The sequence below is a fragment of the Zingiber officinale genome, chromosome 1B (assembly GCF_018446385.1).
Source record: "Zingiber officinale cultivar Zhangliang chromosome 1B, Zo_v1.1, whole genome shotgun sequence".
Taxonomy (NCBI): Eukaryota; Viridiplantae; Streptophyta; class Magnoliopsida; order Zingiberales; family Zingiberaceae; genus Zingiber; species Zingiber officinale.
This window is the reverse complement of record NC_055986.1, coordinates 164,455,261-164,521,339: the sequence shown is the minus strand read 5'-3', so window position 1 is coordinate 164,521,339 and position 66,079 is coordinate 164,455,261. Positions and strand designations below refer to the sequence as shown.

Here is a 66,079-nt window from a genome sequence, read left to right as displayed (position 1 = left end):
AGTAGAGGTCAACGCCAAAGCAACCTACACCCTACAGTGTGGACTAGCAAATTCAGAGCTTGATCGAGTTGGAAAGTTCTCAAGTGCGAAGGAGTTATGGGAGAAGCTGATTGAGCTTCACGAAGTTATTTCTGATACGAAAATAGGTAAGCATGTTTTAATTAACGAATTATTTGAGCAGACTAATACTACTCCGGCCGAGAAAGGTGTTGCGTCATTTGCAGATACAAGCAAGACGAAGAAAGTGTTAAAGGCAACATGGTCCGAGTCATCAGACGAATCTGAATCCGATGAAGAAGAACAAGCAAGCCTCCTCGCTCTACCAGTACTAGCACATGTTGCCGAAATCGAGTCCGAGCTTGAATCCGAAATCGAGAACGAATCAGACACCGAGTCCGAGCGAAGCCACGGATCCGTATCCGTTTCCGAAGGACCCAAACCCACTGTAAGTTCTATAATGTCTAGTATTAATCTAGATGATTCGGAAAACTTAATTCCTTACTTGCTTAAGAAGTTGACCAAATCTAACGTCCGGGTCAAGTCACTTCTAAAGGAGGTAACATCCCTTAAAGAAGTGACTAACTCAAGTCCCTTAACTGAGTCAGCTCAAATTGGAAGTTCAACTCAAATCCATCAACTTGAGGAAGAAAATTCCAATTTGAAAACTCAAGTTAAAGAACTCAAGAACACGTTGGAACGGTTCACCTTGGGTTCCAAGAATCTGGATCTGATTCTTGGAAAACAGCGAGCCGTTTACAACAAATCCGGACTTGGATTTAAAACTAAAAGAAAATATAAATCATATTTATCATTAGTAAATAGAAATAATAGAAAGGTAGTCCAAGCATGGGTACCTAAGTCCAACTTGGTCAATCAAGTTGGACTTGGTCAATATTGGGTCCCCAAGGATCAAGTCTATTACCTTGATAGACCTTATCGAGGCTATGATCCAGGGGGAGCAAAAAGAAAAATTATTTTAATTAATAAATAAATAATGAAATTCATATTAATAAATAAATAAAAATTATCTTAACAAATAAATAATTAAATTGATCTTAATAAATAAATAAATAAATAAATAAATAATTATCTTAACAAATAAAATTAAAGGAATATAATTAAAACTTTAAAAACAAGCTAAAAAGTAAATCAAATTAAATAAACTTAAAATTCAAATTAAATTAAAATCAAAATTCAAAGGAAGGCTCCAGAATAGCTGCACCTCCGAACTTAATCCACTCGATAAGGGTAACCAAGAGTAGACTACCCGGCAGGGTAATTAAGGATAGATTAAAATGGGCTAGGTTTAACTTGACCTACGGTACTGGTGAAGTCTTGGATGATAGTATGTTGGGGAAACTTAGTCATCGCATGTCTAGGAAGATATGACTTCGACCTGGTGCATTTGGCTAAGTGGAACTGACCGAAGCTACCCTTTATGGATCCTAACTAGTTAGACCAAGGTTTTGTACTAAGTTCAATGGGTAGAACTATTTGAAAAACCTCGAAGGCATGGTTACTTTAATGATGTCCTTGTGACTCACCATAGCCCAGAAATTTATCCAAAGAACGCCTACTTGTTGAACCCAAAGCTAAACCTGAATATAACACAAAGTTAAACATAATCCTAAAATTGAACCTAATTCATCTCACAAAAATTGTAGGATTACCTGATTGAAAATTTAGATCGGGTGAAATGACTAAGGAATAGAAATTTAAAAGAGAATCAAATTTGAAATTCAAATTCAAAATTAAATTCGTAATTAATATTATTTTTTCAAATGAAATTAACTCAATATTATTTTTCAAAAATTAATTAACTAAAAATTATTTTTTTTCAATTAGAACCTTTAAAAATTATCTTAAAAATATTTTAAAACTTAATTTCAAAATTATTTGAAAAATCTTTTAAAAAGTTATTTGAAAAGTCATTTTAAAAATTCTTCAAAATAATTTAAAAAATCTTTCAAAAAGTTATTTGAAAAGTCATTTTAAAAAAATTCTTTAAAATTATTTGAAAAATCTTATAAAAATCTTTTAAAAATTCTTTAAAATTATTTGAAAAATCTTTTAAAAAAAATTCTTTAAAATTCTTTGAAAAATCTTTTAAAAATTCTTTAAAATTATTTGAAAAATCTTTTAAAAAATTCTTTAAAATTCTTTGAGAAATATTTTAAAAATTCTTTGAAAAATATTTTAAAATTCTTTGAAAAATCTTCTTTAAAATTATTTGAAAAATCTTTTAAAAATTCTATAAAATTATTTGAGAAATATTTTAAAAATTCTTAAAAATTCTTTGAAAAATATTTTAAAAATTCTTAAAAATTCTTTGAAAAATATTTTAAAAATTCTTTAAAATTCTTTGAAAAATCTTTTAAAAATTCTTTAAAATTCTTTGAAAAATCTTTTAAAAATTCTTTAAAATTATTTGAAAAATCTTATTTAAAATTATTTGAATTTTTTTTAAAATTATTTGGAAAATCTTTTAAAAATTATTTAAAATTCTTTGAAAAATCTTTTAAAAATTCTTTGAAAAATCTTTTAAAAATTCTTTGAAAAATCTTTTATAAATTCTTTAAAATTATTTGAAAATCTTTTAAAAAATTCTTTAAAATTCTTTGAAAAAGCTTTTAAAAAATTCTTTAAAATTCTTTGAAAAATTTTCTTTAAAATTATTTGAAATTTTTTAAAAAAATTCTTTAAAATTATTTAAAAAATCTTTTAAAAATTCTTTGAAAAATCTTTTAAAAATTCTTTAAAAAGTCTTTTAAAACATCTTTAAAATTATTTGAAAAATCTTTTATAAAATTCTTTGAAAAATATTTTAAAAAATTCTTTGAAAAATCTTTTAAAAATTCTTTAAAATTCTTTGAAAAATCTTTTAAAAATTCTTTAATATTATTTGAGAAATCTTTTAAAATTTCTTTAAAATTATTTGAAAAATCTTTTAAAAAAATCTTTAAAATTCTTTGAAAAATCTTTTAAAAATTCTTTAAAATTCTTTGAAAAATCTTTAAAAAATTATTTAAAATTCTTTGAAAAATCTTTTAAAAATTCTTTAAAATTCTTTGAAAAATCTTTTAAAAAAATTCTTTAAAATTCTTTAAAATTCTTTGAAAAATCTTTTAAAAATTCTTTTAAATTATTTGAAAAATCTTTTAAAATTCTTTGAAAAATCTTTTAAAAATTCTTTAAAATTCTTTAAAAATTATTTGAAAATCAATTTCAAAATCATTTAAAATTATTTGAAAAATCTTTTTAAAATTAATTTCAAAATTTTTTTGAAAATTCATTTCAAAATCATTTAATTTTTTTTTGAAAATCATTTCAAAATATTATTCGATTAATTTCAGAATATTATTCAATTAATTTCAAAATATTAATTAATTAAAAGGGTTTAAAAATTTTTAATTCTCAAATCATATTATAAAATTATGAATGCAAATGTTAACTTTAGTTAATTGTTTACATATTCTCAAAGTTTAATATTTACTCATTTGAAATTCAAACTTATATTTTCAATAGTTTTATTGACGAAGTTAACTTTATCTAACACTCACTCATAAGCTAAACATGTCTGAAAACCTAGAATGAGTGAGATGGAAAATTAGGCAATAAGCAAGTAGCTAAAGGTTAGACAGTTGGTGAAGGAAATGGAGATTGTAAGATTGAGCATGCGTGTACCTTAGGGCTCTGATACCTGATCAAAACAATTTGGATAACTTAACATCTATTTAACCTGACTCATGCTTGGACTTATCTATTTAACCTGACTCATGCTTGGACTTAAGGATCAACTAAATTTAATTAATAACCTAAATTAAATAGTTACTCCCTCTTCGTCCTAAAATTTAACAAGTTCTTACTCCTACTTTTTCAAAATTAAGTTTTTCTTAAAAATTAAGCTAAGTACCTTTTTAAACTGAAACTACATTTTCAAAATTCAATGTTTGCAAAAGGCTTAGCTAAGTGATTCATATAGCAACCTTCAAACTTTCTCAAACTTAGCCAACCTTAAATCTAACTTTATAAATTTTTGCTAAAATACTTTTCTAAGTTACCTCTTAGAGTATTAAAAAGCATATTTCTTTACTTGCAAAATTTAACTCATGGCTTTCAAAAGATTTCTGCTAAGACTTCAAATTTTTTTAATTTGGCTCCAAAAAATTCTTTAAAATCTAGCTAAGTTTTTTCAAAATTTAGTTAAGTATTTTTTCTAAAAACAACTAAGTTTCAAAATTGGCTAAAGTCATCCTTCGAAATCAACCATATATTAGCCTTTTAAACTTAGGTGAAAAATTCCTTTCCTCCTTCTCCCTTAGCTAACAATTTTTTTTTCAGTAAAATTTAAGTATAAGCTAAGTGTTACACAAGCATTTTTTTTTCAAAGCCTAAATCTATTTTTTTTCTAAAAACTTATAACTTGCTTTCAAATGGCTTATTTTTTGATAAATGACAAAGGGGGAGAGTAGGGAAATTCAAAAGTAAAAATCTGATTCAAAAAGAAAGCCCTGTATTAAGGGGGAGCTTCACAAAGTTTAAGTGTTAGCTTAAGTTATGCTTGTATTTGAATTTATATACTTAAGCTTGCTCACTTAAACCTTTTTAAATATATTTATGCATTTGTTTTACTTAACTTTGAATTTGGGTTGCCATAATCAAAAAGGGGGAGATTGTTGGTGCGGGAAGCATCCGACGATCGAACCTAAGTTTTGATAATGACAAAGGATTCAAAGTTAAGGTGTGTGGTGATCTAACAGTCTGAATGAGATTGCAGGAAAGTCCTAAGTGTACTTAGGCAAAAGCCCTAACTGTGGTTAGGTAAGGTGAAAACCCTAAGGGGTGGTAACCCTATGCGGAAAGTCTTGGTGGGTCGAGTGCTTCAGGCAAAAGTCCTAGGGGGGGGTAACCCTAGGTGGAAAGTCTTGGTGTCACGAACCAGGTGAAAGACTGGACCAGCCGGGAAGCGGAAGTCTAGCAGAAAGTCCGGAAGCATCGAGCACCGAGCAAAAGTCCAGTCGATCTGGAGGATCGCACTGGCAACAGGTAAATCTCCTGAGTGGAGTAGGTGAGGACGCATTCCCCGTAGAGGGAACAGTAGGCGTCGGGGCGACCTAGGGTTTTCGGTCGGAAATCCGAAGTCAGACCCGGACAGTCCGGAGACTGTCAAACTTTCATATTCATACTATTATTGTACTAAATTTGTGTTGTAGGTATTTTGGGACTAACATGTTTACAGGTACCAAAAACACAAAGTACACCTCGGATGAACAGTGTCCGAGGCGCCTCCATGGGGCTTGGAGGTGCCTCGGGTGCAAAACTGGAGCTGGCTGCGAAGCAAGCTTGAAGGCGCCTTGGAAGAAGCTCAAGGCGCCTTGGACTGGTGGATGAAGGCGCCTTGAAGAGGCATGAAGGCGCCTTGAACCAGATAAAATTCGACCAAGTCTGTGCTGATCCACACGTGCGACTCGGCGGCTTGGAGGCGCCTTGGACGAGCTTGGAGGCGCCTCCAGCGCTGTTTAAAAGGAGGTTTCGAGCATGGCCTAAGTATCAATTGAGAAAAGCTTTCTTCTTCTGTGCTCTGCTCAAAAACTGTTCCTGAAGCGCTGCAGCGACCTTCCGACGACCCTGAGCTTCTGTTTGCATTCTATTGTTGTCGGTATTATTGTTTCTCAATCTTGCACTTATTGTAATACTTGTAAAACCTTATCGAGCTTATAGTTGTTGCCCACGGAAAGCGATCAAGGATCACGGGCCTTCGAGTAGGAGTCGTCACAGGCTCCGAACGAAGTAAATCTCTTGCGTCTTTCTGTGTGCTTTTAATTTCTGTTGCGTTTATTACTTTGTTAGTTACTCGTCGAGTTTTACGATTCCGAAACGAACGAAATAGCCACGAGCGCTATTCACCACCCCCACCCCCCCTCTAGCACTTTCGATCCAACAGTCTTCATTAAATTGTGAGTCGTGTTAGTTTGCAAAATACCACTATCTTAGTTTGAGTCCTAGAGTAAATAAATGTGCTATTATTCCTTTTGAATTAATTCATTTTGATATTTGGGTTCCTTGTCCTATTTTATCTAAACCTAATTTTAGGTATTTTGTTGCTTTTGTGGATGATTATTCTTGTGTAACTTGGTTATATTTAATAAAAAATTATTTTGAGTTATTTTCTTTGTTTTGTGCCTTTTGTGCATGAGATTAAACTCAGTTCAATGTGTTCATCCATACTTTATGAAGTGACAATACCACGGAATATACGTCCAATTTATTTTAATTTTATATGAGTTAGAATGACATGCTTCATGAAACTTTTTGTATTAATATTCTATCCCAAAATAGTGTGGCTGAATGCAAAAATATACTGTTGGGACCTTGACGCCCGCTAGAGGGGGGGGGGGGTGAATAGCGTCTCACCCAAATCGTCGCTTCCTACAATGATTAGTGTGCACAGCGGAAATACAAGATAAACACTAACAATAGAAAGCAAACCTAACACGTTGATTTAACGTGATTCGGAGATGAAGCTCCTACTCCACGGCTGTCCGTAAGATGGACGATCCCGATCCGTCGGTGGATGACTCCCCGGAAAACCTCCGGCTAGCTCGTGTAGCTCCTTGTGGGTGGAGAAACCTCGCCACAACCTTGTACAAGCACGCTAGATCACTTGGGCACTAGGAGACTCTAATTAGGGTTAACCACTACTAATTTCGTCAACTTCAACCAAGCTTCCAATGCTGGGTTATATAGGCCACGGGTTAGAAAACCCCGCCTACCAGTCGACTGCCAAAACATGCAGTCGACTGCCCTTCGTGGAAATTCGACCGTTGCAACCCAACGGCTCGATACCAACCCTCTGTTTGCTACCAGTCGACTGAACCAGTCGACTGCACCAGTCGACTGAACCAGTCGACTGCACCAGTCGACTGATGAAACCACCAGTCGACTGCTACAGTAACGCTACAGTACTGCTACAGTACCCCCTAATTTTGGGATTTTACCCTTGCGTCCCTCGGATGCCTCCCCATCCTTCACGTCTTGCCTTCTGGAGCTTCCATCGGCCTTGTCATTGTTGTCGGGTCTTCCTTTGCCAAGAGGTCGCGCTTCCGGGACTTTATCCATTGCCAAGTCACACTTGGACTTACGTTGCCAAGACTACATGCTTGGACTTACACCGCCAAGACTCATCCTTGGACTTTCCTCCTTTGCCAAGATCACACTTGGACTTACGTTGCCAAGACTACATGCTTGGACTTACACCACCAAGACTCACCCTTGGACTTTCCTTGTTGTACATGTATCCTGCACACTCACAATGCATATCAAATACAACAATAAACCTAATTAAACCTTTGCCCAAACATCAAAACCTAGGGTACCCAGATTGCTCCAACAATCTCCCCCTTTTTGATGTTTGGCAACCCGTTTAAGTTAGGGAAACAATATAGCAATACATATGCAAATAAATATATGTAATCTACACATGCATAAATCATGGAACCTAATCCTAGGCTCCCCCTTCACCTAAGCTCCCCCTTGAGCTAGGATTTCTTGCAAAGGTAAACTTCTCCCCCTTTGCTAATAAATGAGCAATCACTCCCCCTTCACCTAAGCTCCCCCTTGAGCTAGGATTTCTTGCAAAGGTATGTAAGTTTCCCACTTAAACCTAAACTTCTCCCCCTTTGCCATACATCAAAAAGAGCTCTAACAATATCTCAATTATTGGACTCTTTGACCTCTAATGACCATAAACACAATGTATTAATCCCCCATAAGATTACATACATGTTCACCACTCTTTTGGTCATTTTCTAATGCTTGAAAAATATTTTCAGACCGTATCAGTCGACTGCTATAAGTATCAGTCGACTAACATCATCAAAACGAGCTTACAGAGACATTCTGTGCTCATGAACAGTGCTACCAGTCGACTGGTAAAACCATCAGTCGACTGGCCTCGTCAAAATGAGCTTACAGAGGTCATCTGTGCTGAAAATTACTGTTACCAGTCGACTGGTAACTGTACCAGTCGACTGGTACATTATGTTAGCAAAAATCAGCCTTTTTAATCTAACTTCAGAAATGCACCAGAAATTTCACAGACCTCCAAAAATTCTCAAATTTTGTGGAGAGGTCTATTTTAACCTTGTCTACTTGGGAAAAATATATATAAAAATATATTTATCACAGATCCCAAGATTGACACAAAATTTAAAATTAGCTAAATGGTTCAATTAAACCTTGACCTAAAGTCCTAGTTTTGGCTTCCTCTTGATGTATCTGCCCATACTAAACCATAATGCATTACTAGCATTAGTTTATATGGCATCTCTACATCAAAAACTAATTTTCATGCAATATGAACCCAATTCATATTTCTATGCATGAAACTCAACTCAATTGTGCCAACCCACTATGTTAGAGACTTAAGTCCGTCTCCTAACCACTTGGCACATTTGATAACCCATCTACCTTGGGTCACAAAGGCTCTTCCTAACCTTAGTCACCTCCCTTGGTGACTCATCCACTATGGCTAGGCCACTTCGGTGCACCTCGGGTGACACTTGGCCTACAAAACTCACATTCTTAACCTTAGACACATTATCTTTGGTTAATTTCTTCTTGTCCTTAACCTTGGACATCCCATCCTTGCCATAATTATATGTCACCCTAGCATATTGCTTCTTATTGACCTTAGATGACTCTCCCTTATCCTTGGTCACACCTCCCTTACCAATGTCATGTGCTACCTTAGCACTTGACATCCTTTTGGTCTTGGAGGGACCTAATTTGATATTTTTGAGTTTTTGACCACCCAAATACATGTCAAGTCCTTTAGGTCCAATAATGAACCTCTCTAGGACTTTCTCCATTTCCTCAAGCTTTGTCTTCAAGGCTTGATTTTCCAATTCTAGGGTTCTAACCCTAGAATCAACATGTCCATCATGGACATTCCTAGACCTACCCTTCCTAGGCATGTGTCTCCCCTTCTTGGGATTAATGCTTAGGTTTCCACCCACTTTCCTTCCCTTAGGCAAAGTGGTTTGGGTCTTATTAGGTCTACCCTTAGTGTATGATTTCTTAGGGTTATCTACCATGTTAACCCTATTTCTATCATTATATCTAAAACCATAAATATGCATGGGAAAATAATTCATATTATTTTTAACATGCATGGAGGAATTTGAATTTGAACTTAAATTCAAATTAGGGTTTACCTTACCCTTTACCTTTGGAGCTCCCCCTTGACATAAGCCTCCATTCTTCCTTCTCCTCTTCTCCCACTTCTTCAAGTGCGCCAATTTCTTGAGCTCTCCTCTCCTTGGGCACTTTGTGTGGTAGTGTCCCCACTCACCACACGTGAAACACCTAATGTGCTTCTTCTCCTTCTTCTTCTTCCTACAACTCACATTAGTTTCTAAATTAACTTTAGTGAGTTTAGGATTTACCTCCTTTACCTTCTTGAGCGAATGACACCTACTCTTGTAGTGCCCCATCTTACCACACTCAAAGCAATTGATATGGTCTTTTGTGCTCTTCTTGGTAGTTGAGGTGGAGGGTTGAGCTTCCAAGATCTCCTCATCCTTGGATTGCTCTTCTTCATCTTCACTTGAAGATGTAGATGATACCTCCTCATCTTCCTTCTCCTCCTCGGATGTTGAGCTCGTGTCAACATTCGATTGGTCCTTCTCCTCTTGGACCAATGAGCCCTTCTCCTTGGGCTCCTCCTCTTCTTGGATTTGTGTAGGACTCTCATGAAGCGCAATTATCTTTTTCCAAAGGTCACTTGCGTTCTCGTATTCACCTACATTCAATATCGCATTAAGAGGTAATAAATTAATTAAAATTCTAGTTACCTCCTTGTCCGTCTCCAATTGCTCCCTTTTCTCCTTGGTCCAATATCGACGTCGGAGACGTTTTCCCTTCTTGTCCGTTGGAGTTTTAAACGGTTCCTCCAATGCAATCCATTGGTCCCAATTCATTTGGAACCACATCTCCATGCGCTTCCTCCAATAGTCGAAGTCCTCGCAGGTGGGATTCGGATGTCCCATCTGAGAGGTCCCTCCGACTCCATCTTCTTCCTCTAGCCGCTCTCTTGGCGATTAGTCCAACAAGAGCTCACCTTGCTCTGATACCACTTGTTGGGACCTTGACGTCCGCTAGAGGGGGGTGAATAGCGTCTCACCCAAATCGTCGCTTCCTACAATGGTTAGTGTGCACAGCAGAAATACAAGATAAACACTAACAATAGAAAGCAAACCTAACACGTTGATTTAACGTGGTTCGGAGATGAAGCTCCTACTCCACGGCTGTCCGTAAGGTGGACGATCCCGATCCGTCGGTGGATGACTCCCCGGAAAACCTCCAGCTAGCTCGTGTAGCTCCTTGTGGGTGGAGAAATCTCGCCACAACCTTGTACAAGCACGCTAGATCACTTGGACAGTAGGAGACTCTAATTAGGGTTAACCACCACTAATTTCGTCAACTTCAACCAAGCTTCCAATGCTTGGTTATATAGGCCACGGGTTAGAAAACCCCGCCTACCAGTCGACTGCCAAAACATGCAGTCGACTGCCCTTCGTGGAAATTCGACCGTTGCAACCCAACGGCTCGATACCAACCCTCTGTTCGCTACCAGTCGACTGCTACAGTACTGCTACAGTAAACCCTAATTTTGGGATTTTACCTCGAGTACATTCACTCAACACTCGTTCTCGCCCGACCAACCTAGACCTAGCCTTCTAGCCTCCTCCATCAGCCTTGCGTCCCTCGGATGCCTCCCCATCCTTCACGTCTTGCCTTCTGGAGCTTCCATCGGCCTTGTCATTGTTGTCGGGTCTTCCTTTGCCAAGAGGTCGCGCTTCCGGGACTTTATCCATTGCCAAGTCACACTTGGACTTACGTTGCCAAGACTACATGCTTGGACTTACACCGCCAAGACTCATCCTTAGACTTTCCTCCTTTGCCAAGATCACACTTGGACTTACGTTGCCACGACTACATGCTTGGACTTACACCGCCAAGACTCACCCTTGGACTTTTCTTGTTGTACCTGTATCCTGCACACTCATAATGCATATCAAATACAACAATAAACCTAACTTAAACATTTGCCCAAACATCAAAACCTAGGGTACCCAGATTGCTCCAACATATACATCTTCTTGAAATTGCACGAGCCCTTTTATTTCAAATGAATGTTCTCAAACATTTTTGGGTTGATGCAATTTATAAGCATGTTTTCTCATTAACCGCATGTCATCCTCTGTTCTTCATAGTGAGATCCCTTACAAAATCCTTTTTCCCAATAAGTCATTGTTTCTTATTAACCCTAAGATATTTGGTAGCATTTGTTTTATTCGAGATATTCGTCTACAAGCTACTAAATTAAATCCCAAGTCTTTGAAGTGTATCTTTCGTGGTTATTCTTGTCTTCAGAAAAGTTATAGGAGTTATTTTCCTAGAATTAACAAATATCTTATCTTAATTGATGTTACCTTTATAGAAGACACACCTTATTTTATGTCCTCACCTATTCTAATTCGTCAAAGGGAGGATGATAATTTGTTGGTGTATTCTATCACATCTTTCGCACCCGCATCAGAATCTACTCCTGTCAAATCTCCTATTATTCAAATCTACTTCAGACATCAACCTCTGGATTTATGTCTTGTACCTACTGTTTGTCATCGTATCCAGTCTCGAGCGATGATCGTCTTATTGTGTTACACAAAGGTAAACGCTAGTGTACTTATCCTACTTTTTCTTTTGTTTCTTATAACAACTTATGATCGTCTTCTTGTTCTTTTATTGCTTCACTTGACTTTATCTCTATTCCTAAAACTGTCTGTGAGGCCATATCTTATCTTGGTTGGAAAGATGCAATGATAGAGGAGATGAATGCTTTAGATGACAATGACACTTGGGACTTGGTCGATCTACCTTCAGGGAAATAGGCTATTGGATGCAAATGAGTATTCACGATTAAAGTCAATCCGAATGGGTCAGTTGTTAGATTTAAAGCCTATCTTGGCCAGGTTCTAAAATAGATAAAAGATCTACTTTCGGTTATTGTACCTTTATTGGTGGAAATTTAGTCTCATGGAAGAGTAAAAAGCAAAATATTGTGTCATGATCTAGTACAGAGTTAGAATATAGAGCTATGACATAGTCTATATATGAGATAATATGGATATATCAGATAGAAATAGAACTTAAAATTTTAGTACCAGTAAAATTGTGGTATGATAACCAAACTGTTCTTCATATTACATCGAATCTTGTGTTTCATGAGCAAACTAAGTACATTGAAATTGATTGTAATTTTGTCCGTGAAAAAATTTAAAAAAGTTTGATTTCTATAGGATATGTGAAGACTAGATAACAACAAAAGGGCATTTTTACAAAAGCTTTAAATGAAGTTCAGATTGATTATTTTTGTAATAAGTTGGGTATAATTAATATCTATGTTCCAACTTGAGAGGGAATGTTATCTGTATATATTAGTTACTATATTATCCGTATATATCAGTTATCTTTGTAACAAGTTGAGTCGTCAGAGGTTTATTTGCATGGAGTAAGAATAATATGAAAAAGAAGAGTGAAAGATTGTAGTCAATTATGTAATAGTGTGTTATGTTTAAAGTCAAGTTCTTACCATTTGGTTTAATTTAAACCCAAAAGTGTCAAGAGTGTAATAGTGTGCTAAGTTCAAAGTCAACTCTTATTATGATCTTATTAGATTTCTTAACAAGAAAGGTCATACAAAATCCAAAGTTTATATCCTTTTACTTGATCTATTTCATCAAAACTTCTCTTTAAACTATGAATAATTTTCGGTTCAACATAATCATACAAAAACCTCCATGTCGTATATTTGCCACTAGTTTCTTACGATATTGCAGTTACTTTTCCTGAACTTTTTAATTTAATGGCTTCACTTGAATGATTTGTGTTGAATATGACTTTGAAAGCTAGTGTTAATATGCATAGCACATGAGCCGTAATTATTATGTGCCAAACTCTATCATGTGCAAAGCATTATAATATCTCTCACCAACTTCATCTTTTTCTATCACGGAACTTTATAAAAACATCTATGTGATCTCCAAATTTGAAATATAGATTAAAGTTCTCATGACAATTTTTGAGAATTTCGGCCACTAGTTCCTTAATTAATTAACTTATCGTGCCTCCTTAACGACAATATCTTCAAGTAAATTAAGCAATGAAAATGTGATGAAGAGATGCTCTACGTAATTGAAGATCTTTGAGGACTTTTTCTCTTGGCCTTAAATTATCACTTGGATTCTATACATAAATGAATGAAACTGTTCAACCATTTCCTTCTCGTATATATCTTCAGTAATTAATGTGTCTAACTAATCATTGCAGCCATGTTTCAGAATTTCAGGTGAGAAATACATTGGTCAAGAAGATCTGTAGCTGAAACTGATCACTTCCACCTAGATTTCTTAGCAGGAATGTTAAGTAACTGGGGAAGGTAGCTGGCTGCCATACTTCTGTTCAGCCACCTGCCGTTTAGATGGCAATCTTTTCTAGTTTTTGGTCAAGGATATGAAGATTGTCTCTTTGTTTTTTCTGTGCGAAGAGATAGATATGACGATCTTTGATTGCTTGCATGCATGGATGCTGCGTCAATCTGTACAATTTTTGAAAAGGATAATATAAGAATTGTCTGGCATGTAGCTGCGTATATTCCTGAGTTGGATTCTAATTAGCTTTTATCTGATTGTTAATGTTCAAAAGGTGTGGTTGCCTTGCAGGCCGCGTTCAGTAATGTGGAATTCGAGATGTAGATAGATAATTGTTATGGTACAGAAGCAGAGTAGATGTTATTCAGCTAGTTGGGGCGGCCATAGAGAAATCCATCGGCATAATAGATAGACATGTGCATCAAATTAGGCTAATTTATGGTACAACCATTGTCTAAAGTTTCTTTATCAACCTACAATTCTTCATTTGGAGCTAAATTGGCACCATATTAATCTGAGCCTTGATATTCCTATCAAAATCTAAAGTCCAACTGAAAGTCCATATTGGGGACATGGAGATCCAGAGATGGATACACTATTAATGTAGACAATCTTTTTAACACCTCATTATGCTTTAGATTAGGTTCACAATTCACCATGTAAAGCTTGATGTCCTCATCAATTCTCAAATTCAACTTGCAGAACTTCATTCTAAGTCCAGATATGAACTTTTAATCGCCAAAAAGTTGGAAAAGTTTTAGCTGTTCTGAGATTTTTTTTTAAATATGAAAAATAAATCACTCAATTTGGGTTGGAAGTAGTGTTCAGTGGCGTCCCAAAGATAGTGTAGACAATGCCTCCAAGACTTGTTCAGTAATCCTGCTTCCATTGCAGTGAATGGAACACAAACCAAAGCACAGACACGCTTTTGACGAGCCTGAGGGAGAGTCTACTCCTTCCTTAGTTAGGTTGGGCTACTCCTTCCGTGCCTAACTGTGACCAGAATCTGCAGACTACAACCGAGGCAAGGGACTCAGATCAACCGGTGATCATCTTCATCATCGAACTGTACGTGCCATTTTGTTCAGTTAACCTGCTTCACTTACTCTTACTCTTCTCATTCTTTGCATGAAATAAGCCTTGAAGACGAACCTGTCGATATTTTATAGAAACAGATTACGCTCACCCCCAAAAGATTTTATAGAAACAGATCGTAAGGTAGCTTGTTAAATTTGATGTCTTCTCGTGTCTACAATTATTCTCACACTTTCCTGATAAGAATCAGTTCTTTCAACATGCTGATAGCCTAAAAATATCAAAGAATTGATTCCTGTTCGTTGATTTGACTAGTTACGGAAATCTACTCCACAATGGAAACGCTTTGTCTCGATGTTCTTATCTCAAATTCCTAGATATAGAGAATCAGTTCTGTAGTATCAAGTGTTAAAAGAATCTTAAGTAGACAGTCAATGTAAGTTCCACTTCAAACTTCATATAGAAGCTGCCGCACCTGCAGTTGATGGAGTAGACCGGACAAGTAGATCGAGAGAGAACTCATAGCTCATAGCTGCCCTGTCTCATGTGTCTCCATTGATGGCAGAGCGAGGCGTACAAGCTCACAGCTACTGCCTGGGTTTTTACTGAAACCCTGCCCTTTGCCGTGCAGCAGATGACTGTTAATTTTGACTGAAGGACACAAGCACTCTACGGCTCCACTTTGCCTGTTTAATAGGAAGAAACATAATCAAATCAGCTCTCTTATATTAGAAACATGTTTGCCATTTGAATTGGGTTAGTTGTGCACTGCTCGAAAATTTGCAGTGGAATCCTCTGGGGTCACACCTGAGCCAAGCTGCCATATATATTCCATACTACCAAATCAAATTGCAGAGAGAGAGAGAGAGAGAGAGAGACTTGGGTTGTTGGCTACTGCGCAGTTGGAATATGTTCTTCATCGACTACTCTGAAGACTGATCTCTGAACATGTCCTATCTTGCTCTACCGATACTATGCTTTTGTCCTTTGCGTTAGAGACGTCTACATAAGTTTGTGTGTGTCTTTCACAATTTTGTTCAAACACTAGGGATGAATTCAGGGTTCCTCACTATTTCCTTTTCCCTCTCTTGTTGCGCGTAAAGTTCAAATCATTTCATTGTGTGTTTGAAGCATCGCTTTTGTTTCTGCTCTACTATAAGTGGAACGCAATGTTTACTACTCTTTAGATGTTCTCATCGACAATCTTGCAAGAGTTCTTTCTCCAGAGAAGAAAAATCACAACTTTGTTTTCTGCGGCGATCAAAATCCTTCCTTTACGAGCTAGTTTTACTTGACTAGTTGCAGAACATCTTAATCGAGTCCTCTGCATCAAATTTCCTCCACTCAGCTCAAGATAACGAGAAGCGATTCGGTAAAAATCTCACCTTTTCGAAGACAATGCAGGGTTCGCCGGCGCCGGCAGCGTTTCCGGCGGTGAAGCTGACGTGTTGCGAGCAGGAGCAGAACCTGCGGTGCCCCCGGTGTGAGTCCACGGACACCAAGTTCTGCTACTTCAACAACTACAACCTCTCGCAACCGCGCCACTTCTGCAAGAGCTGCCGGCGCTACTGGACCAAGGGTGGCGCCCTCCGCAACGTCCCCGTCGGCGGCGGCACTCGCAGGAACTCCAAGCGCTCCACCGCCTCCTCCTCTTCCTCCGCCGCATCCAACGCCAAACGCGCCAATCCGCCGAAGCCCTCTTCTGCGCCCTGCGTGTCGCCCAACCCGGAGCTCAGCTCAACGGCCTACCCGCCGCCCGACCCAGATCGCCGCTTGCTCGACATGCCCGGAAGCTTCAGCTCGTTGTTGGCCGCCGAGGGGGCATTCGACGGATTCCTCGGCAGCTTCGCGCCTTTGGTCCCCGTGCCGTTTTCTCGTGACGTCAGCACTTCCTCGATCGACTTTCACGTCGAATTGCCGAAGCTGGTTTCCGGAAACAGCTGCAACGGCGACATGGTGACATCGGCAGCGGAGATCTTTGATAAGCTGGACGGCGATTCGGGAAGCTGGGCGTCGGGATGGACTGATCTCGCCATTTACAATCGCGGTTCTAACACGGACTGAAGAAGACTACTTAGCAAAAAGATTCCATTTTTCTTAGTGTTTTAGTCCTACAGGTGCGTTCCTGTGCAGTAATGGTACAATTCCTGAGAGATCGATACATGGAAGGATAGGATTTATGGTAAAACATGCTGATAAATGCATAATTTTGGGTTGTGAAAATGAAGCAAAGATCCAGCATCAAGTCTTTCATGCTTCCTTTAATTCCATCAGTTTTCAGGGCACGTCAGTGGCACTTGGCTCTGAAGCATAAACCCTCAGAGGTGTCATGGTGCGTGGATCAGTGATGTGGCTTGGCTCCCCTAGCATGTGGTTAGCGTGAGACTGTATCTGTTCCCACTCTGTCTCTGATTTCATCAATATTCCATAAACAAGAACCATGCAGTGGTTTGCCTTGCGAGTATCATGAAGCAGCAGCACCATATCTCGTTGTTTATGAGGCAGTGTCATTCTAGGACAGGTGATTACGTTTATTCCTTCTGCTTGTCCCTAGATTATACGAAGAAGAAAAATAAATCGTGGATCAATTTATAACTGACGACAGCATCATGAACAGTGATGATGAGATCACAATATTAGCTTCATTCGACTTTTTAGAATGACCAGAAGTATAGAATTTTGTAGAATGTTTTAATAGATAATCATATGAAGCATTCGTCTGTAATCATCCCTCCCTTCATGTTGTAGTAATCTGCTAATCTCTCAGGACGGTCTAGTGACTAGCGCATGAGGTATTGTCATCATGAGATCTGGAGTTCGAGTCTCGACAAAATCGAGGTAAATGTTTTCTTTATGTACTAGTCACTATTCCAAAGGCTAGTAGCTGTCTATGATTTACCTACGAACGTATTCTCTTTTTGCTACCATGTTATAGCAATCTGCTGGAATCATGTTGTCTAATGTACCTTTTTGTTTTTTTTATTAATGTTATCAGAGGTAATGGTCTCTTTGTCTATTCACTCGAGCTCCTCCTTTCTAGAAAGCTTGATATGCTTCCCAACACATAAGATTGGATATCTTGAGATGTAACATAGATTAAAACTTGGACCAACTTATCGGTATGATTGCTCCGATGCTAAGTCAGTGATCGAGCTGAGAAAGAACAAGAAGACTAAAGGAGAAGAAGAGTTTGGTGGAAAAGAGTTGCTTCTGCTTATAAGAATAAGAAAACCGACATACCTCATACTTTATCTCTCATGGTGCTTACAAATAGATATATGAAGGGAATCTCGACGTCATCCACCTCCGCACCATTTTACCTCTTCCTGGCTCAATGAGGACGAGGTTTCTAATAATCCGTTATTATTCCTCCATTTGTCGATTGCCACATAGGTTAAGGAAGGAATCAAGGGAAGCGCCCCTGATACAAACTACTTGTAGGGATGATAATGAGTTAGGTTCAGATCCGATTCTATATCCTCTATTCTCATACCTATCAGGTATAAGATATTCGAGGATATATCCATACCCATTAAAGAATGGAATGTCTTCTATACTTAAATTTTTTTTTTTATCCAACTATTATCATTCAACAAAATTATATTGAAATTAACATCCTCTCTCTCTCTCTCTCTCTCTCTCTCTCTCTCTCTATATATATATATATATATATAGTCTCTTCCTAATATCAACAAAAATATTTAGTAGATTTTGCCAAAAAAAATCTTTGATATATCTATATATATTATTTAATCGAGTATTCGGGTCGGACATCGGGTATTGATAATCCCTTAATATCCTCCTCCATTCGGGTTGAATATTGGATCCTCTATCGGGTTCGGGTGAAATTGTCATCCCTAACTACTTGTCTCTCAATTCATCGATCGCCACATAAGTTAATAAAGGAATCAGGGGAACCACCTCTGACACTCACTACTTGCTTCTCCATTCAACGATCGCCACGTAAGCTAAGGAATCAGGAGAACCACCTCTGACATCCACTATTTGCTTCTCCATTTAACCATCACCATGTGTTGATAACTAGAAACTTCACAACACTTTATACATGATGAGAGACTCGCTTTAACAAACGAAGATATCCTCAATGCTCAATGAAAGAATCCTTCAAGGGCCAATATATAGTACTTCTATATTGCTTAGAGGAGCTTAACGATATTGCTAGGCGGACCTTCGATAACATTGCTTTGTAAAACTTGATGTTATTACTCTACGAAATTTAGTAATATTGCCCTGTGGAATTTTAATGTTATTGCTCCATAGAAACCTCCATAACATTGTTTTGAGAAGCTTAGTAATATTGCCTTGCAGAACTTTGGTTATATCATTAGACGGAACTTTATTGTTATTGCTATGTAGAAAACTCCATAACATTAATCTGCTAAGCTTTTGTGATATTGCTCTATGACATTTTGATAATATTGCTAGGCAAACTTTATTGTTATTGATATGTAGAAAACGCCGTAACATTGCTCTGCAAAGCTTTAGTGATATTGATCTCGACTACCTTCGTTGGGTTTTGACAGTGAAGGTTGAAAATATCCAACATAATACTCTGGCTGATCTTCCATCACCGCTTTACCAGATTGAGTCATAGTAGCTCTGTGTAGGATTTCCCACATATGACATCAATTTGATAGTCTCTTTTCCCACTCACTTGGGTCCCTCCTCCCCAGACAGCTTGATCTGCTTCCCAACTCACAAAATCTAGTATCTTGGGATGTAACACAGATTAGAGCTTGGGTCAGCTTATCGATATGACCCCTCCAACATTCAAGTCAGTGATCAAGCTGAGAAAGAAGAAGACTAACGGAAAAAAAGAGCTTGGTGGAGAAGAGTCGCCTCCACTTGCAAAAATAAGAAGACCAACATATCTCATGCCTTACATATAAAAAAGATTCCTCATTTAAATGTCTGACATTTCTGGTAGTAACAAACGACCTGCTGTTTTAATCTGTTTGATCTGCTCATCAGCTTAAGATTACAAATTAACAGGATCACAGTTTGACAGTCTCCAGTGGCCCTATAAATTCAACCCTTTTTGCCTAAGGAACTTAAGCAAAACAAAATCATGATAAAAGAATGCAAAGATGTAATTTCTTCCACAAAATCCTGCCGAGCTGAAAGCATATTTGCTTCTATATTAGTCAAAAAAATGGTCAAAACGCACACAATTAATGATTAAGGTGGTGCACCTGCACACCTTTTCTTATTAATCTTTCAGGTAAACAACGAAGCTTTACAGGTTAGGTAACTGAATCAATGAAACAGAAGCTCATCTATTAAACTATCCCAGTCTCTGCAACCCATCCTATAGAATTCTTTGCCCTTCTTTGTGCCCTTCTATTTATCTACATAAACTATAACTTCCACATATAATGTGCTCAAAAGATTTCTGTTAATTAGGTACACATGACGATCTATGATTTTCATATGACTGATAATGCAGATTGAGTAAGCCTTCACCTGGCCAAAGATCATGCATCCACTCTAATTTGACAGTTCAAACTTCAAGTGAGATGCGAGTCTTGATCGGCTTCAGCTTCACTCCCATGCTCTCAGGTGAGAGCAGTTCAGGGGAGATGTATGATGGACTGAGAGGACTCCGAGGACTACAATTTAATTGACTAGGCCTATGCAAACCATAACTAGCGAGGAAGTACTCCATAGTTATCAGCATTGCAAGAGGTTGCTCTTCAGTCACAAGTGATCCACATGCCTGAACCTGGAAAGAGATTAATTGTAACAATTGTAGGAATCAAATTTCAGGGAATTTTCAGACAAGCTAAAACAATGGAAATTATGAAATTGATTGTTGTAAATCCAAACTAAGCACCTCAACTAATGCACTGTATTTCCCATCCATTTTGGCAGCCATGTAGAGTGCATCTGAATGAAAAGGAGAATGCTCACCCACGAAGATGAGTGTCCTACACTGAAGCTTCTTTAGCGCGTCTGTTAAATCACTCCGGCTATTAACATAAGAGGTGTTAATCATCTCCCATTTTCCTTTCTTAACTGGAGAGAGATAGTAAATCAAACATACTCATTTATTGACTGGAGAAACCGCCAGACGTTGGCACTTTGCTTCCCATCCAGCACCTGCACAATTCATATAGAAAAGCAGTCTCAGCAGAGTTCTTGCCAAAGTCTCTTGCCAAACGTTGGCACTTTGCTTCACGTTCCTCCTAGTTTCTTGCCAAAGGATCCAAAGGGTGAAGGAATACTAACACATCTACAAGCTTGGACAGTTTCTGATTCAGGAGCTTGCCAATTTCCACGAACTTCCTGTGAAAAATAATATATATATATATATATAACAGGTTATACTCACAAGGCAAGTTAGCTAGGAACCAAAAAAAACTCCTACCATACCTTGCTGAAGTATCGTTGAATCAGCCATTCTTTGATTATGCCACACGTTCCATAAAAGTAGAGAATGTTTGACATCACCTAAACGAGTAAGGTTTGAGTTGTTTGCCACAACTATAACTTCCAATCCACAGGAAAACACCAATTAAAAAAAAAATGATATCTAACCTTGTTCGACAACCATTCTTTCCATGAGGGAGCTTTGCATAAAGGTGAGACAAGTATCAAAGCCTGAACGCGCTCCCTATATTTTGACTTAAGAAGCACATAAAAATCTCAATATAGTACAGAAAAAAGAATCATAAACTAAAGAAGCATTGGCTGCATAATTACTTACTGAAAAAAGAGTAAGAACATAGGCTCCTGCAGTGACCCCCATGCAAATGACAGAGTATAATCTGCAAAGAGCAAGCCAATAAAGATTTAAAACAGTTCAAGAAAACAGGTCCACATAAAGGATATTGCACCCATTTAGTACAAGAGAAATAACAAAATAATTACCCAAAATAATCAAACACATCGGCAACCTGATCAGCTAACTGGTCACCTGAGAGCACGGGATCGCATGAAGAAATAGGAGCCGCACCTAACTGCAGAATTCTTATGGAAAATGACTCAAACTGTTATGTCAATATTTATTTCACAGTCTCAACTGCATAAACTAATTGTTTTTACAAAAAGAAATCTGACTGCTAGCTGTGATCTTAAACAAATACCGACCTCATGTCCTGGAGGATTGATTTGATATATACAGAAATTATAAAGCAGCAAAGAAACACCTTCAGTGCAAAAGAATAATCCTTGAAAGCAGGACACATCTGAACAAATGAATAAAAAGGGAGAATCAGCAACAAAAGTTCCAATCTTGACAATGCAGAATGGTTTCTTCAATTTTAAATAGCCGTTCACAACCTTTATTATGTATAAAAACATGTGTTAATGAATCTTGAAGTCAAGAACTAGTATTGGATATAAGAATCAATCTAGTAGACACACAGAACTATTGCTTGACGGCTACACACAAATACAGATTGATTAAAAGAATCAATCAGTCATTCCAGAAACAAATCTGCAGCAATGTAAGGATCCACAAGAAGCATTATAAAATTGCAGGGAGACATGAAATAATGAAAATTCATGAAATATAAGGAAGACAGATAGACACTTCCAGAAATGTAGAAATTTCAGGATCCAACTTACGGTCCAAGGCAACATCAGGGTAAGTAACAAGTGCAGGCTTTTCCAGGTCTCCATAAACAGAAACTGACAGGGGACCATGACGGGTTAGCACATGATGTTCCTGAGAATAAGAGATGGATGGATATTAGCATCTTGGCAGAGTGAAAAGATTCATATCTTAATTAAGGAAATACACCTTAAAGTCGATCATGCACTAAACTACATATATGGAAAATACAAAAACATTAGGTAATCCTCATTATGTCAGCATTTTTACTTCATCAAACATGACCAACTAAAAAAAGGTCCTTTTTTGTTGTTAAGGTCAGACAAGCATTTTGTAGTGGAAACTAATTGAATAGCGAAACCAGAGTCTAGGTATAATCGGATGAGGAAACAGTAGATAAGTGATTCTTCTTGGAAATTTCTGACTTGCAAATATAAATTCATATACTAATATAAAGAAAGTTGTTGACTTTATAGGCCATGAATACCTTTTGATCATTGGGCCTTTTAACAGCTCAGACCAAAACTTAATGTTTCATAGAGGGGTCATAAGCTTAGTTACCACCATAAAAGTTGTTCAGTTGTCCTCAGGCTGTTTGTTTAAATGCCTTACAAAATCAACAAGATGTAAGCAAGATTCAATGTTCCAAATTCCAATGAAAGTAGATGTTTATAAAACAAGAACAGAATAGCAACCACAGTTGTGATCACTAAAAGAAATTAAAATAATGAAAACTAGAACGTCGTCAAAATGAAGAATTGTAGCATTATTTCAGTGCATGCACAGTTCATCATCCAATAGTTATAAAGGTTCCTGCTCCTTTCTTCAGCAAGCATATAGCTATTAATATGACTAAAAACACAACTTTCATTGAATGAGCAATTAATCTCAGATACTTGATAATGTTTCCGCCTGCTTTCTGCAATAAGACACATGAAGCAATTGATATAACTCAAGCACAGCTTCCTTGCATAGCAAAGATATTGATATATCTTAATTTGAAAAACCACTCCAGTGCTAACTTCAAGACACAAAAGAAGGAAAGCCAGATTAAACAACAAATTAAGTTCTATACATCAGTAAGCTACTCAAACCATCAACTTTCTACATCTATATGCTCAAAGATTACAGAAGATGTGACGGGCTACCATCAATATATGAAATTAGCCTCCTCCTCAAGAAAAAGATATCTAAAATTAGACGCAAAGCAACAAAATCACTATCCCAAATACTCTCGCGACGCCCAATTTATGCCATAGTCACCAACACGCTGCTCTCCAAGTCGAGATACTCAAATGCACAACAAAGAAATCGTCATGGAGAACATTTAAAAAGCAACCGCATCACCGTATCTGACGCAGTACAATAAAAACCCCGGAAAAAAAGGAGCAATACATTAAACAAGGGGATTGAAAGCACTCAAACGTAGAAAACAAGATCCAAGATTTCGCACAACGCGAAGTCAAGGAAGAGAGGAGAAACTCATTGGATACTGGGGACACTAACCTTTCCGCCGGATGCGATCCTCTCCGCATCCACCGACACCGAGTCGCTCGATTCTCCCATCGTTTGGGCTCCCCGAGGAGCCGAGGAAGGAAGGAAGCCTCTTTTCACGGCCCCCTTTTCTCACGCTTATATATCTGTCGGGCGGATTCGATTTCCTCAGCTCCTAATCGCGATTACAGCACCGACGCTTGCTTTCGCTGCGGTGAGAATAACTTACCGGTAACCGCACTTCAGCAATGAAGATTGGAATTCCCAACTATTTAAATCACTCATTTTTATTTTTTTAAATTACCAAATCACCCATCAATTTTTCAAAATACACTAAGGCGCTCTTTTTTCTAAGTTATCAAAGCGTCATATTTTGAATTTTTATATATAAAAAGACGCCTGATTCCACTATTATTATTATTATTATTATTATTATTATTATTATTATCTTCCGCATAAATTCTAAATCGATGAGGTATATTATAACAGTTATGATTCTATAGCTATTGATATGGTATGTTATGATAGGTCCAGAGATGATGTGATAGTCAAAGTCAAGGCGAGATAGTGGTCGGAGTTATGATGACATGGCAATTCGAATCAGAGCGTACACAGTTAAAATCTGGATTAAACCCCTTAACGCTAAAGCCTGCAGTATGAAGTCAGTCAGATTCAAGTGACCCAACTGCCCATTATTAAGCATAAGTCTCAGTATATGGTCGGTCGACCTTAGAGTCGGTCGGGCTTAAGAGACTTATCACTCCACTCATTGCTTGGATATACAGAATAAACTCGGTCGGTCTTAATGCGCCGATTGGGTATACCTAATAGCTCACCCTTCAAAGGCATAGTCTCTCAACATACAGTCGAATAGACTAAAATCTAGTTGGACTTATAGCAGTCAAGACGCTCAACATGTAGTCATCTCCCGACATATAGCCGACTGCCACGAGGGTCATTCGATCTTACAGGGCATCGTCTCCCATTTCTCAGCTCTTCGTTACTACCAGACCATCTTCAACATGATAAAATAACACTCAGGCTCCGTTTGGTATGCATGATAGGATAGGATTGGGTTGATTAGGATATGATTAAAGGTAGGATAAATAATCTCTCTTGAGGTCAAGGGATTATGAATCCTACCTCTAATCATCCATAATCCTACCCCTAATCAATTCTACTAAACGCTTGATTAAAAACTTTTTGAAAATATAATCTTATCCTATCATGCATATCAAACGGAGCCTCAGTATATTACCGGTCGATCTTAATGCATCGGTTAAATGTATGAGACCTAGCTCCCTAATTGTCAGCCTTACAATATAACCTTCAATACAAGGCCAGCCAGCCTACTGTCGATCAGACTTATGTGGTCGAGCTTTCTTTTTTCTCTTGAGTGTTGGGACCTTGACGTTGCTGGGAAGAATGAATAGCGACTCACCCAACGTTTGTTTCCCTACAATAGTTAGTATGCACAACGAAATACAAAAATAAATACTAACAAGAGAAAGCAAACCTAATATGTTGATTTAACGTGGTTCAGAGATAAAGCTCCCACTCCATGGTTGTCCGTAAGATGGACGATCCCGATCCGTCAGTGGATGACTCCCCGGAAAACCTCTAGCTAGCTAGAGTAGCTCCTTATGGGTGGAGAAATATCGCCACAAACTCACACAAGCTCTTGATCACTCAAGAAGACCTTGGAGACTCTAATAGGGGTTAACCACCTCTATTTTCGTCAATCTTGGCCAAGCACCCCGAGCTCTATTAAATAGAGCTCAAGAAGAAACACCTAGTTGTGTTTCCCGCCACCAGTCGACTAGTACAACAACTAGTTGACTGGTCCTAAGTGAAATTCAACCATTACAAGCCAACGGTCGACTACCAGTCGACTGATGAAAACACCAGTCGACTGCTACATTAACGCTACAGTAACACAACAGTAAAGCTGAAATTTTACCATAAATGCAGTCTCTCATGCACTCGTCCTTGCTCGCACAACTTAGACCTAGCCTTCTAGCCTCCTCCATCAGCCTCGCGTCCCTCAAATGCCTCCCCATCCTTCGCGCCTTGCCTTCTAGAGCTTCCATTGGTCTTGTCCTTGTTGTCGGGTTTTCCTTTGCCAAGAAGCCGCGTCTCCGGGACTTCAACCATTGCCAAGTCACACTTAGACTTACGTTGCCAAGACTACATGCTTGGACTTACACCGCCAAGACTCGCCCTTGGACTTTCCTCCTTCGCCAAGATTACACTTGAACTCTCCTTGTTGTACCTGTATCCTGCACACTCTCAATGCATATCAAATACAACAATAAACCTAACTTAAACCTTTTCCCAAACATCAAAACTTAGGGTCATACTAGATTGCTCCAACATTGAGAGTCTGTCTCTTATCATACAACTAGTCGATCCAAGCACTGGCTAAACTTACAAGACATAGCTCATTACTTATCAAATCTTCAGCATCAAAGTCTATGGGCATATGTTCGGTCGGATTTATGAGTTTCAATTCTCCATCCTTATTAGTCTCCTATTACACATGGTCGGTCAGATATGGATCCGGTCGGATTACCTCCAGAGGACAACATTGTTAGGAAATAGTAACAACCTATCAGAGAATAACAGCTATTCACCAGGGAATATTCTGATATCTGACATATACATGCAACGAAATCTTCTTATGAGGATGGTTGTACAGCTTCTATCATTACTGTGAAGGTTACAAGAAACTAGTCATATACATATAACAAAAGATTTCTCAGAGGAAAACTATACACCTTTCATTATCCGACATCTTCTGGTAGCAAATATTCCTTGTCGTCTCATTATTGCGAGATTACGAGAGGTGATATAAAAAGGGTTCTCTCCGTTGACAAAGTACGCAATACACTTTAAGCCAACTTTAGATCATGCACTTGTATTTTTTGTTGTTCATCTTCTCTATTTTTTGCTCAGCCACCTTACTAACTTGAGCATCGGAGAGCTTATTCCAGAGACCCTTTTCCTATTTTTGCCCTAACCTCCTGTTTGCTCTTTCGAGTGTGTGCAAAAAGGAGTCGAAAGAAATGCCTAGTGTCATCGTTCTTGCCTAACAGAGTCATCTTCTAGCCAACGTCAAAGTCATCTTCCTAGCACGCCATCTCTGTCACTTTCAAACAGGATCAGCTGCTATACATGTTCTAGTAGTTACAGTTTATATATATTACGATACATACTTAGCATATTTAAAATATTCATATTATAGTAGTTACGGTTTTATAACTACTACAATGTGGATTCAACGTGCACACTTTCATATATCGTCTATATTATAGCAGTTACGAAATTATAACGGTTATAATTATTATAACAATTATTAAATCTGTAGATATTGTAATTTGGATTCAACGTGCACACTTACAACCATAGCTACTGCGGTGTGTCTAACCGGCTTAAAATTTAGATGAGAAATAATAATAAAAACTAGTACTGAACGGTATTAAAGGATAGTTAAATAATTAAACACGACTGAATAAGTTAGGTGTCCTTTTCATACAAAATGGACCTCTGAAGATTTGGAACAATCTTTTGCAATATCTATAGGACACTCTAAAAATCTATATATTAAACCATGATTGATTTTATATTTATTTAAACTCGATGGCTTCAAACTGAACCAATTAACTATTGACCAAACACATCAGCACTAGGAGGACCAAGAGTGGATCCCCCACTGTCTCCTTGCCATTACAATTCCCCAGGTGCACATCAACGAGCAGATCAGTGGATAAGCATTTTGATGTTTGCCCGGAACCAAACCCACTACGAAGCCAAGGAGAAGAAACATATCCTTTTCTTTCCATCTTCTTACTCCTGTTGAGTAGTCACAAGTGGCCAAAACTGCTGTATTTTTCAAACTCATTCAAATATTCAGCAACATGTCTTCCAACGTAACCCAATGGGAATTAATCAGTGTCTAGAAATCAAATAGGTGTTAGGTTTCAGGAGGCACCAAACTTTGTCTTTGCCTTCTCCTTCAACTCTTTAGGCAGGTTTGGCCAGTTTGACAGTCCAACAATGTATAGTTTTCAACTGAAGGATGATGGCAGCAGCCAAAGGAAACTGAGTTTGGGTCAATGCTGAATTCAGTGAGAAAGTTAAGTACTTAAGTGTGTAGTTGTTCCATGGATTCTGAAGAAGAAAACGCAAGTGGAGTGGACTTTTTAATTATTTCATAGCATGAGACGTGTTTGAAGGATTAAGTAGGTAGAGAACAACTACAATAAATGTAGATATTTCATTTCCCACTGTGTATGCAGGGGAATTTATTAAAAATTGGTAAAAAAAAAAAAATTAGTTCAAGACGTAATTAAGTTGGTTTGTTTTATTAAAATTACAAAGATAGTTTTTGATAACTTTTGATTGGAAAGAACTTGTTTTGACTTACTGATTATATATTTATATATACAATGCCGATATTTTGTAGTGTTCTTTACTTAGTTTTAAGTTTTAACCGCTTGAAGAAAATACGGTCAAATCTTCATTAAAGGCGTGATTTATGGCAATGTGTTGAACTGTCCATGACTTTAATTCCAGGTGCAATGTCAACTTTTGATGGCTTCACTAGAACGCTTGTGGATGACTTGACTGTCTAATCCACTTTCTTTCTTGATTACTGCACTGTAAATTCTTATGATTAACTTTAGGAAAAGGATTCATACTTTTTCCAATGAGTTTAATCATTTTTTTATTTGCATATTTGTGCAACACACAGCTGAACAATGTGTTACTTTATAATATTCGTCTATTCTTAGGTTTGTTAGTGAGTCTGCATCAGAAAAATAATAAGCAAAATGAAGTGGCAGCCAAAGCTCATTTTGACTGGTAGAGCAAGTTTGAAGGAGTCCATTGGATTATGATATCTTCTAAATGCGTTTTGGACGTCCAACTCTGGAAGCTGATACACCAACTGACCTCATTAGCCATTTTGCTGCTTTAGCAGTCTCTTTGACTTGACACCTTCTTGTGGTACCTCTCCATGAAAGCAATGGGGAAGTCCCACATTGCTTTGGGATCTTTTCAGCCTGATGGTTAAGTCCTAGCAACTCTTGTTAACTCCATGCTTTTCTTTTCTTTTCTTTTTCCTTTTTTGTTTATTTTTCTGTGTGTGTCAGAGAGAGAGAGAGAGAGAGAGAGAGAAACAAAAGGAAGCAAGCTTATCAAAAGGGTACTAAAACAGTATTCTCCAACCACAACAAACATGTTTAGTTCATCAGAAATCAACCAACATTTAGCTAAAGCTTCGTCTTCTCTTGCTTTGGTTGGCAAAAGTTAGCCGGAAGTAGAAGCAAGTCTTTTCATTTAAACAACTAACGCTCACATGTTGATGCTTATCTCTGTAAACATTTGCTGCAAATCTGATTTTTTTGTCGACGGTTCTATATTATTATATTGTAGATTCTTAGTGTGTCTTGGGATACTAAACACTGATCAGCTTACTGCACACTTTTCTTTTAGTATTTCTTCTTTTTTTGGCATATTATTAAGGTCCTTTTCATGTCCATCTGAGTTTGGTTTTGGCTGAATATATGCCAAACTTCGTTCTGTGTGTAAGATCTAAAGAAACACCAGAGCAAATTAAACAATTAAACAACATATCTTGTTTGGAATTGGATTTGAAATGTGCAGAATCAATGGTGTATCTCTTGTTTCCAAGTGTCTGTTCAATAACCAGCTGGTGGTTGTAGATGAAGAAGAGATAGAGCTTGCCCAACTGTTGCATAAACAAATTAAGTGGATCTTAGCTGTAACTGGGTCAAGACATTTGCTTTACCTTAAAACCACAATTCTAACTCTAGTCCAGCCCAACGAAACAAAGCAATCCATCAACTACCAAGTGGGGCAAACTCAACTTATTGGTTTTCTCAGAAACTTCTGATTAGTTTTATTCCCTCGAGAAGGCACCATCCTATGATCGAATCTAAACATTTTATATTATATATTCTGTTTTTTAGTAGCATCCAAGGCCAATTGGTGTCCACCTCATTGATTTGATGGGGGTTTAGGTGTCAACAGCCATTGTCCATCAATTATAGTCAAGGCATGGAAGAACCACACATTTAGAGAATCAGAAACAGTTTATTTAAAATTTTCAGTTTGAATATAGCAAGTGCACAAGTGGGCTGAGTTGATGCTGGCGAGTTTCAGAGAACAGGGTCAAAGTGTTTTAGAAATCTGAAGGCCTTGAACAACCCTATGGTGAGATGACAGGTTCTCAAAAACCCTAGGGACACATGCCTCAAAGCTTAGCATGTTGAATATTTAAGCCAACTTTGCCAAATGAACATTTCCAATCACAGTCTCTTCCAGTCTCTCTCTTACAGAACCACAATGAATCTTTCTAGTCCTTAAATTATTTGATAAATAAAAGCTTGACCAGATAAGAAGACATAAAAAATGAAGGTTTGATCAGCAAGAATCTGCAGTAACTTAGCCATCAAATTACTAGTATATGCATGATGATGAAACTTCCTTGGTGAACTGAGATGAAGTGGTCATTGATTTCTTACAGTAGAACACTAGCAAAATGTTTCATTTTCTTGTCAATCTTAGAAGACATAGAATGAACAAATCATTCATTGATCATGAACTGGCATCATTAATAAACTGGAGCTGATCAGTGTGTATAATTTGAGGCAAATTAATATCAGATGCATAATGCAGACACTGTAGATGAGAAACTGAACCATCTACATTATTATTGTTGAGAATCTCATTAACCAAATAAAAGAAGGTGGTGACACAGAGAATAAGCATCTGAGTTCTCTATCATAAGGTGGATATGGCAAGTGGAGACCCACAATTATCTACTATTTGGATCCTTCTGCTAATTTTTTCCCCTTCTCTTTCGGCAAATGCACTGTATAAAGAACCTTTCACAACTTAATTAAACCCTGTATTTTTCTGTACTGCAATTAGTTTTGCCTGCAAGGAATGTTTGTCTTATTAGGTGAGGATTTATTTTATTTTTGCCATCCCAATGCAAAGGCGACAAGAGTCCATACATCATACAACTAGAGGCGGAGATGGAGTGATGGAAATGTTAGTTTAACTAAATTTGAATCATGCTTATTTTAATTTTGTTAAATTTATGATATCCTACTTATTGCAGGATGGAACGGTAAAAAAAAAGGTCAAAAAGTAAGAAATGTATTTGTTTTTTAACAAGATGCCATGTGATGTGATGAAATTAAAATCATTATTCGACTGTTTTTTTTATAGATAATTGTTTTTGAATGTTTTTTTATGTAAGTTGAATGTTGTGAATATTGTAAATGTTGGATGTTGTTTTATCAATTTGATCGCTATAAGTTGAATATGTGATTTACATTTCTTCACATGATCTAGAAATGAACTATGAGAAATGTCTAAAGTGATCGTAATTATATTTTGTTACAGTAAATATTATTTTATTTTATTGAATATTAATTTTGAATGTTGAATGAATATTATTTTATGATAATGTTGAATGTTGTGATTACTGTATTAACCTATTTGAATTAATTTTAAGTGAGTTTATGTCAAAATTTCAATTGAAATTAGTAATGGAAATATAAATCCATCGCTAATTTAGTTACGAAAATTAATACATCGTCGATAAGTTAGCAACAACATATTAATTCCTTTGCTAATTTAGCGACGATGTATTAATTTCCATTGCTGAATTATAGCAATAGATTTTAATTTTCATTGCTATATTTTGCAACGGATTTTAATTTTCGTAGCTAAATTAGTGATGAGATTCAAAATTTCGTTGCTAAATGAATATGTAATGGAATTTTTTGTGATCAAATATTTCATCGTTAATCGATTACTAAATATTTTTAGCGACCGATTAATGACAGAAATATAGGTCGCTAATCAATGTTTTTTTTTAGGAGCAAGGGCTAATTTGTTATCCAACTAGGGAGTTAATAGTTTAAATGAGAAAAACATATGCATCTGACCTAAACTTGAAAAATCCTTCTAGATATATGTGAATGGAGAAAAGGTAGAAAAGAAATAGACTATATTGTGAATGAGACTTTAGTCCCAGATTAAGAGTTTCAAGGTATATTGGTTGGTTTATATAAACAAATGCATGGGAAGAGGTTTTCTCTTACGCGTGCGCAGGGGGTACAAATCCAAGGCTCAGATTGCACAATACCAGTTGACTCGTGTGCGAGCACGACCTACGTAACTCGAATGCCGAACCGATTGAGGCAAAATTTGCCCAAGCGAATAAACCAATGGTTTTGTCATTGTATTCTGGGAAATAAACGACCCGAGAGAACTTTGAAACACAGTCGGAGATAGACCGAATCTATTTTAAGGAAATTACGTTAAGCACATGCCTCGGCATCTTACTCGGCGAATTTCTTTTCTAATTCGACTGCACAACGCATCGACTCGGACCACCAAAAGCTTAGTAGAACCAGTTCGGTTAGCAACTGAGATTATTCACCTAGGTCATCACAACAGGTAAGTTAAAATTGATTTTATGAAATTATAATTTAATAATTTTCTTTAAAATATTCTCCCCTAGATTGTCGAACAATATCGAGAAATAATAAAATGGTTAGCAGATTATATATTTAATGCTACAAACCTGGTACAGGATTACCGCTACACCGTGGAACACTAAATTATATATTTTAGAAGTATATAAATTGTGTTCAAAATTTAACGGAGTTAGAGGGAAAATTATCTATCTGAGATATAGTTTGATGAAATTCAAACACTTGAAAAAAAAAACTTAAAAGATATGCAAGTATTAGTGACTTAATTATTATATTTTGAATTTATATAATATATTTAGCCACGTAATATATACTTATATAAATTTGAGCCAATTATTATGTAACTCAATGTATTCAGTCAGATTAGTCGGCTCGATCTGACCACTTAACTTGCCTACAAGATTAATTTATTGGTGCCGACCAACCCAACCGGCCCACCCGATCGAGAAGAGTCCGTCTGACTGCATAATGGTTCAAACAAAAAGATCATTAGCTAGGTCGATTAGCTGAAACGATATATATAGCTAGCTCGCTCATTTAACCTCGACTTGGATCGGACCGTCTGGCTCCAACTAACAGAAAACGATGGTGCAAACTTTTTATGCGGAAAAAACAGGAGCTTTCTGCGTCCGTGTTTGGTTGACAAATTCAATGTTTGTCAGTAGCCGCAAATCATAGCAGCGTCACCTACACGTGTCGTGCGGAAGTCATGCCGACAGTCATTTTCTTGCACGATATTTGATGCTCGTGCTGGTAGAATTATTTGAAATGTCGATAATTAGTTTGATTCTCCTGGCCCAGCAAAAATAAATAAAAATTTAAAAATAAAAAATCCAAATTAAGGCGTCTCTTTCTTGCTCGATCTTAGCCTCCTGTTTTCATTTCAAAGAATATATTTTAAAATGATATAAAATTATATTAAATAATTCTTTTATTCTATTAATAAATAATCTCGCTTTCAATTATGCAAGTCGAATCAGTCGGATTGTTCAAAAAAGTATTTTTTTTTTCAGAAATATATATAGTAAAACTAAAGTTAGTTCAAAACAAAAATCTACCAATCGGAATATATGGCATCGTCATTGGCTTTAGTCAATGAGATGATCTTCAAAGAGCTTACCATCTCGATTTGGTTTGATTTGAAGCATTTGTACAATTTCAGTTAAAATTGATAATTTTTAAGGTAAAAATTAAATGAGTGATTTTCTTATTGGAATTGTCTCTCTTTTCCATTTATTAACAAAAAAATAACTCATTTTCCATCCCACTTTAGTATTTTTTTTATGTTATTGTAATAGTTATAGATTTATAGTTTTATAACATGAGCACTTTAACTCTGATCAAAACTAATAATATTGTATTGTAGCAGTTATAATTCATAGTTATTGCTTCTAGGGCGTAGCGTAGACGGTGAGCGCATGACATCTTTAACGTAATAGTTAGGGGTTGATTCTCAATAACTGATGACCTGAGATTTACCCACCATGCACTTAACGCTTATGTACGTATATTACCTCACTCCATATCCGTGGGATCTATCTTTTTTATATATAATTCATAGTTATTACAATATGAATACTTCATCCCTAGTCAATAATAATTAATCAACATTAATAACACAATGTTATAGTAGTTTTAGTTCATAGGTACTACAATATGGATATTTTATCTCTAATCAATACTGATCAATATTATGTTGTATCATTTACGAATCATAACTATTACAATCAAAATAATTTATTTCTAATCAATATTATGTTGTAGTAATATGAGATCATATATAAATGATACAATATAAATAATTTATTTCTTGACAACACTAGTCAATATTATGTTGTGACAATTATGGGATAATAGTTACAATTGTATAATTGTAACAGATATAGAATTATAACAGTTAAAATTGTATATCGTTATAATCTTGTAGTTGTTATAATAAAGTAAAAAATAAGAGTAGTTTCGAAAAATAAAATGTACAGAGTCGAGATAAAGCGTCAGTTTTGATAATGAATCAAAAAATGATGTCCTTTTGACGATTCCAATAAAAGAGGGTTGCTTTTGACTTTTGCCCTGATTTTTACTTAATTTACAAACAAAAACATCAATAAACTTAGCTTTTAAATTTAGATCAATTTGAATTTAGGTCAATTTAGGTTAGACTAGATCATGAATTTCTTCATACATAGGAATTTAATTTTGAGAGTTGACAATCAACAAGCTATCAATCAAACCTAGCTTAGAATAATAGGTAATATCTTGAGACAAGTTGTAACTCACATGCTAGATCCTTGGATCTATATGATTTAGGGTTTATTGTTGGAAGATTATTGGTATAATCGCTTTTGGGTCAATACTGATCAGTTTGACTAACCTTGAGTGGACTCAAACTTGAGTTTTGATATTTGGACAATATGGGAAGACGAGATTAAGTAGGTCAAGGTTAAACGGATATTTGACAATATGGGAGGGAGAAGTCAAATAGATCATGGAGGACCAGATACTTGATTGGAAAAGTCTTAACTAGAGGTCAAACAAAGCAAAGACCTAACTTGAAAGTTAAGCAAAGTCCTAACTCGAGAGTTAGGCAAAGAAAAGTCCAAGTGGGACAAGGAGGACTACACGTTGGCAAGGGGAAGTCCTAACTGCGGTTAGGTAAAGGAAAGTCAAAATGGGTCAAGGAGGATCGTACATCGGCAAACGGAAGACCTAACTGCGATTATGCAAAGGACAAGTCCAAGTAGATCAAAGAGGATCGTACGTTGGCAAAAGAAACTTCTAACTGAGGTTAGCCAAGAAGAAAATTCAAGTGGATCAAGAAGGACCACACTTGATGATCAAAAGTCCAACGAGAAGTTGACAAGAGATGAAAAGTCTAAGTTGACCAAAGGTTGACTGTACACTTAGTGAGGAAACCCCAACATGGTATAATTGACCGGATGTTGAACAAGGAAACCTAGACTTGGATTAAGTAAGTTAGGACTGAACAATTGATTGCCACAATCGATTGTCCCTAAGCTAATCGATTATGGCTTAATTCGTGAGAGAACATAAGGTGTTGGAACCTATTGGGTCAATCGATTAGGCTGTGTTAATCAATTGGAGGAATCAATTGAATATGTTTTCTTCGCGAGAGAGAAGAGTCGAATCGATCGAGGCAATCGATTCAAACATTCTTAATCGATTGGGCTAATCGATTAAGGCACTTTGTGAAAAAAATAGAAAGTTGGGGAATCGATTGGCTAATCAAGACAATCGATTGGCCAACATCGTGAAGGAACAAAAGCTGAGGGAATCAATTGGAGCAATCAATTAGAAGCTTTTGAATTAATTGGGATGACTCACTAATTGATTAAGAGTTTGAAAAAAAGTCGTTCTGCAGGTTGGACGAGTATATCCTACGTGACAATCAATTAGGGGGAACCTAATTGATTGGGAGGCGTCAAAGCACCCTAGAAAAGGGGTTTTGTGCACATTTTGAAGACAACTCTCACACACTTCTTGGCTGCTGGTTCTTGAGCTCTTGGAGAGAAATGTTACAGCACTTTCCAAACATCAAAAGATATTTTCCAAGCAAGAAGAAAACAAGTTAAGCAAGATTCAAGTATTGTAAATCATTTTTTATTTCATTTGTATTTGCTTGTGCATTTCTTGCTGTATTTCTCGTATTTAATTGTACGAGGCTTCTCCACCTCCAGGAAAGAGGTTTCATAGTGCATCAATGAGTAAGGAGAGTGAACCATTGGATTAGTCATCTCAAGAAGGTGGATACCAAGTAAAATCCAACGAGGTAGTGATTGCTTCGTTTCCGCTGCAACAAATCATCAACGAAGCGATCAGAGCTAATCACCCCCTCCCCCCTCTGGCTTCCATAATGTCCTAATATTTACAATTTAGAAGCCTCAACTGTCACCAACTTATATACAACTTTTCTCTAATTCCTCTTAAATTAAAATAAATAATTTTTATTTCTTTCTTCTTAAATTAAAATAAAATTCTCGTCTCTCTCTCATGTGATTGTATGTAATAATCACTATGATGCTGATTTTTAAAGGTGATGTAGTTGCTACAGCGTTATAGCAGCTACAATACAATAGCTAGTACAACGTTAATTATAGCAGTTTCTACACAGTAGCTACTATAACGTGTAAGAGTTATTGTGTATCTACTGTACCGTTGTAGTAATTACTGGACTGTTGTAGCAACTATTGCACTATTGTAGTAGTTACTGTACAATTGTAGCAGTTACTGCATAGTTATAGCAGCTATTACACAGTTGTAGCGGCTACTGCACCGTTGTAACAACTACTACACAGCTGTAGTAACTACTATAATCAATGAGCTTATTAGCTGCGATAAGACTCCACACCAAGGGTGGATCCACCTTATGGCCTAGGTACGTTGTAGCACGGGGGCCAACGACGATGAGGAACTACCAACTTTTCCATGGGAAAAAGAAAAAAAAATTGAGTAAGATAAACGAGTAAGATAACCTAGGTAGAAAAGAAAGGAAGATGGCCTAGGTAGAAAAGTGAGGAAGTAACTCGGAGGTTTTTTTTTCCTGATCAACCCGGGGGTTATAAATTTTCTGGCTCTGCCATTGCTCCACATGTCACACCTCCAACTAGAGATGATAATGAGTCGGGTTTAAACTTGGCCCCATATTAAACCCGTCCTATTCGAGACAGATTTAAACCAAGTCAAATGGGTTACGGGGCGGATCTAAATTCATTGATCGGGTTTAGAAGTTGGTTCGGGACGGGTTATGAGTTTCAATGAACTCATCCTGAATATATATATATATATATATAATTCGCTATGGACCTATCGGATTTTGAGCGGTGTTGGGACAAGACGGGTTAAAAAATTAGACGGGATATGGGTCCATATTCAGATCTATTTTTTTTCTGACAGAATGAATTCTAAAATTGGCCAATCTCGACCTGAACTTGTCCCATTGCTATCCCTACCTCCAACTTATGCCAACCCGACACGATTCAAATTTATCGCCATGGCTTGAGCCTAAATTCCAGGCGTACGTTATTTTCAGTTGTTTATTTAGATATGTACTTGCCTTTGGTTGTTTAATTAGTTGGGTAATGTGTGCTGTAATTAACAACTAATTACATTTCCCCGGCCGAGACTTTGTTCACCGCCTCTCCTTGTTTTGTGGGACTCGAATTAGAGAAATACAACTCATCTCCAACCAATAAAACAGTACAGTAGCTGTCCAAAATTAATGAATAATGAGAGGAATTTGTGCATGCCCTGACTGCGAAGGCACAAGTCTCTTTCTACTCTCCCTCTCTCCATGTAATTAATTAATTAATTAGCTAATTTTGGGGAACATGTAGGCTCCTCTCCCATATGAATCTGAACCATCACCAACCGAGTTCATGGCTCATATACTGTTTCTTCTTCTTCGTCGTCGTTGTCTTTTTCGTCTTCCCCTTTCGTGCACAGAAAGCAGCTCAACGAAAGATTGCACTTCAGGACGTACATAATGCTTGGCATTCTTGTACATGTCCACCTTGACCGAGTCTGATGTTTAAGGAGAGGTCATCCTCACAATTCAGCCTTAATTATATATTAATTAAATTATACGTGGTAGAAAACTTAAAGGAATCAATTTTAGAAGCCTTTCTTTTAGGTGAGAAAAGCACTTAAATGTTAAAGATTAAACTAAGCCATGTTCATGTTCAATATAATTATGTGTTAATTTCCATATCTACAGTTAGAAATGATCAAGCCTAATGCAGTAAGTCAACTTGTTGACGTTTAACCATATAATTATTTTGGCTTTTGTTTTCTAGTTTGAGAAGGATATACAGATCTTTGGCCGTGATTTCCTGCCCTACATGTTTCTAACTTAAAGAAGGGAATTAATTAGCAATGATACCTTTCTCTCTCTATATATATATATATATATGTGTGTGTGGAAGTGGATAAGAGAATACTTGTACTAATTATAATTCTGAAAACTATTTCATGAGAATTAATTTGTTTATTTCGTTGTTCAACATGTGTATGGAAAACAGATTATATAATAATATTCTTGATTAAATATATATATATTCAAGTAGGTACCATATATGTATATCATTTAATTTGTTGTTTTGCTAAGAATGGGTGGCATCTTTCCAAGTTCTCTACAGTCATAGATTAAAAAAAATACTGCAAGTAGGGTGGAGAATCTAACATAATTATAGTTAATTAGGAAGGAAAACTTGCGTTAGTGTGAGGATTATGTTAAACATATATACATATATAAACACCATATAGTACAGAACATACAGCCAAACTCATGCAAGTTGCCATTTATTTACTCAATTAATTACGTACGTAAACTGTGTGGTGGGATCCAAAATGATTAGTTTTTTCTTTTTCATTTTCTTTTTAGGCGAGCATATTACTAATTAGGTTTTTAACCATGACAGTTCTGTTCTAGGAAGAGATAAGAATACCATAAAAGGCAATAGTGGAGGGTTAGTTGAGAGTATGCCATGTTAATCACATCGTAATTAAATTAGATTCTGTTCTCGATCTTTGTTCATTATTTTACCATGGCCTTTTGTGTTTTGAACTTTTGATATAAATATAAAACAAGCATCAAGAATTATAATTATATAGAGAGAGATAGAGAGAGGGTGTGACAAATTAAATAGACTATTCTTCATTGTTATTTTCAATGGTAGATAGTTGATATGTCGACGTATAGCTATGCCTCTCGACAACTCAAGAACATAATTTTGTCATGAAGGTCAATGTTAAGTGTGTCACCTCAATATTACTATAACATGATAAAGTTCCTTTTTTTTTTTTTTTCAAATTCAAAATATTCTTTAGGAACATCAATATGCCTCTATATTTTATATGTATAATGATCCTGTCCGAGTGCTGAACCAACGGACGCTGGGCACGTGGCGCTCCCCTGCTGCTGATGTGGGTCTCCGACTAACTGCACGATGCTCCGGCAACCCTGCACAGAAGTCGGGCCGGGGAGGTTCCCGGCGGCGACCCTCCGACGCTCAAGTCAGGCAAAGCTCACAGCAAGAAAGTGGATCCGAGAATCATAGAATACGTGAAAAAATCATACCTCCGGCGAAGGTCTGCGGGCTCTTATATAGAGCTGGGAAGGAGCTTGAGCGCACTGATCGAGGCACACACGTGTCCTCAGCCCATACCCCAGTATGGTCTTGTCAGTGAGCTTACCTGACCCATACCGCTACAGCACCAGCATGTCTTCGATGGGACAGCGGAACCCCCCTGACATAAGATTCGGAGTATGGCCTGGACACGACCGCTGTCAGAGAGACGTCCTTTGTCCTTTTCCCTTACTCCCGATTTGTCGTCCAGGCGGCCTATCAGCCACGGAGTCCGTCCGGACGAATACTGTGATTTAGTTGGGAGATTCTTGGTAGCGTGTTCTGTGGAGACTGTTAGCAGTATGTTGTCTGGTCTCTGGCCGAGCGCGACGTCCGCTCGGGTCTACAAGTCTGTTCCGTGAGCGTCAGAACTCCGGCGTCTGCCGGGTCGCCTGTTGCCGTAAGTAATCCGGGCGACCGTCCAGCCGGTCGGCCTACCCATATCCGGCCGGCCATCAGCCCCCTTGGCCTGTAGGTGGCGTTGACTCCTGTTGCCCTCAAACACCCATCGGTCGGCCATCCGGCCGGTCGGCCCGCCCATGTCCGGCCGGCCATCAGCCACTTTGACTTGTCACGTGGCGTTGACTCCACTGGACGGGGGACCCCTGTTCTTACAACCGGATCACTTGCCTCCCCTCCAAGTCTAGTCGAAGGAGGCGATTAGTCCGACTGACTGGACCGCGAGTATATCCGGCCGGCTCATCCGTGTTACCTTCATCCGCTCGGCCAGCCATTCAGATAGCCTTGAGCGAATCACCAATAGCATTCATCGGATCTCCTCGTGTTCTGCGCCAATCTTCGACATTAAGGTTGAGCATGCTTTCATTAAGTGCTCCAAATGATAGCATGCCACGTGGAGCACTGCCATCAGCGTACGTCGGCTATGGCGTGGTGTTTTGATGTGATCGAAGCGATTCGAAATGGATGGCTCGATGCACGCCTTGATTCCCGTGACCTGGATCGCACGGTGGAGGCCACCCGGCCTTTACCCTATAAATTCTTCGTTTCCTTCTCCTCCTCACTTGCCTCCGCGATCTCAACCGCTGCCTCCTGTGCTTTGGAGCTCCGGCGATCCTGTTTCTCCTCCCCGACGCTCTCCAGCACCTTTTTCTTGATCCCTTTCTTTGCAGTAAGGTTTTATATATTTTCTTCCTTCTTTCCGGTGTTTTCCCCCGCATCTCTTTCTCAGTTTCGATCCTTGAAACTTCCTTTCGTTTGCTGTTGTTTTTCTCCTGCTTTTTTGCCTTTTGTTTCCTTCCGAACGGCCCATGGCTAGCTGTTCCCATCCCGAAGATCAGTCGCTCGGCCCATGGTACACCACCATGCAGTCGCGATTCGTCCAGCGTGATTTTGATATTTTGATAGACAACTTCGAAATCCCAGAGGATTTTGAAGTTCGTTTAGCCGGTCCTTCCGCTCGGCCTCACCGGCCGCCGCGTGGATCCTTCTGTGTTTTTCGCGACCAATTTACCGCCGGTCTGCGTTTTCCTCTCCATCCTTTCATCATAGAGGTCTGTAATTATTTCGGTGTGCCGCTCGGCAGTTTGGTGCCCAATACATTCCGTCTTCTCTGTGGGGTTGTCGTTTTGTTCAAGATTCACAACATCCCCCTCCGACCGGAGGTCTTTTTTTATTTCTACTATCCAAAGCAAGCCGAACCGGGCACCTTCATGTTCCAAGCTCGACCCGGCTTGGTCTTCTTCAACAAACTTCCTACTTCCAATAAACATTGGAAGGATTACTTTTTTTTCATCCGCATGCCCGATCGGGCAAACTTTCCGACCCAATGGCAGGTCAGCCTACCTCCCACTCCCGAGCTGAAGAAATTTAAGACCCGACCGGAATACCTCCAGGCTGCAAATATGCTGGCCGGTCTGCGGCTTGACATCAATAAACTTCTTCACGAGGGAGTGATGTACATTTTCGGCCTGAGTCCTATGCGGACCCCTCTGCCGACCGGCTTCGGTAAGAATTTTACTCGTCTATTCACTTTGATTGCTAACTGATTTCTTCATTTTTCCTTTGCAGCAAACACCGTCATGGACTCGGTGATGGCTGGCGTCCTGAAGAAGAAGGCGGCGGCGCTCGAAGCCGCGGCAGTAAAAGAGATGGAGGCTCTGGGTATCCAGCCGGTCGGATCCCATGAGGGAGAGAGCGAGACTCATGCTGAGTCGGCCGCTCAAGCTTCTCAGCCAAACGTGGCCAGCAGAGCCACACCCACTGGGGAACAAACCGCCCCCGAGGAAGGTTCCGCTCGGGAGGAGGAGCAGCCTCCGCAAAAGAGGCGCCGAGCGGAGACTCCCCTACGCTCGGCTACATCAGCGGTCCAACCGTCTGAGCGGGCAACTACAACTGCTCGGGGAAAAGCGCCGGTGGCGGAAGCCATTTCATCCGACCGGACTCCTTCTGACTGGGACGAGCCGGAAGCCCCTACGGAGGCTATTCCGATCAGCACCCGTCCCCCCGCTCGGCGATCAATCCAGCGTTCGACCATCCACTCGCAATATTCTGCGCCGGCTTCTGATCCCGGTCGGACGATCCCTGGTCACGGCCGCACAGTTCGGGTCACCCTTCATCTCCCGACTGAAGAATTGCTTCCAGAAGCCGACCGGCCAACCGCGCCCGAGCACACCATCACCTTAAAAGGGCCCTTGGCCGAGATGTGGGCCGACGCTCGGGCACGTATGGCACTGATCCCCCTACAGAACTTGGCGAATAGCCACATGCAGGCAGCCACGGGTGTAAGTTTGTTTTTCTGAATTTTCACTTGCATTTTTCCGCTTGGCCTTTAACAATTTGCCTTTGCCTCAGCGATGGGTGGAAGAGATAGCCGTCTCCAACCGCCTGGCTATGGCAGACGAGGAGATACGGCAACTGAAGGCGGCAGGCGGTCCGTCCGGCTCGCATGGCCCTTCGTATGCCGAGCTGCAGAAGGAGTTGAAGAAAGCTCAATCCTTGCTGACGGCCGAGCAGAAGAAGACAACCGACCAGGCTCACTATCTGGCCGAGCTCGAGCGACAGGTCAAGTCGCTCGACACAAAGATAACCTTGGCCACCACTCGGAAAAACACGGCCGTCTCCGATCTGGAGAAAAAGAATGTTGAGGCTCGGGGCCTAGAGCAGAAAATAAAAGAGCTGATGGAGCAGCTTGATGGGGAGAAGGCGGGCCGCTCGGCCGATGCCTCTAAGCATAAGGGCGAGCTGACCACTTTGCAAGCATCCCTTGTTGCCGCTCAACTGGCCTTCAAGGAGTATCAAGAGGCTGAGCCGAGCCGAGTCGCCGCTCTGAGACAAAGCTACATCCGCTCGCCCGAATTCTCGGAGAAAGTATGCGAGCGGATGTACACAGCCTTCGACTTGGCTATGACCGCCACCACCGAGTATTTGAAGTCGAAGGGGCATCTTCCCGAGTCCGCTGCTATCCCGGTCGCAGATCAAACTACTCTTCTCAACGGCATCCCCTCGACGCTTTATGAATATCTAGAGTAGAAATCTCCATGTAACTAGGCCGATCGGCCAAACAATGAATCTTTTTTGTACTTAGGCCGCTCGGCCGGAAGCTTTAATTTTAATGCCATGTTTTTCTTTCACGTACTGTCCTTTTGCTAGTGAATACGTGTGTCGCCTGTTCGCCTATCATCGCCTCTCCAGTATTCAGAAGAGATTTTTACTCAAGTATTTGGCCTTTCCCTTCCGCTCGGCTTAATATGCAATATTTCGACTACTTAATACTCCGCTCCGATAGGAGGGATAGCTTGCTAGATACCGACGAAGTACCTTTGGATACTGAGCCGAACGGAATGTAGAGCTGAACTGACGATAGCTTGGGAATGTAGAGCTTGCTAGATATCTACGGGGCTAGTCGGTATTCCGCTCGGAGGGTTTATAGACGCCGGCTCGTCTCTCGATTTTTAACGTCGGAACTCGACGGCTTTCTGCGCGGTATTTATAGCCGGTCGGCGCGGCTCTCGATCTTTAACGACGGTGCTCGTCGGCACGGATATTTATAGCCGGTCGGCGCGGCTCTCGATCTTTAACGACGGTGCTCGTCGGCACGGATATTTATAGCCGGTCGGCGCGGCTCTCGATCTTTAACGACGGAGCTCGTCGATTTTCTGCGCGGTATTTATAGCCGGTCGGCGCGGCTCCCGATCTTTAACGACGGAGCTCGTCGGCACGGATATTTATAGCCGGTCGGCGCGGCTCTCGATCTTTAACGACGGAGCTCGTCGGCACGGATATTTATAGCCGGTCGGCGCGGCTCTCGATCTTTAACGACGGAGCTCGTCGGTTTTCTGCGCGGTATTTATAGCCGGTCGGCGCGGCTCTCGATCTTTAACGACGGTGCTCGTCGGCACGGATATTTATAGCCGGTCGGCGCGGCTCTCGATCTTTAACGACGGTGCTCGTCGGTTTTCTGCGCGGTATTTATAGCCGGTCGGTGCGGCTCTCGATCTTTAACGACGGTGCTCGTCGGTTTTCTGCGCGGTATTTATAGCCGGTCGGCGCGGCTCTCGATCTTTAACGACGGTGCTCGTCGGTTTTCTGCGCGGTATTTATAGCCGTCGGAGCTCGTCGGCACGGATATTTATAGCCGGTCGGCGCGGCTCTCGATCTTTAACGACGGAGCTCGTCGGCACGGATATTTATAGCCGGTCGGCGCGGCTCTCGATCTTTAACGACGGAGCTAGTCGGTTTTCTGCGCGGTATTTATAGCCGGTCGGCGCGGCTCTCGATCTTTAACGACGGTGCTCATCGGTTTTCTGCGCGGTATTTATAGCCGGTTGGCGCGGCTCTCGATCTTTAACGACGGTGCTCGTCGGCCTTTCAAGGCTAACTCCTTACCAGGCCGAGCGACCTTGGCCTTCGTTCGTCGAGCATTCGGCTTGTATATTTATATGCCCCGGCCGAACGGCAAGGGGTCTTCACGCGATAAGACGTTCGGCGAAGAATGCTCAATGTGTTTTTTATCTTTTTACTTCCTGCATCACAAGTTCATATGCGACTATCGTATATACAGAAATAAATTACATTCGTGCACCTTTCACCCAGCTCGATAAGGCTGGAGATGATTTGCACTCCATGGTCGATCCAGCTGCCGCCCGGCTTCATCTTCCAAATAATAGGCTCCCGAGCGGAGCTTTTCAATAACTTTGAAGGGACCCGCCCACGGCGCTTCTAGCTTGCCGACGTCGCCGACCGGCTTGACTTTCTTCCAGACTAGATCGCCGACTTGGAAGGATCTGGGGATTACGCGGCGGTTGTAATTTTGCTTCATCCGTTGCCGGTACGCCATCAGTCGGACGGACGCCTTGGCTCTTTCTTCTTCGACCAAATCAAGCTCCAGGTTTCTCCGATCGGCGTTATCCTCATCATAGCTATGGATCCGAGCGGATTCGACCCCGACTTCAACAGGAATGACCGCTTCGCCACCATATACCAGGTGGAAAGGGGTGACGCCCGTTCCTTCCTTTGGAGCCGTTCGGATGGCCCACAAGACGCCCGGCACCTCATCTGGCCAGCTTCCTCCGAGATGGTCGAGTCGAGTGCGTAGAATGCGAAGAATTTCCCGATTGGTCACCTCGGCTTGACCGTTGCTCTGGGGATAAGCCACGAACGTGAAGTGTTGCTCAATCCCATAGCTCTTGCACCAGTCTTCAAGCAACTTCCCTGTGAATTGCCGCCCGTTGTCGGACACAAGTCGACGCGGGATGCCGAACCGACAGATGATGTGTTGCCAGATGAATTTTTTAACCATTTGTTCGGTGATCTTTGCCAGCGGCTCGGCCTCCACCCATTTGGAAAAATAGTCGACCGCCACTAGTAAAAATTTCCTCTGTCCGGTCGCCATCGGAAATGGACCGACAATATCCATCCCCCATTGATCGAACGGGCATGAAACGGTTGATGCCTTCATTTCTTCGGCCGGTCGGTGGGAGAAGTTATGATATTTCTGGCACGAAAGGCATGTAGATACTGTCCGAGCGGCGTCTGCTTGTAAAGTTGGCCAAAAGTATCCGGCCAGCAGGATCTTCTTAGCCAACGATCGTCCGCCCGGATGTCCTCCGCACGACCCTTGATGAACTTCTTGGAGGATGTACGCCGCGTCTTCCGAGTTCACGCATTTTAGCAACGGGCGAGAGAAAGCTTTCTTGTAAAGCTGGTCGCCGATGAGTGTGAACCGACCGGCCCTCCTTCTTATCAGTCGGGCATCATCCTCAATGGATTGTGTGGCGCCCGAGCGGAGGAATTCTATGATGGGTGCCCGCCAGTCGCTCGGAAATATAAGGCCTTCCATCCGGTCGACGTGTGCCACCAAAGATACTTGTTCAATTGGCTTCGGGATAACGACCGGCGTTATAGAACTTGCTAGTTTGGCCAACTCATCGGCTGCCTGGTTCTCCGTTCGGGGAATCTTCTGAATAAGCACCTGTCGGAAATCAGCTTTGAGTCTTTCAAAGGCCTCAGCATAGAGCTTGAGCCGAGCGCTGTTGATTTCAAAGGTGCCAGTAAGTTGCTGAGCGGCCAACTGTGAATCCGAATGAAGAGTTACCCGACCGGCTCCCACATGCCGTGCGGCCTGCAACCCGGCTATGAGGGCTTCATACTCCGCTTCATTGTTTGTAGCCCTATAATCCAACCGGACGGATAAATGCATCTTTTCTTCTTGCGGAGATAGCAGTATCACACCAATACCGCTCCCGAGCCGAGTGGACGACCCGTCCACAAATATCTTCCACATGGCTTCTGGCTCTGGCCTTTGGACTTCGGTGATAAAATCTGCCAAGGATTGTGCCTTGATTGCCGAGCGGGTCTGATATTGGATATCAAATTCACTCAGCTCCGTCGTCCATTTGATGAGCCGTCCTGATGCCTCTGGATTTAATAGCACACGTCCGAGCGGGCTATTGGTTTTGACAACGATTGTGTGCGCCAGGAAGTATGGACGAAGGCGCCGAGCGGCGAGAACCAGAGCGAAAGCTAGCTTTTCGAGCCCGGTATAACGAGATTCAGCATCTTTTAAAATGTGGCTCAGGAAATACACCGGCTGCTCTTCGCTGCTCGTCCTCACAAGTGCTGAGCCTACAGCATGCTCAGTTGAAGACAGATAAATATAGAGTGGCTCACCCCCGATTGGCTTGGCAAGTACAGGCAGAGAATTAAGATATGTCTTTAATTCTTCGAACGCTCGGTCGCATTCTTCATCCCACTGGAACTTAGTGGCCTTGCGCAGGATCTTGAAGAATGGTAGGCTCCGGTCGGCAGTTTTGGAGATAAATCTTGACAACGCCGTTATCCGACCGGTCAAACGCTGCACTTCCCTTGTATTTCTTGGAGGCGGCATGTCTTGTAGAGCTTTCACCTTGCCGGGATTTGCTTCGATTCCCCGCTCGGTCACTATGTACCCCAGAAAACGGCCTCCTTTCGCTCCGAATAAGCACTTCTGGGGATTTAGTTTGACTCCGTACCTGCGCAGCGTTCGGAAGGTTTCCTCCATGTCTTCGAAGAGATCGGCCGCTTGGACGGACTTAATGAGAATGTCGTCCACATAAACTTCTAAATTTCGCCCGATCTGCTCCTTGAACACTCTGTTCATTAAGCGTTGATAGGTGGCCCCGGCATTCTTCAATCCGAACGGCATCACATTATAGCAATATGTGCCGTCGGCCGTTACGAAACTTACTTTTTCTTGATCTTCCCGGGCGAGCGGCACTTGGTGATAACCTTGGTAGGCGTCGAGCATACAGATCAATTCACAGCCGGCCGTAGAGTCCACCAGCTGATCTATCCGGGGCAGAGGATAAAAATCTTTCGGCAAGCTTTGTTGAGATCCCGAAAATCTATGCATACTCTCCACTTGCCGCTCGGCTTGGAGACCAGCACCACATTAGCCAACCAGCTAGGGAATTGGACCTCTCGTATATGCCCGGCTTCCAGAAGTTTTTCTACCTCCGCCCGGATGATTGCATTCTGCTCAGCACTGAAATCTCTTTTTCTCTGCTTTACCGGCCGAGCGTCCGGTCGGACATGCAACTCGTGCTGCGTTATGCTCGGCGAAATTCCAGGCAGCTCATGTGTCGACCAGACGAAGACATCATGATTTCTTGTGAGGCATTGGATAAGCCCCTCTTTCTGCTTCTCCTCCAGATCGGACGCAATAAAGGTGGTGGCCTCCGATTGGGTTGGATGAATTTGCACTTCCTCTTTTTGCTCATAAATTAAAGTGGGTGGCTTTTCGGTGATGGCATTTACCTCGATCCGGGGTGTTTTCCGAGCGGAACTGGCTTCTGCTCGGATCATCTCTATATAGCACCGCCGAGCTGCTAGCTGATCTCCCCGTACTTCTCCCACCTTGTCCTCCACGGGGAACTTGATCTTCTGATGGAAGGTTGAGACGACCGCTCGGAATTCACAGAGCGCCGGTCGTCCCAAAATTACGTTGTAGGACGAGGGAGAGTCTACCACCACGAAGTTTATTGTCCTGGTCCTCCTGAGCGGCTCTTCTCCCAGCGAGGTGGCCAGTCGAATCTGTCCGACCGGCAGGACTTCATTGCCCGTAAACCCGTAGAGTGGGGTCATCATGGGAAGCAACTCGGCTCGATCAATTTGCAGTTGATCGAACGCCTTCTTGAATATGATGTTGACCGAGCTCCCTGTGTCAACAAATACGCGGTGAATAGTGTAATTGGCTATTACCGCTTTGATGAGCAGAGCGTCGTCGTGAGGCACTTCAACCCCTTCCAAGTCCCCAGGCCCGAAATTGATCTCAGGTCCACTCGCTCGCTCTCTGCTGCAACCGACGGCATGGATTTGGAGCTGCCGAACGCCCGCCTTTCTTGCTCGGTTGGAGTCTCCTCCGGTCGGCCCGCCAGAAATGACATTGATCTCGCCTCGGGAGGTATTGCTTTTATTTTCTTCTTCCCGAGCGGATGGTCGCGGTCGTTCTCTGGACGCTCGGCGGGCCTCTCGCCTTGGAGAACGATGCCGATCGGGAGTCTGTTGCTGCTGTGGCCTATCAGCTCTAGTCCGATCGGCTTCATGTGTTCTCTGCCTCCTGTCGACTGAAGGAGACCGTCGACCGCCATTTCGGGGAACTGGATGAGCAATAAAGGGAAGACTCCGGCAATCCCGGGTGTTGTGCGTGTCGGTCTGGTGATAAGAACAAAACATGGGTGTCCATTTCTTCATGGGCGCCCACTTCTTCTTTTGCTTGGGCCGCTCGGCCGATACTTCTTGGATCAACTGGTTTCTTGCATGTGGGTGAGAACGAATTGATTTGGCCCTAGGTCCTCTCGGAGGCTGATGGGCCACATGCGGCTTCCGTTCGGTAGGAGTGGCCCGCTCGGTTGGAGTTTCCTTTTTCCGGGCGGCTTGTGCTTCCTCCACGTTGATGTATTCGTTGGCCCGATGCAGCATGTGATCGTAATCTCTGGGCGGCTTCCGAACGAGTGAGCGGAAGAAATCCCCGTCCACGAGGCCTTGAGTGAAGGCATTCATCATAGTCTCCGAGGTGGCTGTTGGAATGTCCATGGCCACTTTGTTGAATCGCTGGATGTAGGCTCGGAGCGATTCGCGGGCTTCTTGTTTGATGGCAAACAGACTAACGCTAGTTTTCTGGTAGCGCCGACTGCTTGCGAAGTGGTGGAGGAAGGCCGTTCGGAAGTCTTTGAAGCTGGTGATAGATCCGTCCGGCAGTCTCCGAAACCACCGTTGAGCCGATCCCGAGAGAGTGGTAAGAAAAACTCGGCATTTTACTCCATCTGTGTATTGATGGAGCGTAGCTGTGTTATCAAACTTACCCAGATGATCGTCCGGGTCGGTGGTCCCATCGTATTCGCCGATTGTCGGAGGCACGTAGTGCTTGGGCAGAGGATCTCGTAGAATAACCTCTGAAAATTGGCGATTAATCCTCTCGGGCGATGCGTCCGCTAGGGGGGCTTTCCCCTTTCTGTCATCCCGTCTAGGCCTTTCATCCGAAGAAGATCCCCTATCCCTATGAGCTGGTACGGCTTCAGGGGTGCGGAATAGAGCCCGAGGAAATGCAACGGTGGCTTGCGGGGCTTCCGCTCGGCCACCAGACGCAGACGTTGCCTGCTGCTCCGGCCGCTCGGCTGCTGCTTTCTGTTTTTGCTCCATAAGCTTGGCGGCCCTAATTTCGACCAGAGCGTCGAGTTCTTCCCTAGAAAGCGTCACCGTGTGTTGTCGTCCAGCCTCGTCCATTGTTTCCGATCAGATGCAGGAGCGTTCCCACAGACGGCGCCAAATTGATCCTGTCCGAGTGCTGAACCAACGGACGCTGGGCACGTGGCGCTCCCCTGCTGCTGATGTGGGTCTCCGACTAACTGCACGATGCTCCGGCAACCCTGCACAGAAGTCGGGCCGGGGAGGTTCCCGGCGGCGACCCTCCGACGCTCAAGTCAGGCAAAGCTCACAGCAAGAAAGTGGATCCGAGAATCGTAGAATACGTGAAAAAACCATACCTCCGGCGAAGGTCTGCGGGCTCTTATATAGAGCTGGGAAGGAGCTTGAGCGCACTGATCGAGGCACACACGTGTCCTCAGCCCATACCCCAGTATGGTCTTGTCAGTGAGCTTACCTGACCCATACCGCTACAGCACCAGCATGTCTTCGATGGGACAGCGGAACCCCCCTGACATAAGATTCGGAGCATGGCCTGGACACGACCGCTGTCAGAGAGACGTCCTTTGTCCTTTTCCCTTACTCCCGATTTGTCGTCCAGGCGGCCTATCAGCCACGGAGTCCGTCCGGACGAATACTGTGATTTAGTTGGGAGATTCTTGGTAGCGTGTTCTGTGGAGACTGTTAGCAGTATGTTGTCTGGTCTCTGGCCGAGCGCGACGTCCGCTCGGGTCTACAAGTCTGTTCCGTGAGCGTCAGAACTCCGGCGTCTGCCGGGTCGCCTGTTGCCGTAAGTAATCCGGGCGACCGTCCAGCCGGTCGGCCTACCCATATCCGGCCGGCCATCAGCCCCCTTGGCCTGTAGGTGGCGTTGACTCCTGTTGCCCTCAAACACCCATCGGTCGGCCATCCGGCCGGTCGGCCCGCCCATGTCCGGCCGGCCATCAGCCACTTTGACTTGTCACGTGGCGTTGACTCCACTGGACAGGGGACCCCTGTTCTTACAACCGGATCATATAATATAATCCATATCGTTTTATTAGCAACCTTGAATGTGTTCTTTTTATATAAATTTGTCAAATCGTGCACATTAAGATTGATTCGAGATTTAAGCTCCAATATATATTTTTATATATATCATTTTCAAAATCTTAGTGGTAAGCATATGAACACCTCCTTCCCCTCATTAATTTGCAAGAAGATTTTCACATCTACCTAATTATAAAGTTCCCATCTTAATTAATTTGTAGCATAAATATTAATCAATATCATAAATTTGAGTACATGTATCTTTCAACATATCTAACATTTAGATGATCTTTCATACCTCTCTTTTTCTCTTTGGCCAAAATATATACGTCTTTCTTCTTATTATATATACACCTTTTCACTATTATATATTATCCTATTTTATCTTAATTATCTTCATTACATAAGAGCATTTAGTCTTCTAGTTAAAGAGCAAAACATAATTACATATTATCATAATTGTACGAATAATCGTCGTCTCAGAACGGACAGTTGGCTAATGCAGGATGAAATACTTTGTCACTACAATTCTACAAATAATTGAAAATTTTACTCAATGAAAGTTAATTTGGGTAGATTAATTATGATATTTCTTTGTGAATCTACTGAGGCAGCATCAGAATTTAGGATTTTTTTATTTTTATTTTTTGAATAAAAAAAGGATAAAATTTACAAAACCAAAAGATCCAGATATTGATGGCAATCGAAGCAAACCATTTAACAGCAACGAAGATCAATAGACAGAGATGGATAGAGAAGGGAGAACAGGGAGATTTGATTCTTGGCCCTGTTGTTCAATCTGCATTGTCCCATATACGGCCACCGAAGCTCGTCGGATCGAAGGATTCCGGCCATTCCGACGACGACATCGAGTCGTAGAACTCGAACCATGGGCTCTGGGACGTCGGCGAGCCCAGCGCGGTGGTGTGCTCGTACACGAGGAGCTCGTCGAGATTCCACCCGTCGTCGAGACTCGGTAGCTCAACGATCTCCGCGAGCTCGTCGTCCTCGTCGGAGGCGGGGGGCGCCGGCGCGGCGGCCGCAGCGGAGGGCTCCATGGCGGCGGCCTCGGCGGCGGCAGCCTGGACGTCGCGGGGGCAGAGGGAGGCCGAGCGGGGGAGGCGGGCGGCGAGCTCGGGGAAGTTGAGCACGGCGGCCGCGGCGCCCTTGACGGCGAGCGCGGCCGCGTCGTGGGCGCGCGCCGCCATCTCCGGCGTCGGGAAGGTGCCGAGCCAGATGCGCGACTTCTTGCGGGGCTCGCGGATCTCCGACACCCACTTGCCCCAGCTCCGCATCCGCACGCCGCGGTACGACGACCGGCCGCCCGCCGGCGCCTCCGGCCTCTTCGCAGCCTGCGTCTTCGCCTTCGAGGAGGAGGAGGAGGAGGAAGAGGAGGAGGTGAGCGAGCACGCGGAATTGGCGCTGTTCTCGGCCTCCGACGAGTTGAAAGGATGCGACATTGGCGGTCGGAATATTCTCTAGGCCGCTCGGCGAGCACTAGAAGGGCATAACAAGGCAGCGTGGTCGGATGATGCCGACGCCGTCGAAACGATGAAGCACCGACGTCCCCATTTAGCAAATCGCTCAGCAGTTCGTCAAACCAAGCACTTGCTTCTTATAGAGAGAAGCCCAAACCGAAGAAGAAGCAAAGAAAAACAGAGAATCATTTTCTTTTTTCTTTTTTATTCACTGTAGGAAAGCCCCAAACTCCTTACGGGTAGAATAATATAACTTTAACATTAAAATCAAATAAAATCTAATGTCTCAAAATAAATTAATTTAGATGATTATTTTAATTTAATCAAGATTTTGCAATGCGCCACCACAAATATGGACGGGGCTCCACGCGTAAATCTGGTGAGGCCCCCTCCGACAAATTTAATCTCCATCATTTATTCGTCAACAGTTGTAATTGAAGTCGCACAAATTGTGTGTGAAATTCTCGTCCAAACTGAGTTTACTGTGGCAAAATTATGTGAAGACCTCTTTCACTTTGAGGATCTTTTTCGTACGTGGGTTCGAATTTAATTTTTTTTAAAAAATTATGCAAAATTTTTTTACTGATTCCATTCGATCCTTATCTCATTCTTGAAATCTGTCATATAATTACCGACTCGACTACTGCATTTTTTATATGACAGACATGCGTTATCGTTTATTATTGTAAGTGTTACGGGTAGATAATATATGTCGGCTTTAATTACCTCAGGTGTTGCTGTTTTAGTTATGATAGATATTACTTTTATGAGAGGTTTTATCATTTTGTTACGGGTTAATATTCTTTTTTCAAGTACAGATCAGAATTAAATATTCAGCTCATTTATTAGGCATCGCCTTTATTCATTTTCAAACATTCATCTTTCTTTCTAGGATTAAAATAACGGCATTTTACTGAACGGATTTGTGTATGTAAGTTTGGCATCCAACAATCGTCAATCAGAATAATATATAAATCATTTGATATCTTGATGTCAAAATTCAACGTGTCTAAATATATTTTTCTTTATATTTTGACCATCTATACTAATGATTAATAATCACTCGTCATTTATATTCTCCGCGTTGATCTAGAGGTTGATTGATGGGGACATTAAGGACTAGCAAATCATCTATTTACCACATAATACATAAATCATCTACCATATTTTTAAAATACTTCTTCTCTTTTCCTATAAATCCATCAACCAATTTCGCTGAAAGAATTTTAAATTAAAATTAATATATTCTTAAAAATCTCTTTAATATATTTATACCCTCATATTTAAATTTGATGGTAAAGTCTTGAAATAATAATTTTGCTTAAATTAACATAATTCTATTTGATATGTAGGAGTGACCATCATTACAATTTTGATAGTATAGAACAAAAATATTTTTAGGATTTTTTTATGTAAACGAAAATAAAAAAAAATATTTTACCATAGATATTTAAGATGGACAAAGCACGATCATCGATGATATATTTAAAACTTTGATGGGGAAGAACAATTACCCTAAAACTTTTCATAGAGGATTGGTAAAAGAAAACTGAAACAAAATGAGAACAATCTGTCAACAAGCCAAGAAATCCTAGGTAGAGAAACTTCTCTTAGAAACCTCCTAGCATTGTGATCTTGATTAACTCCTCAATTCAATTAATTTGCTTGAAAGTATATGTGCATCTTGTGATTCGAACTGTATGTTTGTGTCATTCGTAAATTGTATTGTTAAAAGCTTTACTATTGTGGCAAATTGCTTTTAGCCATTTTATAACATAATTAGCAACAAACCATTATATACTTAAGCATCAGTGCCATTAAGTTTCTTAATTGAGCTGTACAAATATCGTTTACAAAGTTGATAGAAATACTCTCGTATGTGATAGCTTATTCAATTTCTTGATTTACCTCCAGATGACTATGAAGCTAGCCATATGAGATTAGCATATAGTCTTTTTAGAAATTTTCTTTATGTATCACATCAGCAAGCATGTTATCATGATCTGTCATGACCTTCAGTACACCTTTATTTTAAAGATAAGGAAAAGGATATAGATACAACAATAGACCAGCATTGGTTGACTGTGGAGCCACTTTTCCATGCAGGATCAAAGATTTAAATATCAGAGAAACACTGATTGCCATCTCCTCCACCCATCGAGTATATCTTATCATCCAATGTATAATCAACTAGATTTTCTTTCTTATGCATCAAAGTGGGGTAAAAGGTCAATACATCCTTCCTTCCATTATAACACTCAACTTAGAAATAAAAAAAAAAAATTAATACGTCAAGCAATAATGAAAAAAAAATTACAAAAGAAAAAAGTGTATCCAAACTACTTGTGTTGTACAATATTATCATCCATACTAACAGCAAAAGTATAAGAATGAGCACAACTCGTAGACTTATGAAAAGTTAAAATGTCCAGTGATGGTGAGAAAGAACGCAAGGTTGATAATCAGAAAATGTCATTATAACCACTAAGATATATAACATGCTCTGGACCTAGACAACTCACGGTAAATTTGTCAAGGGAAATAGAACAAAATAGTGCAGACATCCAAAATAGATCAATGGATTTTATAATTACACAAGTTGAATTGATTATGCTTGAAGGTGCAAGAAGTAGAGAGATAAAAGAAAACTTTACTTAATACTGGACATGAATGCCAACACCAATAATTTATTGAGTATTTGAGTTCAATGGTAGAATATGATCTAAGTAGACTAAATTTACAATCTGTCTTATGTTATCATTTTTTTAAAAAATAATTTGCTAAACATAAAAAACAATGGTAGTCTTGTGAATTCTATGGTAGGCAGAGGCAAACCCTGCAATGATATTTTATGAAAGTTTACAGTCCAACTATTAGTGGCAGATCAATGTGTGGTCCCCTCTTTAATTATGGTTGTTGGCATTCAGATCTTTTATGTCCAGTATTAAGTAGAATTTTCTTTTGTCTCTCTCTAGTTTTTGCACCTTTGAGCATAATCAATTCAACTGGTGTAATTATAAAATTTATTGATTTATTTTGAATGTATGTACCATTTTGTTCTATTTTGCTTGACAAACTTGTTGTGGATTGTTTAGTTCCAAAGCAAGTCATATATCTTGGTGGTTACAATGACATTTCCTAATTATCAACCTTGCGCTCTTTCTCATCAGCACTGGACATTTTAACTTCCCATAAGTCCATGAGTTGTGCTTATTCTTGTGCTTCTGCTGTTAGTATGGATGACAATGTTGTACAATATAGATAGTTTGGACACACATGGGTACACCCTTTTCTTTTATAATTTTTTTTTATCATTGCTTGACATACCAACTTTCTTTCTTTTTATTTCTAAAGTTGAGTGCTATAATAGAAGGAATGATGTACTAACCTCTTGCCACACTTTGATGTATAAGAAAGAAAATCTAGGGTTGAGTGCTATAATGGAAGGAATGATGTAATGGCATCTTGCCCTACTTTGATGCATAAGACAGAAAATTTAGCTGGTTGTATACTGAATCACAAGATATACTTCATCGGCGGAGGAGATGACCGCGTTTCTCTAATGTTGAAATCTTTGATCCTGCATGGGGAAAGCAGATCTACTGTCAATCAATACTTGACAAGGTATAATTCTTAACTGAGTCTATTGTTGTAGATCTATATCCTTTTCCTGATCTTTATTCAAATGGTGTACAAAAGGCCATGACATGATCATGATAACATGCTTGCTGGTGTAATACATCGAAAAAAAGAGTGTACAGCTCAATTAAGAAACTTAATGGCACTGATACTTAAGTATTTAATGGTTTGTTGCTAATTATGTTATAAAATGGCTAAATTTAATTTGCAACAATAGTAAAGCTTAAAGCAATACAATTTACAAATGACACAAGCATACCGTCCGAGTCAAGTCCGAGTCATAAGATGCACATATACGTTCAAGCAAATTAATTGAATTGAGGAGTTAATCAAGAATACAAGATCACAATGCTAGGAGGTTTCTAAGAGAAGTTTCTCTACCTAGGATTTCCTGGCTTGTTGACTTATTGTTCTCAGTTTGCTCGTCAGTTCTCTTCTACCAATCCCCTATAAAAAGCTTTAGGATGCATTACAATTGACCATGAAAAATTGACCGTGAAAACTAGTCATTCTATAATACATATTTTCCTCGATATTGACCATTGGTTGTTCTTCCCCATCAAAGTTATAAATATATCATCCATGATCCTGAACATCAAGTAAATGATTTGTCCATCCAAAATATCTATAGTAAAATACTTTTTTAAAAGAGCATCTTTTATTATCGTTTCATAAAAAAAATTAAATATATTTTTGTTCCATACTATCAAAATAGTTATGATGGTCACTTCTACTATATAAAATAGAATTATTTTAATTTGATCAAAATTATTATTTCGCAACTTTGCTTTTCACTTGTCCCCTTGTAACTATATATCTTGTGGCATCTTCTAAATTTTTACTCTACAAATTTCAAAATTCACTACTCAATTTATACTATCAAATTCAGATCTGATGGCATAAATATGTTAAAGAAGTTTTCAAGAGTACACTGATTTTGATTTAAAGTAATTCGAAATTCTCTAAGTCAATTAGCTAGTTTCGAACGAAATAGATTATTGACCAACATTATTCAAAAATTTAAAAATTAAATATTTTTTGAACAAGAGGAGTTCTAAAAATCCATTAGTGATGTTGGTTAGTGAATACCATTATCCTACGTCTTATAATAAACTTGTGACAAATTTTATCGAGCTTTTACAAGTTTAAAAATTCACCGCTCTCAATTTATGCTATCAAATTTAGATATGAGGACATGGATACATTAAGAAGATTTTGGAGTACATTAATTTTGATTTGAAGTAATTCGAAATTCTCTAGGTCCATTAGCCAATTTCGGATGAAACGGATGAACCTACACCATTCGAAATTCAAAAATTTGATATTTTTATAGGACCATTGGCATTGTTAGTTAGTATCATTGTCTTATAATATGAAGAATCCGGTAGATGCTTCTAATTTATTATAATAAAGGTCACTGGACATTAATCAAACTATTTCCCAGTACTCACTATTTCATAGGTCGATCAAACGTCAAAATTGACATTCTCTTCTATTGTTCCATCCTTTTCTGAAAAAAAAAAGCAAAAGATTAAAAAGATTATCAGGTTTGAATTTGTGGATAGAATTATAGGTGTACACTTTGACATTGTTGTATGATAAAAATTATTTTTTACTCATCACATGCTCGATGACCTTGTAGAAGATAATAAGATCCTTTTAGTTGTCAAAAAAGTCTCTTCTTCCCTTTTCATAGCTGTATAGATTAGGAGAGGGGTGTATAATTTTTCTTTTATTTCAAATGACCATTCCAAATGCTTCTTTCGTGAACTGGTCTCAGATGATTTTATTTGACTGCATATCCGTTGACAAAAGATAGTTTATATATTTACATATGTTCGCAAAGTCTTCTTACAGGAGAGGTATGAATTAAACCATGGTGTCTCGAGATTAAGTGATGTCTAGAGTTCTCAAACTAACATATTTTAATAACTATGATGACGAAAATCTAATGTTATACTCTCTACACTGGCTCTGAACTATCTAACATGTCACTGCTTTGGAAGTGATAGTCTTTCTTCAGTCACAACTGAATTTAGTAGCAGCTTAAAATTTTTCCTAATGAAAATTCATAACCCAAATCTACCAATTAAGTAGATTTCTTGAAAAAAAAAAAATTCTCTTCGCATGATTATCTGCGAAAAATCTTTTATTGGTTTTATCTATAGAAACCATGATTATCTGCGCATAATGGTCTTTTAAACCTCTTTGATCGCAAACACGATCAGAAATGGAGTTTAAGGCAAAGATGCTAGCTTCCTATATTGATTTTTCATGAACAATTTATTTGAATTTTGTATTGGAACTTGATTATTATGTTCGGTAGGAAAGATTGTTTGATCCAGAAATTCAATCACATTTATTCCTGATATCGTTTTGTGCTATTTAGCAAATGCATAGCTATGATTATGAAGATTATCTATACTGTCAATTCTCAGGCTATCATCAACCACAAAATGTCATGTAAAAATGGCCATAAAGGGGATCTATTGAGATTGGTGCAGAACCACAACCGATAGGTGTTGAAAGTATCCAGCTTACAAAAAATATCTACAAGAGTTGTCTTAAGTTAGTTAGCCTTGGCAAACAAAACCAAGCTGGAATGAAAAATTCTTTTATGAACACAAAGAGACCAAGTAACATCAGCATAAAACGGAAACCAAGAAATATGAAGAAACTCATGTGAAAAATTCAAAGGTATTAGGCGATGCTATAAACTCATATGAAGAAAGAAAGCTATTTTAACATCTGAAAAGTTACAACAAACTACAACTTTTCTTAAAAATGAAAATGATCCCTAATAATATGGCATAGAATACTTGTGAGAGATACAGGGCAAACAATTATTACCTTCACAGGTTTTACCAATGATATTGATTCCATTTTGTCGCTGAAGCTTCCTTCATCAATGGTGATAGTACTTTTGATCGCGAGGGAGAATCTCACAAATAATGAATGACAATATAGAAGTTTCCTGCCAGGTTATTAGAGAACAATGAGATTTAGCATCAAACAAGTGCTGGAAGAAAAAAGAGGAGTACAAGGACAATGGATAAATGGGGTTTTTCCACAGTTTTCCTTAAAACTACATTGCCAATGTTTCCTGTCTTTTCTGTAAATCAGAGCGTTAATACCATAAAATGCTCTGAACTTTCACCATATCACATCACTTGGCAACCTATAAATGCAATTTTTGAGAACTGCAGTGAAAAAGAAAAAGAAAAAAAAAAGATCCATGAAAACGTTGATGATTTTAGTATGATACTTCCTCCCCTCAGGAGAAATGGATAAAGGGATGGAATATGGATGGATGGCTGTTATTTCATTGGTATCATCGCAAAACAACAGAAAAAGAGAAAGTAAATAACCTGCAAAAACATCCATTGGAATTTCACATTCATTTAGTCTGATCAACTCCTATGAGACTCTGAAGGTTCTCCTTAATTGTGTAATGCCTACATCCTTTTCTCACAGAAGGGTTAAGTGTTGATTGGCACAAACAATATGGCAACTATGCCGTCCCTACAAAGGTGAAAACTTGTGCAGCTAACTAGCAAAAACAAGTTGGATATAAGGATATCATTACCTAAAATGCACCAATAGTGACTCATGTATCTAATATGGAACCACCCAACATCAAACATCCACTCACCTCTTCTTCAAGTGCAACATGGCAAGATATTGGAGTAAAATATCTGCAGGCACATTTCACTATTCAGCCTCTACTACGGTAAGCCCTCAGTGAAGTGCTACAAAAGCAAGCAAATGACAATCAGATCAAATGCATGAGAGGCCTCATGCTAGGCTGGATCTTAGTCATTTGGTCCTAGAAAAATATAGTACATTTTGTAGCCAACACTAGCTAAAGTTGAGCTTTAATTTGCTAGTAGAAATGTCCAACCTTGAGAGTGATTTTTTCCTACTTGTTTCTTTTCTCACCAATTGCGTACTCATCTGTTTGTAAATACTACCTTCTACACACTGCTATTAGTGTTGCTTTGGCTCCTGATATGACCTATCTTTACCCCTTAAAAGAAGAGAAATTCATCAGGAAAAAAACAAACAAGAACTGATGCATTCTACAGATCTATGTGAGTCTAACTGGGATAAATAAAATTCAGGTGCCACGAAAAAGTAAACCTACTCACACAGTCATCCTACAAATTTATGTGAGCTTAAGTAACATAAATAAATTCAGGTTCCACAAATAACTTATATATGTTATACTTTTACAAGAAAAATGAACAATATCACTGGTATCTCTGGGCTGTTCTGAATTCTAAATATATGCAAGCATCCAGCAATATGACATCCAATCTAGCAAAGTGCATGAGAGACTTGACAATGGTCGTGGAGAGGATGACATGAAATACATATATGCTGTGCATGCTAAACTCGTTATGCAGCTATTAAGAGAAACCCAACATTGCCACTGGGAAAACAGCATTGCTGAAGCCATTACAGCCTTTAAAAGTGAGATATTCATTATCCTAATAAATGGCAGTAGAACTAGGGATTGCCCTTTTACTGTGTTGATTATGCAACTTTCCATATGATGGGTTCAGAAAGGAAGTATCTAAAACATACTTTGCAATTTATATTCGTATGCCTTTCATGTAGGAGAGAGATGCAAGTTTAAAAAGGAATTCCAGTTTCTTTATTGTTGATGATTCTCTCTATTAATTATGCAATATGCAAATGTTTCAACTTACCTACAGAAATCCAAAAGTATAAATTTATTTGATGTACTGAAGAAGTTCGTTGATGCTTCAGACTTATATTTAACGTCCACCCTTACCTCACTACAAGCAAAAAGCTGGAAATTTTGACTTGTCTCATCATGGCTAAGGTAAATTCACCAGAAGAAAATTCCAGTTGTTACAACTTAAACATTCAGCCCTTTCCATTCCAAAGAAACTCAAACTGCATTTTACAACACAAGTTGAAAACTTTACAAAATTTACAATGCTTGTTACTAAACAACTAGAAATTGGCACGAACAGTCAAATAAGCATTTCGAAAGACTCCGGATTTCAACAGGTAGCAACACCTGATATGATAAAAATAACTACTATTATCAAAACATGTCAGTTAAGCAGAGATGGTACCATATCAACAACTTTTACCTTCAGTTGTTCTTGGTTTCTTTTTTCACCAAGATTTAGCATTTCCACAGAAAATATTGTAATCTGGTAATCCCATGGAGATCAGTTAATGTAAAAGCCATAAGAACCGTGAATCTAGGAACCCATTGATGGGTTCATATGGGACTCAAACCAAAAAAGAATTTCATGTGCTTGGAAACTGGTCAGTTCATGTAATGCAAATGCAAGATTTAACTCCTCGTCAATATGTTTAAGCAACTCATAATTTTCTGAGATCATATCCCTTTCAATAAGAGCCTCCTTCCACTGAATTTGCCGCCCATCATTCTTCAAATAACCATTTTGATTGACGAATCCCTTCTCACGAAACACATCATACAATTTGATAGAAAATGTCTTGTTCAACCTGGGGATCCTATCCGATAGCAGATCTGGAGACAAAGGAAATTCCATGCATCTGATCTCGCTCACAGCAACTCCATTCTGCCTCAAAACTCTCATGTTCTTTTGTATCCTCAACATTGTAACTTGGTCCTTAGGCATGTGAACGAAAAGGGTTGGGGGATAGTCCTTTAGCACACCCATCGATGCAAATGTTCCTTCAGAAATCATAATTGCAATGCTGTGGAATCTCATCTCAGCAGCAAGTGCAGAAACGAAGTAACCACCAGATGATGCCCCCATAGCCACCAAGGGGATTGTCCCAAGCTTGTTTGTTTTGATCCACCACTTGATGATCCATTTAACATTTTTTATTTCATCAAATGACCAGCATCTATCCAAGCTAGAAATGGTCAACACTGCAAATTTTCGTTCCAAAGAACGAAGCACAAAGATCCTTTCTTCAGGCAACCCAATGCAGTTTGGACATCCCGGGTAGTTGTCCCAGAAATTTGCGGCTCTGACACCACAACCATGAGCTATGAAAAGAGCAGCCTTTGGCGAATCAGGGATTTGCCAGATGACATCAGTACCATTCAGCAACTCCAGAGAAGGATTGAATTGGACTGAAGATTGATAACTTGCTCTTTTAGTGTTTATTAGATCGGATGAAGGGAATGAGTCCCCTCTCTTGGTCGTAAAATAAGCGAAAGCAAATAAGACCATAGATGCCAGAGCTATTGCACGCCATTTTGGAGTCCCATACGAACGCGTGAATGCTTTAACGCTTCGATTCCACATCGCTGGCAACAAATAAATCAGCCAAAGACAATTATAAGTTTATAACCCTAATTAAGCATACAGATCAAGAAGAAGCTAATGCATATCAAACAATTAACGGGTGCGAAATCGAAACCCTAACCTAAATCGATAGGAATGCCATCTGATGTTCTCTATACTACCAACTGATTTCGGAAAAATAAAATAAAATAAAATAAAATAAAAGTGAGATCTTGGATTCGAGAAAACAGACTAGATCTTGATTATGATTTAATTAGAAGGAATAGAGAGGATTAAACTCACTAAAAATCTAGCATGCTAACCAGTAATTCGCGACGCGCCAACTCGCCTGGGCAGAAATCTAAATCGAGCTTTCGATCTGCTGCAGGTGAAAAACCAAAGTGCGAGAAAGAAATAGTTCAATGTGTCAACTGGGATTAGTCAATGTTGTTTGCGGTGGGCTACGAAATACTAAGAAGATCTATGGGCTGGGCTTCCAATCCAAAATGAGCATCTCATCTCCTTAGATGAATGCCTTTTATTTATATATATAGAGAGAGACACCACATCATATAAAATATTTTTTTACTTTTAGCATTATTTGTAATATGCTTAACTTTTGCAAAGTGATTGTTATAACGTCATAAAATATAACATTTCATTCTAACTAAAAATATTATAAATAAAACACTATTATATTGAAATATTTTTTAAAAAATTTAATTAAACTTAATTAAATTTCATTAATTTTTTTTAATATTTTTTACAACAATAATGGGGGTGTTTGATTGGAAGTTGCCGTTAATAATCTTGAAAAGTTATTAACAAATATCTTATTTGGTTTAGTTCATTATCGATCATGTCAGTAATTGAGTGACATAATTTTAAAAAAAAACCTTAGTGTTTGATTTTATTTTCATTTTTCAAAAATATGTATTTTTTCTTAGAAAATAACTTTAGACCTTCCTATCTTCTTTTCTAAAAAACAAATATGTAAATTATCAATCAAATAATATTTTTTCTTTTCTTTACAAATGAAAATGAAAAATTCGTCCCCTCAGGTTTTTCAGATTCTGAGATTAACAAATTTGTTTTTCTAAAATTATCCTCTTTAGATCGGCACCTCCCACAAGAAGCGCCCTGCTTCCTCTGCATTCGCCGGAGATGAGGACCCTTCGCCAAAGTGGTTGTCGGTGTCAGAGTAAAACTTGTCGACCAGCGACTCGTCCTGCCATTGGAAGTGCCACCCAATCCTGTCCGCGAAGGCCAGCATCTTCTCCTTCTACTCGGCGATGAACTTGGTGAGAACCTGCTTTCTCATATCATTGTCGCCTCCATCCCAGGGCCGCTGCTGACGACCCTCTCATCGCTCGACGACTCAATCATCGTGCTCGCCATCCTGTTGGTCCTTGGCGATCGACTAGAGGAGGTGAATAGTCTGCACAATAAAAAAAACAAACAAAAATCTCTTCTCAAACTTTATAATTTTATTATTCTAACACTTGCATAAAAGAAAATTAAGAAACTGGGAAAGAAGAGACTCAAAGAATTACTTGATTTGTAATCAGGGGATTGCTAATCCAAGGAAATTAAAATTCACTAAATAATTTCCTTCAAGTGGAGAAACCTCTTACAGTAGTTGAAACACTTAATTATAGAACAACACTGAAAAGAAATCAATTACAAGTGGTGTTCTGACCTTCTGGACCAGAGCTGTATTTATAGCCCTGGTCGAGGCACCTGGAAGGGGTCCAAGCGCTTGGAGGGGGTCCAAGCGCTTGGAGGGGGTCCAGGCGCCTGGAGGGGGATACACTTTTATCCACGTTGCAATGGGACGCGTCATGTCGCAAAATGATAGACTTTTGATTTCGAGCGCCCGGAAGGGTTCCGCTCGCATTAGTCCGGATCTTCCGCTCTGGTTCCACTCGCTTGGGTGATTTCGACCATCCGGAATAGAGCTCACCCGAACCCAACTTCCGGTCTTCTCGAGCAAACTTCCGCTCCGGCTTCTCATCCCTCGAAAACGTCGCGCCTCCTTCTCTTCCGCCAATGTACTCTTTCGCAGCATCTCGTCCCACAGACTCACCGAGATTGTCAGCTCTATTTTGTGTTGTCCTTCTCGCTAGCTGCGTCTTTCGCTCGACTTCCTGTGCTCCTAAATTCCTGCACACTTAGACACAGGGCTTAAATACCAATGGACCTAACTTTTACTTAGTTGATCACATCAAAACTACCACGGGGTACTTATAATCTCTCCCATTTTGATGTGAGTAAACCCAAATTAAGTTAGGGTTAACCTAAAAAATAACAGTTATAAAATTTGCAAGTACAAATATTAAAAACAAAATTGTACTACCCTCCTCTTAGACTTAATCTTCACTACTCTCCCTTTTGATCATATTAAAAACGGGATACTTTAAAAATGCTATATGAAAAAAATAAAAGTCGAACAAAAAATTCCAGAAAAATATTAAAGTTTAAGTTTCGAAAAATCTAGATTTTAAAAAAAATTAACATATATAAGGCAAAAAAAAATTCATAATTTAAAAAAAGTAACATTAAGAAAAATTTGAAATTTTTTCTTACAGATAAGTGATAAAGTTATCTTTCTCGAAAAAATTAACTTCTAATTAATTTTTAACAAAATATTTGACAAGCAATTAAAAGCATTTTTATAACAATTAAATGCTTAATAGTTAGTCAATTAAATACTTATTTCAATAATTAACTTCCAGGCTGTGGCGAGGTACTAGGTCTTCTTGGATATTGGAACAACAACCACTTCTAGACAAAGCATTTTAATGAAAGTAAATATTTAATTTTCTCTCTAAAAGTCTAAAAAAATAATTAATTTAAATATAATTTTGAAACCCAAAATAGATTTCTTCCTGCAAGGTTAATCAAAAATTTCCTAGGAATGTATTTCTGTGAAATTTTTCTAATTTGACCCTTATGGTATTTAAAATGTCAATTTAAACCATTATATCTTCTAATATTTTGAACATGTGATTATGCATGTTCCTTTAAATATTCTATTTATGTTTTCAATTTTTCATTTTTATTTTATCGAGATCTTCTAATCTACAAGATATGGCTAAGGTTGATTTTAACTCTTTATTTTCTTTTTCTAACTTATAGTAATTTTTTGATAACATTTTTACGAACTGAAATAACTTGTCAGGAGGAAGAGATCGTACCTGACTTACTTTATCGATCCCGTATTCTGAAGCTCCTCCTAAAGTGATGCTTTCTTCCGATATCACTCCCCCTTCATCGATGCTCTCATTGCTAGCTCATTTCGGACGAGCTTGCTTCGTCTTTGTCTTCTTGGTGACTTGCCACTAGCACAAGCCCGGCGAGGGCTTCTATCTCCAATTCGGACAACATTTCGTCCCATGCCACTTTTAGATTATACTTGGTCTGGGATGCTCTTCAATTTAGGGCAGTTATCTTTTATGTGTCCTTCATTGTAGTAGTAACATCTTATCTTTATTTTCCTTCTATTACCCTGCACTTGATTAAATTTATTAGTTTTAAATAATTTTTAAAATTTTCTTACCATGAGTGGCATCTCGTTGTCATCGAGAGAAGATTCAGAATTTCGTTCGTCTATTTTTGCCTTTAAGCAATATTATACTTTGACTCCTTTAGATCTGTACATCTTGTTTCATGGACTTTAAATGTTAAAAATAATTCTTTTAAAGTATTTAATTCTAGATTCTTAGATATATAATAAGCATATACTAATGATGCACATTCAGTAGTCCTAGGAAATGCGTTAAGCGCGTACCTTAGCGAATCTCAATTGCTTATCTTTTCTTCGAGATTCGTGAGTGCGGTGATGAGTTCCTTTATTCTTGAGTAAAGGTGTGCAACAATTTCTCCTTCTTCCAATTTGATATTGCTGATATGGTTCCTGAGCAGATCTCATCTCGTGAGTTTTGCCTCAGAGGTTCTTTCGTATAGTTCCAGGAATTTCTCTCAGAGCTCCTTGGCTGACTTGTAGGCTCCGATCCAGTTGACTTCTTGTGGCGGTAAGACGCTCAGCAGATGGAACTCTGCTTTACCGTTTGCCACGAAGTCGGCTTGCTCCTTCTTCGTCCATTGGTATTCTTCTTTATCCTCAAGTGTTACAAAACCGAATTTCATTATTAAAAGTAAATTGAAATCTGTCTTAAAGAATACCTCCATCCTTTTCTTCCAGCTCCGAATTCCCCCTCGAACTTCGGTGGGTTGATGCTAAGTCCAAT

At 39.4% G+C, this 66,079-nt stretch overlaps 4 protein-coding genes across 11 annotated transcripts; 1 reads left to right on the top strand and 3 right to left on the bottom strand.

Moving 5' to 3' along the window:
* Positions 1–14,989: 14,989 nt before the first annotated feature.
* On the top strand, positions 14,990–16,951 carry LOC121988712 (dof zinc finger protein DOF3.1-like). Its single transcript, XM_042542281.1, has one exon. It carries the CDS (start codon positions 15,927–15,929, stop codon positions 16,590–16,592), a length of 666 nt encoding a protein of 221 aa, XP_042398215.1. The 5' UTR covers positions 14,990–15,926; the 3' UTR covers positions 16,593–16,951.
* A 2,769-nt stretch (positions 16,952–19,720) lies between these two features.
* On the bottom strand, positions 19,721–23,831 carry LOC121988700 (protein NDL2-like). Of its 2 annotated transcripts, none has more exons than XM_042542267.1 (11): positions 23,611–23,831; positions 22,119–22,218; positions 21,639–21,736; positions 21,420–21,508; positions 21,256–21,316; positions 21,087–21,173; positions 20,922–20,999; positions 20,778–20,834; positions 20,593–20,648; positions 20,383–20,518; positions 19,721–20,271 (listed from the first exon to the last, which is right to left on the bottom strand). In XM_042542267.1, exons 1-11 carry the CDS (start codon positions 23,668–23,670, stop codon positions 20,050–20,052), a joined length of 1,044 nt encoding a protein of 347 aa, XP_042398201.1. In that variant the 5' UTR covers positions 23,671–23,831; the 3' UTR covers positions 19,721–20,049. The 2 variants fall into 2 exon arrangements, 1 of the variants encoding a protein (XP_042398201.1); XR_006114089.1 differs by having other exon boundaries at positions 20,130–20,271; positions 20,383–20,501.
* A 27,237-nt stretch (positions 23,832–51,068) lies between these two features.
* LOC122017124 (ethylene-responsive transcription factor ERF039-like) lies at positions 51,069–52,094 on the bottom strand. Its single transcript, XM_042574673.1, has one exon. It carries the CDS (start codon positions 51,904–51,906, stop codon positions 51,241–51,243), a length of 666 nt encoding a protein of 221 aa, XP_042430607.1. The 5' UTR covers positions 51,907–52,094; the 3' UTR covers positions 51,069–51,240.
* A 1,642-nt stretch (positions 52,095–53,736) lies between these two features.
* On the bottom strand, positions 53,737–62,305 carry LOC121988664. Of its 7 annotated transcripts, none has more exons than XM_042542219.1 (5): positions 62,133–62,264; positions 60,690–61,852; positions 60,362–60,486; positions 58,414–58,537; positions 53,737–55,504 (listed from the first exon to the last, which is right to left on the bottom strand). In XM_042542219.1, the coding sequence occupies exon 2, from the start codon at positions 61,848–61,850 to the stop codon at positions 60,804–60,806; it is 1,047 nt and encodes a 348-aa protein (XP_042398153.1). In that variant the 5' UTR covers positions 61,851–61,852; positions 62,133–62,264; the 3' UTR covers positions 53,737–55,504; positions 58,414–58,537; positions 60,362–60,486; positions 60,690–60,803. The 7 variants fall into 7 exon arrangements, with proteins under 7 accessions (XP_042398153.1, XP_042398145.1, XP_042398170.1 ...); XM_042542236.1 differs by lacking the exon at positions 53,737–55,504 and adding an exon at positions 55,541–57,073 and having other exon boundaries at positions 62,153–62,305; XM_042542253.1 differs by lacking the exons at positions 53,737–55,504; positions 58,414–58,537 and adding exons at positions 58,544–59,312; positions 59,465–59,590 and having other exon boundaries at positions 62,153–62,305.
* Between the last annotated feature and the right edge of the window lie 3,774 nt (positions 62,306–66,079).

Excerpts from the sequence above, each read along its gene's own strand:
- LOC121988712 (XM_042542281.1), top strand. The coding sequence starts at position 15,927 with ATGCAGGGTTCGCCGGCGCCGGCAGCGTTTCCGGCGGTGAAGCTGACG.
- LOC121988700 (XM_042542267.1), bottom strand. The coding sequence starts at position 23,670 with ATGGGAGAATCGAGCGACTCGGTGTCGGTGGATGCGGAGAGGATCGCA. Across the intron at positions 21,509-21,638 it reads TCAATCCTCCAGGACATGAG|TTAGGTGCGGCTCCTATTTC; the intron begins GTCGGTATTTGT and ends AGAATTCTGCAG. Across the intron at positions 21,317-21,419 it reads GATGTGTTTGATTATTTTGG|ATTATACTCTGTCATTTGCA; the intron begins GTAATTATTTTG and ends TGCTCTTTGCAG.
- LOC122017124 (XM_042574673.1), bottom strand. The coding sequence starts at position 51,906 with ATGTCGCATCCTTTCAACTCGTCGGAGGCCGAGAACAGCGCCAATTCC.
- LOC121988664 (XM_042542211.1), bottom strand. The coding sequence starts at position 61,850 with ATGTGGAATCGAAGCGTTAAAGCATTCACGCGTTCGTATGGGACTCCA.